General features: G+C 40.6%; 9 protein-coding genes across 9 annotated transcripts; 4 read left to right on the forward strand and 5 right to left on the reverse strand.

Moving 5' to 3' along the window:
• Positions 1-5,516: 5,516 nt before the first annotated feature.
• K441DRAFT_696360 (HET-R protein) lies at positions 5,517-7,411 on the reverse strand (the record flags this gene model as incomplete). Its single annotated transcript, XM_067652878.1, has 2 exons — positions 5,517-5,838; positions 6,063-7,411. 2 exons carry the CDS (start codon positions 7,409-7,411, stop codon positions 5,793-5,795), a joined length of 1,395 nt encoding a protein of 464 aa, XP_067503996.1. The 3' UTR covers positions 5,517-5,792.
• A 20,166-nt stretch (positions 7,412-27,577) lies between these two features.
• K441DRAFT_636242 (uncharacterized protein) lies at positions 27,578-30,208 on the forward strand (the record flags this gene model as incomplete). The annotated part of the gene is made up of 5 exons (XM_067646468.1): positions 27,578-28,023; positions 28,147-28,343; positions 28,396-28,420; positions 28,475-29,059; positions 29,116-30,208. Coding segments are annotated over 5 exons (2,346 nt in total), but the record flags the coding sequence as incomplete, so codon positions are not given.
• A 444-nt stretch (positions 30,209-30,652) lies between these two features.
• K441DRAFT_610957 (ankyrin) lies at positions 30,653-31,174 on the forward strand (the record flags this gene model as incomplete). Its single annotated transcript, XM_067645555.1, has 1 exon — positions 30,653-31,174. A coding segment is annotated over one exon (378 nt), but the record flags the coding sequence as incomplete, so codon positions are not given.
• A 606-nt stretch (positions 31,175-31,780) lies between these two features.
• Positions 31,781-33,459, reverse strand: K441DRAFT_610968 (DNA repair protein rad18; the record flags this gene model as incomplete). Its single annotated transcript, XM_067645556.1, has 3 exons — positions 31,781-32,294; positions 32,409-32,765; positions 32,825-33,459. 3 exons carry the CDS (start codon positions 33,457-33,459, stop codon positions 31,781-31,783), a joined length of 1,506 nt encoding a protein of 501 aa, XP_067503999.1.
• Positions 33,460-33,916: 457 nt separating this feature from the next.
• On the reverse strand, positions 33,917-35,915 carry K441DRAFT_561073 (uncharacterized protein; the record flags this gene model as incomplete). Its single annotated transcript, XM_067643519.1, has 6 exons — positions 33,917-34,076; positions 34,149-34,413; positions 34,472-35,396; positions 35,455-35,618; positions 35,667-35,794; positions 35,863-35,915. The coding sequence occupies 6 exons, from the start codon at positions 35,913-35,915 to the stop codon at positions 33,917-33,919; spliced, it is 1,695 nt and encodes a 564-aa protein (XP_067504000.1).
• Positions 35,916-36,111: 196 nt separating this feature from the next.
• K441DRAFT_659806 (ribose 5-phosphate isomerase) lies at positions 36,112-37,751 on the forward strand. The gene is made up of 2 exons (XM_067648593.1): positions 36,112-36,906; positions 37,047-37,751. Exons 1-2 carry the CDS (start codon positions 36,528-36,530, stop codon positions 37,520-37,522), a joined length of 855 nt encoding a protein of 284 aa, XP_067504001.1. The 5' UTR covers positions 36,112-36,527; the 3' UTR covers positions 37,523-37,751.
• A 496-nt stretch (positions 37,752-38,247) lies between these two features.
• On the reverse strand, positions 38,248-40,232 carry K441DRAFT_112047 (cysteine proteinase). Its single transcript, XM_067639968.1, has 3 exons — positions 40,006-40,232; positions 39,537-39,949; positions 38,248-39,458 (listed from the first exon to the last, which is right to left on the reverse strand). Exons 1-3 carry the CDS (start codon positions 40,073-40,075, stop codon positions 38,580-38,582), a joined length of 1,362 nt encoding a protein of 453 aa, XP_067504002.1. The 5' UTR covers positions 40,076-40,232; the 3' UTR covers positions 38,248-38,579.
• Positions 40,233-40,510: 278 nt separating this feature from the next.
• K441DRAFT_659808 (FAD dependent oxidoreductase) lies at positions 40,511-42,765 on the forward strand. The gene is made up of 5 exons (XM_067648594.1): positions 40,511-40,725; positions 40,855-40,949; positions 41,030-41,375; positions 41,543-41,918; positions 41,986-42,765. The coding sequence occupies exons 2-5, from the start codon at positions 40,921-40,923 to the stop codon at positions 42,318-42,320; spliced, it is 1,086 nt and encodes a 361-aa protein (XP_067504003.1). The 5' UTR covers positions 40,511-40,725; positions 40,855-40,920; the 3' UTR covers positions 42,321-42,765.
• A 213-nt stretch (positions 42,766-42,978) lies between these two features.
• Positions 42,979-45,243, reverse strand: K441DRAFT_687108 (uncharacterized protein; the record flags this gene model as incomplete). The annotated part of the gene is made up of 2 exons (XM_067652064.1): positions 42,979-44,727; positions 44,758-45,243. The coding sequence occupies 2 exons, from the start codon at positions 45,241-45,243 to the stop codon at positions 42,979-42,981; spliced, it is 2,235 nt and encodes a 744-aa protein (XP_067504004.1).
• Positions 45,244-71,315: the final 26,072 nt, after the last annotated feature.

Below are 71,315 nucleotides of genomic sequence, written 5' to 3' on the forward strand. Positions count from 1 at the left end.
CTACTAAACCCTATAACCCGATTTTGACTACCACACCGCCCTAAGCTAAGTAGAAGCTTAAGCTTAATATACGAAAATACTAGAAGGACTAGTATTCTACTATAAAAAGGATTCTTAAAGAACCCGAACCCAAATCTAACACTAACTTTATACTTAATACTAAACCTAAAGCTAAATAGGAAGCTATATAAGAAACTATAGACGATTTAAACGAGTTTAATACCCTAGATATCCGTATAATTGGAGCTACCCCGCTAGCACAACTTGCTAAAAAAAACCCCGAGTATACGATCTTCGCTATTATAATAGCTGATATTAAGAAGGCCTTAGCACTAAAGAAGCACACTAACCCTGCTACAAAGGTACTAGTAGAGTATTATTACCGCCTAGATGTATTCTTATAAAAGGAAGCTAATAAGCTACCGGAATACTAACTATATAACTATAAGATTATACTTAAAGAAGGAAAGCAGCCCGGATTTAGACCCCTATATAGGATATCCTAAAATAAACTCTAAGTGCTATAAAAGTATTTAGACGAGAACCTAAGTAAAGGATTTATTAGAGCAAGCTCGTTACCTATAGCCGTACTAGTAATCTTTATTAAGAAACCTGGCGGCGGTTTACGCTTCTATATAAACTACTAAGCTTTTAACGCTATTACCGTTAAGAACTAATATCCAATCCCGTTAATATAAAAGACGCTAAACTAATTAAGTAAGGCTTATTACTATACAAAGCTCAATATTATCTCTATATTTAACTATCTCCGTATTATAAAAGGAAATAAATAGCTTACTACATTTTGTACCCAATATAGACTATTTAAGTATTTAGTAACACCCTTTGGCCTTATAAACACTCCAAGCTTGTTTTAATATTATATAAATAACACCCTGCGTCCTTATCTAAATATCTTCTATACTGCTTATATTAACGATATCCTAATATACAGTAATAACCTAACTAAATATTAGAAATACGTTAACCTTATTTTATAAGCCCTATATAGAGCTAGTCTATAATTAAATATAGATAAATGCGAGTTCTATAAAACGGAAGTCCTATACCTTAGACTTCTTATTTCTATAAACGGTATATAAATGGACCTAAAGAAAGTTAAAGTAATTATAAACTGGTAAGAACCCAAGAACGTTAAGGATATAAAAGCCTTTATAGGATTTACTAATTTCTACTAACAGTTTATTAATAACTTCTTCGCCCTAGTTTTACTCTTTATAACTCTAACCTAAAAGGATAAAGTCTTTATCTTTAATAAGGAATATAAGAAGGCCTTTACCTATCTAAAGGTTATATTTACTACTACGCCTATACTTTAATACTTTAACCTAAACCAAATAAGTGTTATAAAAGCCGACTTATCTAACTACGTTACTAGAGACATCCTGTCTTAATATAATAAGGATAAAGTATTATACCCTATAGTATACTTCTTAAAATAACTAAGCCTAGCTAAATATAACTACAAGATCTATAATAAGGAATTGTTAGCTATTATTAAATATTTTAAATAATGGCGACCCAAACTAGAAGGCGTTAGATTTCTAATTAAGGTCCTTAGTAACTATAAGAACCTATAGTACTTTATAACCACAAAACAGCTAAGTTATTATTAGGCCTACTAGTTAGAATATCTGTTTTATTTCTAATTCTTAATTATATACTACCTAGGCATTTAAGGTTAAAAGCCTAACGCCGTAATCCAACGCTTATAAGACACACTAGCCCTAAAAAAAGCGCGCTTTTACCGAAATTAAACCCTACTTCACCCTAAACTATTTAACCCTCCTACTAAAGATCTTATAGTATACGTCCTTAAAATAACTAATTAATTAATTAAATAGATTATAGTTAATAAATACCTAAATAACGAGTTTATTTAAGAGGCGCTTAAGCTAATATAAGATGGCATTAGACGCTTTAAAAGATTTCTCTAAGTAAATATAAAGCCTATGGAAACCGCTTATATTACTAAAACCGCCTAGTTATACCTAACTATAATAAACTTAAGCTTAAGCTTCTTAAATATATATATAATCTACTAGTAGCCGGCTACCCGGGCTAAGGAAAAACCCTAAAACTGCTCTAATAAGAATACTATTAGCTAAATATATATAATATAACACAAAGGTACGTCTCTAGCTGCTATATCTACTGATAAGCTAAAGCTTTATATAAGACGTATAACGGCTCCTAAAGCCACTACCTGTTCCGGACCGAAGATAAAAGGATATCTTAATTAACTTTATTATTGACCTCCCTATAAGTAAAGGCTATATAAATATTATAGTAGTTATAGACTAACTATCTAAGATAAGGTACTTAATCGCCTGCCCTAATATATTAACGCCTACTATTGCCTAACTATTTCTAGATTATATATAGAAACTCTACAGACTCCCTAAAACAATTATCTCCAATAAAGGCAGCTAGTTTATCTCTATATTTTAGAAAGAACTAACTACCTAACTCTATATTAAAGTACTGCTGTCTATTATATATTACCTAAAAATAGACGGTTAAACGGAATATATAAACGCTATAATAGAATAGTATATCTGGATATACACGTTATATTTATAAGATAACTGGATTAACTAGCTTATATTCGCCAAGTTTACTATAAATAATTCCGTCTTAAAAACTATAAAGGTCTCCCCGTTCCTAGCTAATTATAGCTAGCACCCATAAATAGGTTTTAACCCTTTTAGTAATATTCCTCGCCCTACTTATTACGCCTTATAAATTATAAAAGTAAATAAATTTATAGAGAAGATAGAGGAACTATAATAGTTTCTTACTAATAAAATAATATAGGCCTAATTTATCTATAAAGCCGCAGCAAATAAGAAATAAACCCTAGCACTAGCCTACTAAATTAGTAACTTTATTTAGCTAGATATAAGAAACCTAAATATAAAATAACCTACTAAGAAACTTAATTAGAAAAACGCTGGCCCTTATAAGATTAAGAAGGTTATTTTCTCTTACGCCTACTAACTAGAGCTCCCTAATACGGTTAAAATCCACCCCGTATTCTATACGTTAGTCCTCCGCCCTATTACCCCTATATTAGACGCCCTGCCCAAACAGATATAAAACCCTCCCCTACCAGTTAAAGTAGATGGTAAGAACAAGTACTTTATTAAAAGAATTAATAATATTAAGTATAATAAACGGAAACACTAATATAATAATAATAATTCATTGCTTAACGTCCGATTTGGATCCCTATTGGGCCCACGCGGACTACTCCTTATTTACATATAGGGAGAAAACTCTATTTAAGAAAAATGAGAAAACCCCGTGATCTATCTCCCCGCCTTTTAGGACTCGCCTACTTAGCGCCTACGAGTCGCCTATAGTGCTCTACTACTTTATTATTTAACCTCCTTAGGAACCACTGCTGCCGTAATAAGCCTACGGACGCGCTAGTATTACAAACTATTACTCTACTACTGTAGAGTTACTAGGGGGCACCTACTGCTTGCCCCCTTGCCTTCTATTACCATTTCCCTTGCAACCCGGAACTGATTTAGCACATTTTAACTAATAAGCCACTGGGTGACCGCCTTAAGGCCTTTTTATGTTAAGAGCAGTGTATTATAGTTCTCTGTGCCAGCTGCTAAGAGTATTATTTCTCGATTGGTGCGTAGGGGGCATAGCAGTATTACGTGTTTTGGTGTCTGTCTTGGCCAGCCACATTCGCATCTCGGGGAAATACTAATATATATATCTTATAAAATGGAGCGGCTTTACTAAGTCCTTATGGGAACCTGTTAACTCTATAGGACTTATATAAGCCGTAGAAGACTTTTACAAACTCTACCTAAAACTACTATAGCCCTATCTCGCAGAAGCTTAAGTATAAAGGGGGGATACTGTTATAGGACACCCCTATAATACCTTATACACGCCTACCTGCTTTTACCATCTATAAGACCGTAATTTGCCGCGATCTATAGCAATCTAACGGCAATCTGCTATATTCTGCCATATTCCACTAAGTTTTACTAAATTCCGCTATATTCTGCTCTATATATATATTAACTAAGCAACTAAGTTAATAATATATACCCGTTCTTTCCGTTTTCCTACCTTCTTTCCTTACGCAACGTCTTAATCTTATTATACAGTTTATATACATAGCTTAATAATATCTACTCTGCTATATATTATCGTCGCTTATACTTACTCTGTGACAGTTTTTATAAAAAGGATAATAATATAAAGGACGATATATAAGAGGATATAGTTTAGGTAAGTGTATAAAAAATATACCTTAGTTACCTTAGGGGTTTAAAAGGCTATAGTAAAACTAAGATAGACTTACCTAAGCTAATAGAGGACCATGGTGAGGCTAAGATAGACTTACTTTAACTAAAAGAGAACTGCGTTAAAGGCTCATCCTAGTAGATAAATACAGTTATAGGTTTTAAACGTATTTCGCTAGTACCTAGAGGTATATTTATAAGACACCTATATTATTTAGCAATACTAATAATTAAACAGAGAATGGTTTAGCCCCTATATATCCATCTAAAGTATTAATAATTTCCGATACTAAGATCTTAAGCAGATAAGTAAAGTATCTTATATCCTGGTTACCTACTTATTATATAATAAAGGATATAACATATCTCTAAAACCCCAGTTATAGAGGAATTATATCTTTATATAGTCCTATTGCAGTAATATACTAGTATCCTACCTAGGTTTTAGCAGTGGCTATACCGCAAAAGAAACTTTTATTATACTATATTAAGAATCCCTATTACCTCCGCCGTTATACTAAGATATATAAACCGCTTAAAGATATTATAATAGAGATAGCTAAGAGGGGCAAACTATATAAGCAAGGAGATTAACTAAAAGAGGCATTAGAGGACCTATTAGAAGAGCTATTAGGGGGAAGGTTATATAAGAGAAAGAAGAATTATACTATAAATAGGGCTCCCAAGAAGCACAAGGCATAAGAAATTTCTTAAAAGGAAAGATTTTCGCAATTACGTTCTTTTGGCATTCATTAAGAATTAAGGCATTAATTAGGATTTCCTTAGCTCATTCTTTTATGCGTTATAGCTAGGTAATGTTTTATTACTATTTAGTTAGTTCTATATTAAGAATATCTCTTTATTACTTGCGTAAAAATAAAAAACTTTTTATATATTAGATTAAAGTTAGAGACTTGCTTAAAGCAAACTTAATAAGCTTGCCACCTTTACATATAAAGTGGATCGTAGCTTTGACCGCGCTAATGTCTGGGAAACGCCACTTTAACGTATGTATGTATATTCTATTATGGCCATGCACTATCTAGGGTATGGGCCGTTACAGAGCGCTAACACGCCACTTCGACAACCCTGTGGCCATAGCGGCTCGGCCGTCCTCCCTGCTAGCGCGATCGAGGTGTTCGTCTCTCTTGACCATAGCGTGGCAAATCCTCATAGGTAAGCTACCTTGTCACTAAGTAATAAACTTCTCGAAGATTAGATGTGGCAAATTATTTGATTATAAATTCCCACCCATCCTAGGACCCCTCTATGAAGTTGAGAATAATTAAAATATACAGTAAGTTGTAACATCAACCAATACTTCCCTCTCTACTAGTACTCCTAAATCCTTGAGATTCGTCAAGCTGAATGTTACACATCCACACCTTTCCAGATCCGACACCGATGCCAATTGTGTTCCCTGATACTGCTGAGCATGATGGACGATATTCTGAGGGCAACCACAGTAGGTTCTCCGAATTATATGTTATCCATGCCTTATCCGAACCCAGCGCCGCGTAGTGATAATGAGCATGTTGGGGTTCTGTAACAGCCGTTATAGTATTTGAAAGGGATGTTGCGCTAATAACAATAGCACCAATTTCAGTGTAAAGATAAGAGCCAGTAGCATCGAATGATATGTCATGAAGTGGTTGACTAGTTTTGAGCGTCTGGAGGCACTCCCCGCTGTGCGCGTCCCAGATCTTGACGGTGCTGTCCTCGGACGCGGACGCCAGCCGGGTCGAGTCGGCGGAGAAGGCCACGGACCTGACGGAGCTGCTATGACCCTTGAGCGTCTGCAGGCACTTCCCGCTCTGAGCGTCCCAGTGAGCGTCCCAGATCTTGACCATCCTGTCACTCGACGCCGACGCTAGCCGTGTCGAGTCGGCGGAGAAAGCCACCGAGTTGACAGAGTCGCTATGGCCCCTGACCGTCTGTAGGCACTCGCCGCTGTGCGCGTCCCAGATCTTGACTGTGCCGTCGCCCGACGCCGACGCCAACGCCAGCCGTTTCAAGTTGGCGGAGAAGGCTACAGAATTGACCCAATCCCGATGGCCCTTAAGCGTCCGCAGGCACTTGCCGCTGTGTGCTTCCCAGATCTTGATTGTTGTGTCGTATGACGCCGACGCCAGCCGGGTCGAATCGGCGGAGAAGGCCACGGACCTAACGGAGTCGCTATGGCCCTCGAGCGTCTGCAGGCACTTCCTGCTCTGAGCGTCCCAGTGAGCGTCCCAGATCTTGACCGTGCTGTCCTCGGACGCGGACGCCAGCCGGGTCGAGTCGGTAGAGAAGGCCACCGAGCTGACGTAGCCGCTATGGCCCTCGAGCGTCTGCAGGCACTCACCGCTGTGCGCGTCCCAGATCTTGACCGTGCTGTTGTATGAAGCCGACGCCAGCTGGGTCGAGTCGGCAGAGAAGGCTACGGAGTGGACGGAGCTCCCATGGCCCTTAAGCGTCTTCAGGCACTCGCTGCTGTGCGCATCCCAGATCTTGACGGTGCTGTCCTCGGACGCCGACGCCAGCCAGGTCGAGTTGGCGGAGAAGGCTACGGAATTGACGTAGCCGCTATGGCCCTTGAGCGTCTGCAGGCACTTGCCGCTGTGTGCTTCCCAGATCTTGATTGTTGTGTCGTATGACGCCGACGCTAGCCGTGTTGAGTCGGCGGAGAAGGCTACGGAGTGGACGGAGCTGCTATGGCCCTTAAGCGTCTTCAGGCACTCGCTGCTGTGCGCATCCCAGATCTTAACCGTCCCGTCGAATGACGCCGACGCCAGCCGTGTCGAGTTGGCGGAGAAGGCTACAGAATTAACCCAATCCATATGGCCCTTAATCGTCTGCAGGAACTTCCCGCTGTGCGCTTCCCAGATCTTAATTGTTATATCGTATGACGCTGACGCCAGCCGGGTCGAGTCGGCGGAGAAGGCTATGGACCTAACGGAGTCGCTATGGCCCTCGAGTGTCTGTAGGCACTTGCCGCTATAAGCGTCCCAGATCTTAACCGTCTTGTCAAATAACGCCGACGCCAGCTGTGCCGAGTCGGTAGAGAAGGCCACGGAGGTTACGGAGTCGCTATGGCCCTCGAGCATCTGCAAGCAGGCACCCCATTTGTCTCTCATAGGCGGTTTTATTATAACCCAGCTAGGGGCTTCTTTAAAATGGTTACGGATTAGGCTGTGAGTGGGACTGAACACAAGTGCTGATACATATACCTAAAGGGGAGCGTTCTCTATCGCCCCCTTATAATACATGATAAATCGACGCGCATCCCGAACTAGCTCAAATAAAGTCAATATGCGTGCTCTCTCCTACGTTATATTAGCATGTAGTATAGAGAGCAAATCGCGCCGAGGTATTACATAGGTTAAAGCCTCAAGTTTCGCCATGGAGACTACTCCCTCCAACATGCTCTTGCAAAGGCTAAGAGCCTCCAGCCAATAGAGGTATTTCCTTCTCAGAAACGTATTAATGCCGCCCCCGTCCTGCAGGTCGGCCAAGTAGTCTCCAGAAGAGCTGGGGTTCCAGTCGCAGAGGTGATCAACCCAGTAGATACACGAATACCGTGCCGCCGCTAATGGATCTGGGGTAGGCAGTTCGACCCGCTCGATAAGATATCCTAGGGCATGCAGACTGTGCATATTTCGTCGTAGCATGCTGCACATAACCTAGAGTAATCTCAAGAAAATCCCATGATGGACTTCTTCTCTCCCAGACGAAAATACATCGTTGAATGCCTGCGTGAGTAGAAAATCCTTCGCGGACTAATGTATAAAATAGACGGTACCTTCTTAAAGAGCTAGAAACGAGCCATAAAGGCCGATAATCTCTTATAACGATTCTAGGTTATCGGCCATATCTTCAAGCACCTTAACGAGAGATGTCAGCTCCATCAGCGTAACGGGTCGGTAGACAATCGCGATCAAGGCCAGTATCCGCTTGCAGACATTAGCATCGTCCGAGCTGCGTATCTGCTGCATTATCCTCTCATAAAGAGAGTCGAGCCCAGGCGGAAACGCCTTTAGCTTAGTAGGTGCGTTCTATTGTAAGACTTTCTCAAGGTGCTGGCAGACCAAAGCTACCCAGAGGAAGATATTATTCGCATTCGCGGATAGATGGTCCAGCACAGCGTCTCGTGTCTTCTTATCGTATCTCTTCCGTTGCGCTAGCTGGAGCACCTTATGCTAGATATAGATGCTGACGGCTGCGGAAATGAACTCTGCGTTCAGCTCGAGGCACAGCCTCACCTTATGTCCCACCCTATCTAGCTGTTCCTCGATGTCGGGCCAGTTGCGGCTAGAGACGATCCACTTGATACAAGGAGATCCTAACGACTTCTGGACGATGAAGTCTAGCAGTTTCGGCAGGTTGGCTACGCATTTGTTGAGCGCGTCAATAATTAGATACGTGCTGCTTAAGCTCGGGTCCTATGATGTTTGTAAGGATCTCGGATAATACAACCCAGGCATTCGCATCCTCAAAGAGCGCTTTGCCTGCATGATCGTGCTTCTTCCGTATATATAAGACGAGCAACAGCTGCTGATTGACAAGTAAGTATACCAGGCCTCTCAGCGCAGCTATGGCGTTGTTAATGCGCGAGTCAGTGGCCTGGTAGAAGAAGTAGGATAGATAATCCGTCTTAGCCATGGACTTGTTCAACTTATTAATGATACCGCAGAGCAGCATCGTCTTGCCTTTGCCGGGATCGCCCTTAATCTATAGCAGTTGGCTCTGCTGGTTGTTACGCCATTATTGGAAGTTGGAGTTTTTGAGGATCTAGCGATACGAGTTTTCCAGTAGTCCACCCTTGATTTCCTTAATACGCTTCTTGTTATCACGTGGGTCGGTAAGGCGTAAGTCTTGCATATATTTCTCCAGCTTTTCGATCTCGTCTATGAGCCGTTTGAACGCCCTCGCTGTCCCTTCGCCATAGATAGGCGGTATGTAGACGTTAAAAATGCCCAGCAGCGAGTACGCTTTATCTTCTTCGAGCTTAATCTGGCGGTGTTCTATCCACAATAATCTCTCGTTAACACTAAACTGCGATAAAGGAGCTCCTTGAAGCGCTAACTTGGGAATTCCTGTTATCTTATAGATTTGCTACATTAGAGAACATTTATTACTAAGTCGCTTACGTTCCTGGGAGAAGAATTCGACTAAACACGGGGCAAGGAGCTCTTGGAGCGTCCAACCCCGGGTGAACCATTTGCTTTTCCGGAAATCCAATTCCCATTGCCTTGGATTTACTTCATTATTGGTGTTAGAGGAAAGGCTAGGAACATCCGATAAATAGGCATAGCAACGAGTAGCCTTGCGATACCAGCGTAACATAGACTTTATAGCCTGGGAGAGTTCAGCCTTGTTTGTCTTGTCGATACAGCAAGTGTCTATCCAAAAGTATTGCAAGCCATCTTGTCCCGCCTGTTCGCCACAGAATCGGATCTTCTCGTAGCCCGGCTTATTCGTACCAGTGGCATTTGTCAGGTCTTCAAAGGTGAGCTCCTCGGTATCTGCTCCCCACGTATGAGAAAGTATCGCATAGGGAGGAGTGGCATCGTCGCCAAACTGAGTAAGACTGAGATCGCCGATGTCTTTGCTGTATCGCAAAAGACGCATGGCTTCGCATGGATCTGGACGGGGTCAAGCGGCAGGGATTAGATCCCAGTCCTGTTCAAACGCGGTAGCCTAAGAGCCATGCAGGACAAATCGCTCGTCCGAAGAAGGTCCTACAGGAGGATAGGACGCTAAGCTATACCATATAATTGTATCTGAAAGCGATAGTGCAGGATTACTGCTATGCCTTACTATATCTCTGGTTGTGTGAGGAGGAAGTTGGAACGCTCTCAGGTTGGGGTAGGGTGCGGCTGATTGCATAGCCCCAAGTGTGGCGAGGTAAGGGCTGGGATGCATCAGGCGAATTGCAAGTGACTAGACTGATTATGCTCATATTTTGAGAAGCGGACGAACACCTTGATCGCGCTAGCAGGGAGGACGGCCGAGCCGCTATGGCCACAGGGTTGTCGAGGTGGCGTTTCCCAGACATTAGCGCGGTCAAAGCTACGATCCACTTTGCGAAGGAGGTGCAAGTAGGACGTTTACACCCAAGCGAACAACAAGCCGATCTCAATGAGCGAATACCCTTAAGGATACCTTCTCCTACCTATACCTCCTAACCGACTACATTTTATGTTTCTGTCCTTCTATATCTAGCTTATACTACGACTCTAATGATGCGCTTTATCGCTCCCCTATATAATCCCTATCTTAGCGTAAAGTATAGGGCCTATATTAACGTTAAGGTCTGCGCCTCTATATAGGCTGTAAAGTATATCTATAAGTATATTTATAAGGGGACCGATTAAATAACTATATAGCTCTTAGACGATAATAATAAAATTAGTAGGTATCTTTACGGTAGATATATTAGCCCTATAGAGGCCGTCTAGCGGCTATTTAAGTTCCTAGTTTATAAGGAATACCCCCCTATAATATAGCTCGCCGTATACCTTCCTAGCCAGTAGCCTATTTATTTTTAGCTGGATAAGTCCGTAGAGGACTTATAATAGCGCCTTAAAATAGCCCATTTAACTTTAACCGCTTAGTTTTAGTATAACTCTAAAAATATAAATAGTTGTGCTATGCTTTACTAGGACTTCCCTTATAGATATACCTTTATAGTAAAAACATACTAGTAGCAGCGCCGCGTCCGCCTAAAGGATACCGTTATTGGCTATATATATTACTACAGCCCCGTTACTAATAAACGGTATTATTTATAACTACTACTTACTGTTATTTCTAGCGCTACCTCTTTTAAGCACCTCTATACTGTCGCTGGCACTATTTACCTAACCTTTTAAGCCGCTTGCGTGGCTTTAGGGCTCCTTAATAATAATAGTAAGTAGGTTAACTACCTATAGAAAGCATCCGTATTCGCTACTAGCGCTTAGCTGCGGTCTCTTTTTATAACTGCCTTAGTCTATAGCCTCGTAAGCGACCCTCCTACCCTTTAGGTAAAATTTAAGCCGTTTCTCTGCGACGATCTCCCTTATATTTTAGAGCGTCGGCCTAATCTTCTAGGCAGCATCAATAATATATATCTAGATTACGGCCTATATCTTATCTAGTAGGTGCTTATAAATTATAGTAAAGCTTTTATAAATTATTTTCTGCCTCTACTATAGCACTATTAGGACCTTATAGATAATAACCCGCTTATTACTATAGAGCTTAATTATAACACTATTAAGGAAGGCCGCCTTTTTACGGAGCTGTGTTTCTAGCTAAATTCTAACTAAGCCGCCTGCTTTACTATAGTTACTACTACTATAGATACGGACCTATAGACCGCCTATTTTTTTCTATAGGGCCCTATAGGTACTAGTAAACCCTTTCTTTACCGCTGTATCTGCTATTACTATTACTCCTACGGCCGTATTGTTCTCTATATTGCCTTTTTTAGCATAGCTGCCCTTTTACTACCTAGCGGCTAAACTACCTACTCCTATTTTCGCATTCCTATTAATCTATATAAGGAATCCATATATAATATGCCTAAAGACTCCTAACTAGCACAGTTACTGCGCTCTACTGCCCATATAATTTGGGATAAAGTGCTAATATAGTACCGTTACTACTTTAAAGCCGTGCACTATATACTTATAGACGTCCGTTCTAATACCTAGGCTCTTTTTAGCGGCGTTCTTATTATTTTAAGTGGTAATTTTACTTAGATTTTCCCTATTGTAAAACGGGGGACCTATGCTAATATTGTTGCGGCCTACTTACAGTAATCCTTTTTATAGCCTTCCCTCCGTATTTTATTACTACGCTAGAATATACGCGTTTTAGATAGCGAGCTAAATTAGCGCTTTGCTACCTAGATCCATAGTCTTTCTTATAACCCTACTCTTACTAGCTATATCTAGTTGTCTACTAGTATTGCCCAGTTTACTAGTCTACAGCCTTTTATTAACTTTGTTTACCCTTCCGCTCTTTTACGGTAGGTGTATACTAATCTCTATATATTCTACGGCCGTGCTATTTTAACTATCTATAATAACACCGTTGCTACTATTAATAATACTATTCTCTACTTATTTAATAGCCCTAAGTCCGTTTTTTACTTTATAGATACCGTAGAATGGGATAATCTAAATATTAAAAATATTTTCCCCCTAGAGCTTTTATAGAGCTTTAACCCCGTAGGCCTTTCTTCCACATAGCTCTACCTTAAGGTTAGCGCTTTAATAATTCTTTTACGGAACCTATATCTTAAAGAGGACCTCTATAATAGTACCTATATAATTCTTACCTAAATAGGCCGCCGCTGTCTTAAAGCCTATATTCTTAGCGGCACCTTTACTAACTAGCTATAGGTTATCCTATAAATTATACTATCTTCTATATAAGGCGAGCTGCTATTTATTATTAATTAACGGCAGTTTCCTATCCGTTTATCTTTTATAATAACCGTAAATAAGTTATAGGGTTAGTCTTTTAACTTTATAGGCGTTAATTTATAGATACTGGTTTTTATATACGGTTAGCTCTATATTGCACTATCTTAGGTTACTACCGTAAATAGTATTTTAGTACTGCTTCCCTAAAATTAAATAGAAACGGACAATATTATATATCTAGAAGTTTTGCTTTCGTAATATAGTAGTGGTAGTAGTAGTAGTAGTAGTAGTAGTAGTAGTAGTAGTAGTAGTAGTAGTAGTAGTAGTAGTAGTAGTAGTAGTAGTAGTAGTAGTAGTAGTAGTAGTAGTAGTAGTAGCAGTAGCAGCGGGAGTAGAAGTAGGAGTAGAAGTAGAAGCGGCAGCAGTAGCGGTGGTGGTAGTAATGGTAGTAATAGTAGTGCTAGTACTGTTGCTTAAAGAAGAAGACAATGACGATAATAATATAAATAGCCATTGTTAATATACGTCACGTGATCAATTATATAAATCTATATTACATAATTATTATATAAAGGCCACCTAAGTTAAAACAGCGAAAGGCTACCTAAGTCGAGATAGCGAGACGCCACCTCGCGTAGCGAGGTGGTAGATTGGATTTCCTCTTAGTACCTTATACACGCCTACCTATTTCCACTAACTACTAGACCGCAATTTGCCGCGACCTATAGTAATTTAATAGTAATCTGCTATATTCCGCCGAGTTTTACTAAATCCTATTCTACTCCATATACGTATTAACTAAGTAACTAAGTTAACAATATATACCCTTTCTTCTTGTTTTTTTACCTTCTTTCTTTACGTAACGTCTTAATCTTATTATATAGTTTATATACATAGCTTAATAATATCTACTTTGCTATATATTATCGTCGCTTATACTTACTTCGTAACACTATCTCCCTATTAAAAACAACCGATTTTCTAATTTTTAAGACTTAATTCCTACTGCCTAACAAGCTAAAGGTGGATTTATTTGCCTTTTTACCCCCTTTACCCCTAAGAATTTTTTCTAAAGGGGCGGTCTTAGCTTATAAGCGAAATAGGTAAGATAGGGATAGTGTCGGAATGTATGGATAGAGGTTATATTGTCTCTAATTAGTCACCCTTATAGTAACTTATCAGTCCCCTACTTAGGCACTGCGACCCTTACAATCCTTTGCTTTTTATATTAAGACAAAATAATAATTATTATACTATCTACGAACCATAGCTACGTGATATTACCTTGTATAACCAACACTAATTAGTGGTTAACTTTACTGCTATACTATAGAACAGCTAGGTATTCCACTAAGAAGAGATAAGCTACTATACTAGTGCTACTCGTGCTAGAGAAAGCTGTCTTTTAAGGTTAGAACTAGTCCTAAGCCTTAAATAGAACTCTTCTACAAATCTAAGGATTTAAAGGTCAGAACTGGTCCTAAGCCTTTCTAAGATTATAGATTCTTGCGTCTATTACGCAGAACAATACGCTTTATTGACCCGAGGTACAAGTAGTCTATACTTTTAGTGTTCCAATTTTTAAACTTTGCCAAGCCTGCTTTTAATTAGTCTAAAAAAAAACCGCGGGCGGTATCTACCTGTAGAATATACGTGATGAACATTAAAATATTTAAGATTCCACTATTAAGAAACCGACCTTTTTATTAACATCTCTATTAATACTACTATACGCGTCTTAATTATAGTAGAACCTGCTTTAATTAAGTATAGCAAGTGCTGTTTAATATAACCCCGTATTAATTTTATTAAAAACGGCCCATCTACTAAGCTTTTAAAGCAATATTAATCGTGTCGGTTAAAGGCACGTTTTCCCTGTATATTGCTTCTACTTTTACTTACTTTCCTAGGGCTCTAAATATAATTTAAATAGGCGGAAAGCAGAGCTTGGTTCCACTGAAATTTGTCCTATAAAGCGCCAGCGAAATACTTTACCTGAAACCGATACTGAAGATATCTTTTTACCCCGTGGCCAGAATAGTTAAGATACCCCTAAAATAGCTTAACGGCGGAAGACAATTAGGATAATATAACGGGAGCACCGCATTCTTGATTGGCGGGGTGAAACTCACTCGCCTACTTCTCCGCTGTATACTATAGATGAAGCTCTGTATAGTAGAAGAGGTGCTCTAAATAGCCTAAATACGTCCTTACTAGAACTAGCTCCTATGCCTACTCTACCGCTAATACCTACCCCTACTCCGACTACGGCTATACCCCTACCTATTTTAGCTATTGATTGGGAGTAAATCAAGAAGTTTAGGAGCATACTATAGGCTGAATGTATGGAGATATGTAGTTGTTGTAAGGAGCGGTGGTTCTAAATAGGCCTAGCTATGGAGGGTAACAATATAGGTATATATAAAGCCTGCATTAAGGATGCCAATGGCCTTAAGGATTTAACCCTTCCTCCCCTATTTGGTGAAAGCAATGGGCTCGATCTAGGGCCTATTCCTGGCTTCCTATCTATACTTACCGCGGTGGAGGAGCTTCTAATTGCGCGCGTATACGTTTATCTATAAGTCGTGCGTATACACGGCCAGCAATATCGCTATACTAGCCACGTCTGCTGCTTTGGCCAGAACATACTAAAGACTTAGAGGTAGCTACCACAGCTACCTACCAAACTTGATATACTAGTCGTAAGGCCTATAGTAGTAGAGGGTGGCTAATATCTAAGTCGGCGGTTTACTAAGCGGTATACCGTAAAGCGCTCTGCTATAGTACTATGGCTTTACTTTCTAAAGGCTAATTATCCTGATTATCGCGACGTTGAAATATAGAGCACCTGGCTTACCAGCTTACCCGAAAATGGCTCTATATTAGATTAGCTACCTTATATTAATAAGTTAAAGTTAGATTCTAGTAGCCCGACGGCTTACCTTACTACTTCTATATAATGTTCTCCTACTAATCCTCTGCCTGCCAAGCTTGGCAGTAATATACTAGACGGCGAATTTAATAATGACGTACTAGATACTTTAGTTCCTGATCTAGTGCCTAACCTTAATAAATTAGAGCTTTTAGGTCGCAAGGTTTAATATTAGCAAGATCTATAAGCGGGCCTAGAGGTTCCTACTATGCGACAGATACCTCTCTCTAAATAATTAGCTAGCTTTATTATGCGCGGCGCCTTTCCTACTCTATTTCCTTATAGCAAAGCCGACTTTAATATGCTACGAAGCCGTATAGTTACCCTGGCTGCGTACGCCAAGCATATGCTTAAGTATTAGGACGGTTAGTTCGGCCGCCACCCCTTATTTCGCTATTATGTGTTTAATCGGATTATAAGGGAGTAAGCCCTTAATGCCACCCGCTTCCTTTATAGCCGATTAGATAAGAATAGCCTATCTTTAAATAAGCTTAGTAATCTTATAAACGGTAGTGGGGGTGACTAAGTTCTAAATAAGATTGTACGGTATATATAGAAGCTTAAAGGCACTAGGCCCTACTAGAAGTAGAAGAGAAATAAGCTTACGGCTTATACTGAAAATATTAAGAGCGGGTCTCTATTCTTTACACTTAGCGTAGCTAATCTATATTGGTATAATCTACACTCTTATATACCTCTATTTAACGAATATAAGGCTGCTAATAAGGCTTAACGCTACTAGATTGCTTCTTAGAATCTTAATAATAATCCGCATATTACTGCTTACTGGCTATATCGCCGCTTCGATCTATTTAGGAAGCACGTGCTTATAGGTCTATTTAATAGCACTGACTTTTGGTCCCGATATAAGTGGCAGGTGCGAGGTAGCGGCTATATATATGGCTTCTTATAGAGTTTAATAGCCCTAAAGCTAGATCTGTTAACTGGTGAATTAAGGGCTACTTTTGCTAAGCACTGGGCTGCTTTTATATCCGTAATGAATCCTAATTAATCTAGGCCTCCTAATCTTTAATATCCTTCTACTCTTAGCTATAAAGAATAGCTTAATACTAATAAGCTTCTTACTGCCTGCCTTAATCGATTTCAACAGCACCGTAATTATACTAAGTCTTACTACTTAAGATTAAAGAAAGGCTCCGCTAGAGTAAAGGAGTGCCGCTTCTACTTTCCACGCTCTCTTTGTAATAAGGCCGCTATATTAAAGGATTAAAATCTATATTACTAGATGTTCTATCTATAGCGTAATGATAAGCTTCTTAATAGCTATAATGCAGCTATAATACTGGCGTGGATGGCAAATATTAATACGTCGCCCGCTATAAGCATATTAGTAATAGTTAACTATATAGGCAAATATTGCAGTAAGGAAGAGAAGAAGTTGACTTCCTACTAAGAGTTACTCTAATTAGTATAGCCGCACGCTAACAGTCTTTATACCTTTAGTTTAGTAGTAGCTAAGTTTATAAATAAGCTTATTACTAAACGTGATTGGTTAGTGTAGAAGGTATGCTATCTACTTCTTAATATTCCACTTTCCGAAGGCTTAAGGAATATAGTAACTTTAAACTACCGCTAGGAGGATAATTAAAGCGCTATATATAAGCTTAAGGATGGGCAACTAAGAGGGTACGGACTATCTAACTATAAGAAATATAAGCGCTGTTTAGATAGGGTAGAGGACATTACTTTCCTCAATTTTCTACTCTATTTTAATCACTCTACTTATAAGCGTTGACTAAGAGTAAGGCCTTAAGTTATATCGTACTTTCCGCGATATAAGGGCGATCCTTTTTATCTGTAGTATCCTAAGTTCTGCCGTATAAAGCTTATTCTTTATCATCTATAGAGGGAGTATAAGGAAGTGGCTACTTATACTAATGGATTCGGGGCCCCTAATTATATGGCTTCCTATTAGGCTTATGTTAACTCTTATTAGCACCCACCCAACTACTTCTGCAATTAAAAACTAGAGAAAGGTCGCGAAACTGCTAATAATATTAATAAGTTTAAGGGCGATTTTATAGACAACTTAAAGCTATACTAGTCCTTTAAGGCCCTATATGCCCGCATTTAAAATACCGACGGAGTTAAAATTAAGGATCCTAATAGGCTTGGTAATAGGGAGCTTAATTGTAACTACGACTGGAGTACGTATTGGGGTATATACCCACAGCTTAATAAGAGGACTTATTAGTAGGAAGTATGGCTATAGCCTCTACTATAAAGCCGCCTATTCTAAACAGTGACTCCGTCCTCTTTATAACTAGGCCAGCGTTATATCTATAATATTATAGTTAATTACTATAGGCAGATCTAAGTAGGCCTTAGTCCCTCCCTACTATAGATTAATATTGATAGAGAGGCAGGAACCGGCAAATCACATCTTATTGCTATTCTTTCTACTACGCTCTGTAATATAGTAAGGGCTAATAGTAAGCTAATACTATTGGCTTAAGCGGCCCCTACTAGGGTAGCTGCTTTTAATATTAACGGCAGAACTATATATAATCTATTAAGGTTGCCAGTAAATTGCCCGTTTAAGAAATTGCCTACTACCAGTCTTATACCTCTATAGCAAGCTTTTAAGGATATTTACTATCTCGTCCTTAACAAGAAATCTATAATTGGGCAAGTATATCTAGCCTGGATTAATTGCCGCCTTTGTTAGATCTACCCTGCGCGTAACAACAACTACTTTAAAGGCTTAAATATCTTGCTAGTAGGCGATTTCCATCAGCTTCCCCCTGTAAATCAGGCGGCCTTATATAGTAATCTACCCGCTAGGCCGTCAGAGCTCGCCAGCTACGGAAAAGGAGCCTATAAGGCAATTGACCGAACTACTGTCTTGAATCAAGTTATGCGGCAGGGCAGTGATGACGCTAAGAGCTCTGTATTTAGGACCGCCTTTACGGAGCTACGTAGTGATTCTATAAGTGATTTGACCTAGAAGCTTCTTTTAACTAGGTATAAGCAGGGCCTATCCACCAATAAAGTTGCGGGCTTTAACAACGCAATTCGGCTATATAGCACACGCGCTGCTATAGGTAAGTATAACACTACTTAGCTTCGCGACCTTTTACAGCCAGTAGTGGCTATTAGGTTAGTTAACACTAGTATAGGTACGCAGAAAGTTACTCCTAATTAGTGCAATACTATAGATAATCTAGCCCTATATATTAGCACGAAAATAATACTAATATAAAATATCTGGGTTAAACTAGGCTTAGTAAACGGTACTACTGGTATAGTTAAAGATATCGTATAGAAGGGACACGCGGATATTAAAAAGGATCAGCCTTAGTCACTACTAATTACAATAGATGGGTACAGCGGACCTGCCCTATTCACTCAGCAGGATAGTAAGAAAGTCGTCCCTATATTTTCCATACTTTATAAGTAGGAGGGTATAAAAGGCTCTTGCTTACGGCGTCAATTTCCAGTCACTTTAGCTTTTGCTCTTACCGTATATAAAAGCCAGGGCCTAACACTTAACTAGGTAGTTCTAGATATTAAGGAAAAGGATAAGATAGCCGGGCTAACCTATATAGCAATCTCACGAGTTAAGAAGCTTTTAGGGCTTATATTTAAACGTGGGTTTAATATAGAACGATTTTAGTCATCTACAAGTAAGACCAAAGAGGTATAATAAGAAGATTTTATATGGAGGCAGCAGCAACTACTTATAAACGACTTTTCCTAATTAGGAAATCATATACTAGCTCGGAGGTAAGCAAAGAATACGGCATTTATCTTAGCTTCCTAACTTTTAAACAGCTTAACCGCGAAATCCAATTTTCTAAATTTTAACCCCCCTATCCGTCCTACCTTTTTACCGCTTCTAGAGCTGTTAGATATACATACAATAGTATACAGAGAGAATTGGCAGTATTGCCGGATCAATATTACTACTGTCTATAGCGTTAATCAATTTTTGGAATTTTTCAATTTTTTTTTTAAAGGGCGGAAATGTCGCTTATATAAGGAGTTACGTAACCTCCAAAAATACATACTACTTAGGACCGTATATTAGCAGCCACAACTTCTCTACACTATAGTTAAGATTTTATATATACCGCACCTAGAGCTACTTGCAATAACTGTTGCCTATAGATCTGCCGATTTATAAATTAAAAATTAGACGTAGTTAGAGCTATTAGTAGGGGTCATTAATCGCGCTCCCCGTAACAAAATTTTGGATTTTAGTGATGCGAAGTCTAAATCGTTAAATGTAACCAACTACTTACTAAGCAATTAATCTACTACCTTATTTAAGAAGTCACTACTTCTACCACCTTTATAGTGTCTTAAGTTTCTTTACCTATTAAACAAACGGACGATTAACCTAAGTTAATAAACGTACCCAACTAACAAATAAACTAACAAATTAAATTAAAAGTTCGGAACGTCCAAATAAGGTTTTACTAAGACGCTAGCTAAACCCTAACCTAGACCCTTCCTGACCTATCAAATTCTAAAAATGATAACCTCTACCAAATTAAAAATCAACCTTATCCTTAATAAGCTATCTAATTGGATTTAATGGTTCTTTATTATTTAAGACATAGCTAAAACTAACGAGGTATAGCAGTATATTAACCCATCTAAGAAGAAAGACGATCTTCTAAAGCCAGAACTACTAAGTTGGCCTACACCAAGGGATATACTACCCACAGCTACATTAATAGCAAAGCTAGACCCAAACCAGCTTACTGCCTATAACCAGCTTTACGCCAAATACAAGGACGATTTACGCGTACACTAAAAGCAAAAACAGGCTATAAATAATATCAACAACTACATCGTTCGCACCACATCGGTAGCCTACCTTTCACTTATCGACAGCCTCAGTAGTCGGTTACATTAAATATTTAAGGCGTCTCTACTACTGTAGTAGCCACTATAATAACAGAGACACCCCATATTTTAGTAAGCAATCAAGCCTATCTTATATAAGAATCTTATACTATTAGTACTTACCAAATCGCGTACTCGCAGGGCCTCCTCCCGTCTATAAATACTCCCTCCTTTATACCTTCCTCTCTTCTCCTTTCTTCTTCCTTATAAGAGCTAGAGGTGCTCTAATACCCCTCCCTAGTCCCCACTAAGGGATTTATTGGTTAACGTAGCAATATAGACAGTATCGGACGATAAGACAGGCGAGAGAGGACAGAAAGGACGGAGGAGCCTCCAGTATGTGTTAGTCAAGCAACGTCACTAGCTATATTATAGCTGCCTAATCTCCTATACTCGCAGGCCTCCTCCCGTCTATAAATACTCCCTCCTCTACACCTTCCTCTCTTCTTCTTTCTTCTTCCTTATAAGAGCTAGGGGCGCTCTAATACCCCTCCCCAGTCTCCACTAAGGGATCTATTAGTCGACGTGGCGATATAGATAGCATCTGATGAGGAGACGGGTAAGAGAGGAGATAGGAAGGACAGAGGAACCTCCGGTAGGTGTTAGTCGAGCAATATTAACGGCGGTTTTCGTCACCCAAAAATTGCGTCACGTGATAACGTTTGGGAATATAAATATATACCCCCATCCTATACTTACACCACTACTAAATATTCTAGATTTTGCACTCGGAGCTACTTATAATAGGTATTCCTAGGAGATCTGCCGGTTTAAAGCTCTATAATTAAACATTATTAACGTTTTATATAGGGGTCGTCAATTAAGCTCCCAGGACACGATTTTTAAAGTTCAACACCACACTAATATCACGACCTTCTTATAGTGGCCGAGCCACCCCCAATCTCCTCCCCCTCCTCCCCCCTCCCATTACTCGGCGCCAAGCTATTACATTATCACCGAGCCATCGCGTTATCGTACGTCTGAACTAGGTAGGCAATAACGTAGTTACTTAATTATATTAGACGTCTCTGTATACAGTTATATCTCTTCCTACACGCGTATTTAATCGAGTTAGGGTAGTAGACTTACTTTAATTTCAGCTATGCGGCGATTTAGTTATTAGGCATTAAAAATATTTAGTATATAAAGCTTTAAATTGGAATTATAATCTACTATATTAGATCCTACGTAGAGGGCTTTATATTAAAGCTCTATAGTTTAAATATATACTAAATTCGTAACTAATATAATCCTTAAGCCTAGCTTAAGTAGGGCGCCTTAGTTACTATAGTAGATCCTTACCTAGCAGTAACTAAGGCGCCTTACTCTTACTACCACTTTTAAATTAAGCAAAAGCTCTATATAGGGGGGTCCCAGGGGGTCTCCCCCTGGAAAACCTTATCTCTATATATATTAATTAAAGTCTATATAATAAAGCTCTAAAATTAATTAGCTTATTACTTATAAACTCAAGTCAAAATTTACATTAGGGGATCAACGTTCCGCATATTAAGTCTTCGCAATTTAAGGCCAGAACTAGTCCTAAGCCCTATCCCTTGCAATGTCAAAATAGGTCCTTAGGTTATCGATAAGAATTAACCAATTAGATTAGCTGAATTCGGTACCCGTGCTCAGAAATATAGTGGTCCCAATTGGAGAGGTTCGAATTTGGGCAACGGTAGGGCTTAGGAGAAGCTGTTTTGCAGTCTTATTTGGGGGGACATCGCATTAAGTCTTCTAAACAAGGTGTGTATTAATTCTAGCACGATTAGAAGGCATGGTGGTGGTGTAACTAATAAGCGTTGATTTGAAAACAGTGTTCCCGCACGGACCACCTACTCTAAGGACCCTAACGTTGCAAGGGATAATCGCAAATATACGTCACAAACGCGTACCAAACCACAAATACGTACTAAACCACAAACGCGTACCAAACGACAATCCCTACACTAATAATACTTCCCTTTCTCCGAAAATATGGCTACTCTAAATAACTAAAAAGACTCCTTACTACTAGGGGTAGCTGCGTACGCGAAACTTATCAATAAAGATTAGGACAAATTTACTATTAATATAATAACTTATACCGCAAAACAAGTTAATAGCTTTCTCCTACACTATATTATATTCTACTAAAGTAGATACTACGCCGATTTACAGCTATAGGAATATTTTAGGGAAGATTTTATAGGATGGACCGCTAACACCTAGGCACTTAGCAATGTTAATATTATTTAGGATTTTTAAGACTTCCTATAGGAGAATAGAGTGTTTATATCTATAAACGGGGGTACTATTAGAGACAATATTTAGTAAGTCCTTAACGTAAAAGAAGAGCATAAATAGACTACATAAGAGATTAAGCACTAACTACGTATAAGTTCTTACGTTCTGTATCTATTGCTTCCACCATAAAAATCTCCGCAACCACCATAGACAACCTTAGGCTATTAAACACCTCAAGTTCCTTAAGCTACCGTATCTTAACCTATGCCTTAAGCTCTGTTCTACTTAAGCGCCAAGACGTTTCCTTTAACCCCTATCGTACCTAAACAACTAGCATAATAAGCTAGATCTATAAACGATATCCTAACCTATTAGCAGCAAGCTTAACAAGAACCTCTACAGCAACCTCCGCAGTAATCTCCGCAATAATTTCCGTAAGAACCACCGCAAGAACCTCCGCAGTAATCTCCGTAATAATCTCCATAAGAACCACTATAAGAACCTCCACAGCAACCGCAGCAGCTATATATATATACACCACCTAAACCGGCCATGCATAGTGTAGAGTAAGGACCTAGGCAAAGACCTAGATATAGTAAGGAGGTGGCTATAATTATAGAGATCTATATAGATAATAAGTTGTTTATAGCTTACTAGGGAATTCCTTTATAGTCTTTAACCGTTATATAGGAGAAGGAATACCCTAGTTAAAGAGTATATACTACCTTCTATACGGATTGCTACTACCACAATTAAAATTAAGGCTGAAACTATAACCGAAACTTTAGCCGCAATTAAGCACCCTGCGGACGATATAATAAAGGGGTAGGTTAAATAAATGAACTTATTATAGAACCACCTAACGCTCGCACTGTACTGCTACCTAAATCTGACAACTGTCGCGCCGATACGCCTGTAAACCAACCCTATAACAAGACTCTGTGCCAATCTACCTACGGAACCGACCCTACGCTGGCACTGTACTACTATATACCATCGACAAACTGATAGCGCCGCTATGCCTACTATTACGATACTGATTGCGCTAATATACCTGCGATCTACCGACCAAACGATCGTGCCTATACGCCTACGATTAACCGACCGACTGATAGACAAGCTCTATGCCTAACCACTATTACTACCGCCGCTGGTACCGTATTACTACCCGAACAGACTTTTGCTGCTTCTACCTATAGCTAAACTAACACTTTGCCGCCTTTCTGCAGCGCCACAAGCATAAAGAAAGAACTGCTAGTGTCGGAATGTATAGATAGAGGTTACCTCAGTAGACTCATACTAGGAAATCGATTGCGCTGGCGCGCTAATCTCCTTCGGATATTTGATCGATTTCTTAGTCTGAGGGACTTTGGCGAGATTTGTATGGAAGCACAAGCGTTTTTTATATAGGAAAACTCACAATTTTCAACGAAATTGATTAAGATCCCTACAACGTCTCTTAAGGTAAAAATTATATCAAATTACTCNGGAGATCTAGNTCTATAGATTAGTGAGANTTTAGGCTTTNTATACCTTTATNTGGGCCTATATAGGCCNNTATATAAANGTGCTTACGCTTTTAACAACGGGAATTTCAACTTTAACGAAATTAATCTTANATTTGGGAGGGGATAATNTAATTTAAAGGCANNTAATATATAAAGTAGCCCCNTAAAAANNTNTTGACGANTTTTAAANNANNTTATTTTATTATNTCGTGGAGGAAATCCCCTTATAAAGTTGCTAAAACTAAGATTTTTGCTTACGCTTTTAACAAAACTCGCCAAAGGCTCTCAGACGTGATTTTGGTGGATGTTAGTCAGCTTGCTGACGGGCCGAAGGAACATCCGCTCCAATCAAATTCACGTCTGAGCTCGCTGAGGTAAAGATAGAGGTTAACGTGTTTTATCACTCATCCGCCAAAATCAGTCATCCGCCAGCCTCAAAAACCACCAAAAATTGGAAAAACTGCATCTTGATATCTCAATAACGGCTTAATAATAAATTCTGAAACTTTATAATTAGCCTTTTATACCTATTTTAAACCTTCTATTAAATTTAAAAAGTAATCTATTAAGTAGCTCTAGAGATATCGCAATTTAGCTTAAAATTGGGGGCCAAAACCTAATATCTTAATAACGGCCAGGCTTATTACGCTAGAATTTTATTAAGTGTCTTAACGTAGGCATAAAAGGCTAATTATGAAATTTCAGAATTTATTATTAAGCCGTTGTTAAGATATCAAGGTGCAGTTCTTCCAATTTTTGGTGGTTTTTGGGGCTGGCGGATAACTGATTTTGGCGGATAAGTGATAAAACACGTTATATTGTCTCTGATTAGTCACCCTTATGGTGACTTATCAGCCCCCTACTTAGGCACTGCGATCCTTACGATCCTTTGCTTTCTACATCAAGACAGAATAATCATCATCATACTATCTACGAACCGTAGCTACGTGATATCACCTTGTATAACCAATAGATAGGAACACTAAAGCTAAAAAATAGACTTTTCTTAGGGTTTTCTTTTAATAAAGCAAAAGTCTAATAAAATAGGGGTGTAGGTACTTTTCTATATCTCCTTTAGTTAGATTTTCCTTAGTAAAAGGAAAATAGCCTTTTCTGGCTTTTTTGCCAATAAAAGCCTAATAAGTTCTTTTTTCTAGTAGTTTTTTTCTACTTTTAATAGAGAAAAAAAATAACTATTATTGTTAGCGACTCAGTCAATTAAGGCACAAGCACAGTAAGAGGGACGCGCAAGCCTATACGATTGGATTGTCTATAAACGAGGATCTAAAGCTAGAGAAAGGAAAGGAGAAGAAGAGTAGCGCCGCTCGATGTTTTATAAGATCTTCGCGTCACGTGACCGCAATATGCGGCAATCTGTAGCACCTTGCCAGTACGGAGGACTGCAAAGCTCTGCTAAGTTCTGCCAACCAAGTTCTGCCATTTTCTGCCAGTGCCGAACAATTATAGTCTTTTTACTTAGTTTTTCTACTACCTTTTAGTCTAATTTCCCCAGAAACTCTCTAGGGCCCTCTATACTAACCTAGTACTAACCTCGGCCTCAAAAACGCGTCCGAAAAGTAGGGGCCACCACCCAAGGGGGGGGTAATATTTGGACGATATGTCGAGGACCTTGGGGGGTCGTGCGTAACCCGAGGTTATGCCAAGCCATAACCCGGACCTCCGATACCTTTTGTGTGGCAGAACGGACTTTTCGTATTGGGCGCTTTGGGCGCTCCTGCCTGGGTTNGCATGCTACAGGCACCCTAGCTAGCGTAATTTTATTAGCGAGCCTTACCAAAACGCGTCAATATTGCGATGCCGATAAAATGCCGTAGAAGGCCACTACTAAAAACACCTATATATATATTTTAAGGAAGTTAGGCAAAAAGCCTGATGAACTAAATGATATTGGAATGAATGAATGAAGCTATGGAATCTAACTACGAGGAATATAGGCCTTAATATATGCCTATATCTACAGATACCGAAGTAGTTGCTGCGGAGACCGAACCAAAGGAGTCTGCTTATGTAAGCAGGAAAACGCATGTGGAGGACTCTTCCAGAGCCATCGTCAAAGCCGTAATATATAACGTTATAACTATAGGTTCCCACCCACCCTCTATTAATCAGCTACTAATTATATAACGTAGTCGGTAAGCAAGTGGGCCACCAAAAAAACCAAAAATTGGTCTTTAATATCTTAACAACGGCTTAATAATAAATTATAAAATTATATAATTAGACTCTTATACTTACCTTAAGACCTATATTAAAGTTTTAAAGTAATTTAATAAGTGGTTCTTAAGATATAATAATTTGGCTTAGATTTAAGAGCTAAATCTTAATATATTAATAATGGCTTAAGTAATTACTCCAAAACTCTAATAGAGGTCTTAAAGTAAGTATAAGAGTCTAATTATAAAATTTTATAATTTATTATTAAGCCGTTGTTAAGATATTAAAGACCGATTTTTGGTTTTTTTTGGTGGGGTTTTGCGGTGGCCCGGATGCTTGCATGGCCCACTTGCTTACCGACTACGTTAGGAAAATCCTCTATTAGAGTCCTCCCTTAAATTACTACTACCTATCCGCTTATACGTGTTCTTAATATTAATAATAATAAGCTAGTAAAGGACTAGCTTAAGGTTAAAAGGGAGGACGTGCTATATACGTTAAATAAGGCGTATTAAGTGCTATAAGTGGTTAAACGGTTCAACCAGCTGCTATTCGATATCCAAGCGTCAATGAGGCGCCAGCGCCCTTACTGCCGAGCAACCGCACTGATTAGAGGCTTCAATACCAAGCTCTATACGGTATGGAGCCTCTAGATTGGCTTCTGAGGCGTGCATATACGAAAAGTCCATGAAAAACTTGCCACACGAAGGGATAGCATCCTTCGCTTTTAAGGACCTGTACAAACTTAGTACTACGGTCGTTAGGTGACACTCTCCGGCACTATTTCTTTGGGAACTCGAAATCTCGTCAAAGATGCCCAAACTTGATTTGCTCTCCACGGTATTTCGGCTGCAGCGAGGCACGCGGCATGCTCAACCCAAATCGCGGCCTAAGACCCCAACGGCCGCATCCTCTGCATCGCCGCCCTCGCAGGCACCTACTACGACAACGGCAGTGCTGAGAAACCGAGCCCTTGCACTGGCAATACAAAGGCAGCTTGACAAGATTCCAGATAATGAAAAGGAGGCCTTCCGAGTGGCTGCGAAGACGATGGACGAAAACAACCTGCTAGCAATAGCTCGAAGCCTTGATGAGCAGCATCAGCACAGCTCCCCTTTTCGCCCTCAAGCCGAACGTATCGCTAAGTTCCTGGAACTCCTCAATCGGTTCATGGGAGGGGTCGCCATCGGTATACAGTCGAATCCTGAGACTTCGTGTATCGTTGTCGGAGCCGTGCGTGTTGTTCTCGACATCGCCATAAATTTTGTGTGTTTCTTCAAAAAATTGACTGATATGATTTGCGAGTTTGAGGATTATCTCGCACCTCTCGCAGATTATGCAACGGCCTCTCATGACATAGAATCGCTGCAGGAAATGGTTGCGATGGTCTATGGCGATTTGATTGAGTTCTGCAGGAAGGCCTATACAATTTTTATGAATGCTCATGGGCACCGACGGAAATTGACGTCGTTTAGGGTATTCTTCCGCCACCAATGGGTGCCATTTGAGTCAGAGTTCGGTTCAATGAAAGCGAAATTAGATCATCACCTAGGCGTGCTGCAACACTCTGCCCAAGCATCGTTGTTAAATTTCTCGCGAGAAGCAGATAAAAGTAAGTTACTTATAGTGAGGCATGTTATTTAAGCACGGGATGCCATAGTGGGTGTAAGGACTTCTCATCCCTCAACGAGAAATTGTAGAAGAAGATGGGGTCCGGGTGAAGTGTCTCAGAAGTGGAGCCATTACGCTAATTTCAACACAGGGAAAGAAAGATCAGAATTCCTTGACTGGATTTCCAAAGTCGACTTTGAGAAAGTCCACGATGACATATACGCAAAGAAACACGGAGGCACAGGGGCCTGGTTACTCCAAAGGACGGAGTTTGAAGGGTGGTTGAATAGTCAGCAATCATCCCTTCTTTGGTGCTATGGCAAACGTGAGTTTTATCCACGGGCTCCGCGTACAGAATTAGCTCAATTTAGGCGTAGCTGGTGCAGGCAAGTCCGTTCTTGCGTATGTCCCCATACGGCAAATCCGTCAAGTTCCACTTTCTAATATTTTCTGAAGCTCAAACGTCTTGGAACACATCACTACAGAATTCGCCCTGCATGATAACGTCGGTATATCTTTTGCTTACTACAACTACCGCGAGCCCGAGTTAGGCGACTCCAGCATTGTTGTAGGGGCTCTAATTAAACAGCTGTGTCAGAAGAAGGACTGTATCCCTAGTGAGCTCTTAAGGTTGAGGCACGATTCCCACAGCAACTTGACTGCAAGTAATCCGGATTCATTCGTCTCTCTTGCCAAACCCTTCAGGGAAGTTTTTATTGTACTTGACGCTCTTGATGAGTGTCCCGAGCACGAAAGGCATCGTATCATTGGCTTCATTGACAAAGTCGTCGCAGAACTGCAATGCGCTAAAATCTTTATCACGAGTAGAAGGGAGGCAGACATTGTCGAAGCCTTCGAGGGCAAAACTTCCACAGTCCAGATCGAAGCAAAGAATGTTGCAGCAGACATCGCGCTCTACGTTCGCGATGAGGTTGCAAAAGCAAAGCTCCCTGGAGGTTGGAATGGGAAGAGGCTCTATTTAACTAGCGACAAGCTACAAGGAAAAATCATCGATACGTTGGTAAGCAAGGCAGATGGAATGTAAGTTTATAGGTTCTGCATACGGTATAGATCCCTTTATTCTTATTATGAAATAGGTTCCTCTGGGTCAATCTGCAACTGGAAAGTCTTTGTTGGAGTAGTCGGACGAAAAACGACCAGCAGATTGAAGATGCACTGGAAAAGCTACCAAATGGCCTGGACGACACCTACGACCGATTAGTCCATCGTATCGAATGTCAGATCCCTTACATGAGAGATCTTGCGATAAACAGTTTGATGTGTGTCATATACGCCAAAGAACCATTGGAAGCTCGAACATTACAGGCAGCACTTGCAACAGCTGGAGATAAAAGCGAGCGGGACGCAAGAGACTACCCGGTCGAGGTGATTCTCGATGCTTGCTGCGGTCTGCTCGAGGAAGCTAATTATGATCGGCTCGGAACGATCCGCCCGATACACTTCTCAGTGCAAGAGTTCTTTACAGATGGCCTTCGCGGATCCATATATGGAGGCACCTGGGACTCGATCGCGAATCCTGCATCCGCACATCAACAGCTTTCCCGAATTTGCCTAAGATACCTTCAAACCGCGCCATCCAAGCTACTCGAGGTCCATTATAAGTACCCATTTGCTGGCTACGCAGCTCAATTCTTTGACTATCATCTTTTTGAATGCGGAGCTCCTGACAATATCCTGCCCCTGGTTGATGATGTCCTTTCGCGAGACAGTGCATTCTTAAGTTCGATTTTTCAACTCAGAAAAATGCGTGTGCATTTTAGGCTATTCGGGGGTTATACGTACAAAAATCCGGGCTCGTTCCCTTTGTCCGCAGGTGGAATCATATATGCAACTCGACTCTACGAGATATCCTCAATCCGGACTCGTTGGGCAGGTTCCACTCCCCCTGAAAATGCCTTGCATCATGCATCTTCTACTGGGTTATTAGACGCCGTCGGTCGGCTATTAGAGCAAGGTTGTGATGTTAACGAAAGAGACAACGATGGTGTAGCAGCTATACATCATGCATCGGAAGGAGGCCATGATATGATCATTGAGTTACTCCTCGGCAAGGGCGCCGACATCAACGCGCAAGGTGGAGACTACGGCAACGCGCTCCAGGCGGCGTTGCATGGAGGCCACGATAAGACCGTCGAGCTACTCCTCAGCAAGGGCGCCGACGTCAACGCGCAAGGTGGGCGGTACGGTAACGCGCTCCAGGCGGCGTCATATAGAGGCCACGACAAGATCATCGAGCTACTCTTTGGCAAGGGCGCCGACATCAACGCGCAAGGTGGAGACTACGGCAACGCGCTCCAGGCAGCGTTGCATGGAGGCCACGACAGGATCGCCGGGCTACTCCTCAGCAAAGGCGCCGACGTCAGCGCGCAAGGTGGGCCGTACCGTAATGCGCTCCAGGCGGCGTCATATAGAGGCCACGGCAAGATCATCGAGCTACTCTTCAGCAAGGGCGCCGACGTCAACGCGCAAGGTGGGTGGTACGGCAACGCGCTCCAGGCAGCGTCGTATAGAGGCTACGACAAGATCGTTGAGCTACTCCTCAGCAAGGGCGCCGACGTCAACGCACAAGGTGGGTCGTACAGTAGCGCGCTCCAGGCGGCGTCGTGTGAGGGCTACGACAAGATCGTTGAGCTACTTCTCAGCAAGGGCGCCGACATCAACGCGCAAGGTGGAGGGTACGGCGGCGCGCTCCAGGCGGCGTCATATAGAGGTCACGACAAGATCGTTAAGCTACTCCTCAGAAAGGGCGCCGACGTCAACGTGCAAGGCGGATGGTACAGCAACGCGCTCCAGGCAGCGTCGTATGGAGGCCATGACAAGGTCATTGAGTTACTCCTTAGTAAGGGCGCTGACATCAACGCGCAAGGTGGAGACTACGGCAATGCGCTTCGGGCGGCGTCATATGGAGGCCACAACAAGATCGTCAAGCTACTCCTTAGTAAGGGCGCCAATATTAATACACAAGGTAGAGACTATGGCAACGCGCTCTAAGCAGCGTCGTATGGAGACTATAACAAGATTATTAAGTTGCTCCTTAGTAAGGGCGCTAATATTAATATATAAGGTAGATAGTATAGTAATATTCTCTAAGCGGCGTTATATAAAGGCTATATTACGGAATAAGTACAAGCGGCGATAATATATAGCGAAGTAGATTCTATTAAGCTATATATAAAAACTGCGTAATAAAGTTAAGACGTTGCGTAAAGAAGGTAAAAAAAGGGGAAGAAAGGGTATGTATTGTTAACTTAGTTGCTTAGTTAATATATATAGAGTAGAATTAGGTTTAGGTAGTAGTCCTAGTAAAATGTCTCCTTTAAAGCCTCCGTGGCGCGCTAGCTAAATCTAACGGTTTCAAATATTATATAACGTTAATTAGGATAGATTTAAGATTAGGTAATGTCAATATTTGTATATACTAAGGTACTGCTAAAATCTAAAGTTTAACTCTATGATTCTACCGCGTCTATATAATTTACCCAATTGGGATAAGCGCGCTGACAGCGATGCGGTCAATGTATATATATCCAGCGTAGGGTTCAGCGAGCGACTTGATTAACAGTCAGTCAGCGGCAGTGATCTATCGCTCACTAAGTGCTGCCTGTTGGCCACACCGAGCTCTGTCAATCGAGTGTCTTCGAACTGATATAAAAAGCATGATACCACCATAGCAAAACATCACGTTCAATACGTTCGGAGGACCAACTGAAGGGGTAACAATACATAGATTTTAACAGCATCCTACTGTACCGCAGTCCCACTATCCATATCCACAACTGGGTCCTCAGGTACTTGAAACATCGGCAGCTTCCTCGTCGGCGAAGAAAACGGGTATTTCGACAAAGACGACGATGGAGGCCCTTGTGAAGTCTGGCTCTGTGTCGGCGACTTAAAGTTGACTGGAATGCCATCTTCCTCTGGCGCATCCGGCAATGATTCTCTATCCGTAATCGCACTATCTCCATTTTTCTGCGAAGTAGGCTCTGACGCTTGGTTCAGCGATCGTGGCGCAAATCCATCCCGATTCGCCTGGCCCACATTTTCCCTAATAATTGACAAGGCATCCTCATTGCTCTCGTACGGTCGGGGAACATCAGCTTGCTGGTTTGACCCAGGGCTCAGCTCAATCAACTCTACGGATTTCGGCAGCATCTTCACCGTCTCATCCCGAAGCCCATCTTTCTCATTTTTCTCCACCGGCGTCCCTCGTTTCCGCCTCGCGTTAGCAATAAGCGCATCGAACTGGTCCTTGTTACTGCTCGCCCAACCCTGGCCGTCAAAGTCCTTTTTCATGAACGCATCGAACTGGTCCTTGTTACTGCTCGCCCAACCCTGGCCGTCAAAGTCCTTTTTCATGAACGCATCGAACTGGTCCTTGTTACTGCTCGCCCAACCCTGGCCGTCAAAGTCCTTTTTCATGACTGCGGCAGCCGTGTTGGGCGCACTTCCACCCTGGCTTCGCTCCCAAGTTTCTAGCTCTTTCAGCAGTTCCCGCTTCGACAGCGGCCGCGCGGAGTCGCAGTTCGAGTTCCAGAGATTGACCCATTCGACATGGCGGCGCGTAAGGAGCTGGCGAGAGCCCCAGGACGGTATGCCGAGATCCTGGAGCTTCTTCCGGAGGGCGTTTTCCTTGAGCAACGAATAGTTCAGCTGGGGGATACGGGCAGGCGCCAGCGATGTCTCCTTCGTAGCAGGTCGCTGAAGGTTTCGAGCTGGAGCGATGGACCTAGCGGCTTATCAGAACGCGGAGAGCAACGAATATAACTTCCTCAGCGGTATACGGACCTCGATCTTGTGCTCCGCCTACTCGTCGGCTTCGTTTCCCCATCGCACTGGTCTAGATGCGAATAGACCGCCTCCTCCTTCATCCGCCTACTGCAGATCGGACACTTCACCAGCCCATCATCCGGCCAATATTCCGCATCCTCGCCCCCCTCCTCCAGATCGACCAGCTCAGGCGGCGAAGACGCCTCGTCCACTCTCCTCCCCCGACTCCTCGTTCTTCTCGCCCTGCCCCCACTCTCAGGCTCCCGATCCTCCAAATCCGCCTCATCCAGCTTCCTCTTTTTCCCGCCCGTCCTCTGCCCCGCCTCGGCCTCCGCCGCCTCCCGGGCCAGCTTTAGCGCCGCCGCCCGCGCCGCCTGGAACGCATCCACAATCTCCTGCACGACCCAATTCCGGCGCAGCTTGTTGGCCTGGTCACTGGCGCGGCACGTCGGACACTTGCCGTCGGCCGCGAAGCAGCGGCGGATGCACAGTGAGCAGAAGGTGTGCGAGCACGTCGTCAGCATCGGCGTGTCGTAGAAGTCCTTGCAGACCTGGCAGCGCAGCGCGGCCTCGAGGGGCTCGAAGGAGGCCAGCGGTGTGTGCAGCCAGTCGGTCGAGTCGGGGATGTCGAAGCTGCCGCAGTTGTTGTCCATGGTGTGTGCGATTGGGAAGTTTTGGAGTGGGAAATTCGGGCTGGATGGCTGGAGGCTCCAGCTGAGGTTCGCGATCACGCGTGCACGGGAATTTAGGCGTGTTGGAGAGGCGGAAAAGCTTGGCGCGAAAGGGACCAATCACTTAAATCGTGTTTGATCTGAGGATAACTCGAATGGATTATTATAATACTCACTGTGGCTGATGCTTGTTGGGAAACTCTTGAAAATTCCCATAGGCTTGATTCATCAAGCCAAAGCTCCATGCAGTAAGGTATACAACCTCTTTATCTAACCGTTCACACTATTTTGTGCGGCCTCGGCGCTCTACATCTATGCATCCGTTCAATGATCTCCACCCACTACTCAATCATTCCTCCCGGGACACTGTGCAATGCCATACGAACCTGCATCTATACCGCGCTAGCTTATAGAATCGGCTTTACTCAACTATAGTAGCCTAAAACCGCAACACAGAGCTCTTACTCGTCACACCATCAAAGATGCATGTGTTGTCAACTGGGATGTACTGTTTCGTGACAGCTTTAATAACCTCTTGTGCCACTAGACCGCCCGTAAGAGCAGCGATATTGTGGAGCTCGGCGCCGCCGGCTCGAACGCTGTTTTGGTCGATCATTAGCATGAGGAACTAGAACGGAAGGTAATGAGAGGAATTGCTAGAAAGAGCTTACATCTCCTGCACATATTCCCCAGCTTTCGACTTGACTTCTGAATACTCCGGATCTTCAACAAATGTACCCGCTTCACTTATTAGATCGTCGATAATCTTAAGGGCAATGCCTGTAACTTTCTCCGCGTCTGTCTCCGTATCAGCTTCACCAGGGGCGTTTGCCGCGCCACCAAGATCATCCGCAGGATGGGTGGCAGTGAAAGCATCAGTGGCTAAAAAGGCAATGTAAAGAAGGATAAGAGAGTCTGGGTTTGTTAGAGATTGAGCTATAGGGTAACTGTTAGCCTTACTCCAATCGCTACAGTGCAATCCTGCAATACATACCAGCAAACTTGGCTCTATCACCCCATCTAATTCTCTCTCCAGGCAGCACGACATGGAATGGTCGTCCTCGCACGAGTTTAATATGAGCAGCATTCTTACAGAACGCCTCAACTTCCTTTTCATCAATTGCTACTGTGCGCCCAAACTGCTTCTCTAAAGAACGGACGGTAGCAAGTACTTCCGCAAGATCCTGCCGCGCTCTGGACTTGTACACATTCTGAAGCTGGATGTAATCTGCAGACCGAGCTTTCATGTCGGGCACAGAGCCGGGAAGAGGGAGTTCGGAATGTTTCGTATAGAAAATCGAGATAGCATGCGCTATTATCCAGAAACCCGCGCTTTCCGGAGTCAAGGACTTGCACTCCTCCGCCCTAAAGACTTCTCTCACAGCACTGCTCGCCGAGGCTGGGTTCAGCGACTTTAATACCGCCGCCACCGCCTCATCGTAATTCTCTTCCGCACCTTCTGGGCTATCTGTCCTCGCACCTTTCGTTACCACCTCCCTGAATGCGATCTTCTCTTTGTAGGTCTGCGGAACCTGGCCATTGTGTGTTTTCTTCCACTCTTCGAGGTAGTATAACAGCAACAAAACATACGGAACATGTCCATGGTCGTGGTGGGTCATTTCCTCCAGTCCCTTTGTTTTCTGTTCCGCAAACCGTGATAGTGTAGGCCATGATGTGAGAAGACGGAGGTCGGTGGTAGTTACTGGATCAGGATGCGTGTCGACAATAGGGAAAGCGAATGGGAGGTGGACAGAAAAGTGGCTGTAAAAGCCTATGCAGTGAATGTAGAAGGTTGGTATTTCGGAGGTTACGGCATTTGTTGCAAGTTTGGAGACGAGTTGGGGATTGATTGGTGCTGATACGAGGATCAATGTGTATGGTTTCAGTGCGTCAGGCTTGGAGAGGAAAGACTCGACAGGCTAGAAAAGCGGTTAGAGAAATTCTAGTCTGTGCAAATCTTCAATATCTGAGCTGTACCTCGGTAATATAGCTGCCTTGGACGTCTGGATTAAGCTCTTTCAGCAGGTTGCAGCTATGTTCTGCTCGAAAGCCACCCAGATGCTCCTCTTCCAGAAAGAAGTTGACTCCTAGATCGGCTTCCGTAACTATGGCCGAGTCTAAGATAGTAAACTGGCCGATTCCTGTAAATATTTAGCTCNGCATGCTGAGACCGGAACTAAAGGGCAGACCTGGCAGTACGAGGTTCTTCAAGGTTTCAACTCCTACAACCCCGGGTCCAGAATTGATGAGCAGAATATGAGACTCTTCTAAAGCAGCTTGGCCACTGGCCGCCCAGAGTCTAAGTTGTCGGTCATATCTACAGTATATCAGCACAAGTTTATCCACAACGAAGCTCCAGCTACACATTAACCTTGAAAAACCTACTTCTTTTCCTTAGACGTAGGCCCATGGAGAGGCGGAGGCGTAATGCCAGTCATGACGAAAATTCCATACAGTTCCTCGAGCACTTGTACAAGAAACGAGGTTATATTCGAGGCAGAACAGAGAGGCGGTTGTCATCGCGAATTCAGGCACCGCCAAAAATACTGCCGGGCGGTGAAGTACCCTTGCGACTCGGCCCTCCTCGACGCCAAAGAGCGAAGCGGGGGTGAACAGCCGTGATTCACCGCGGGCTTGAAGTCATCCTGACCTAACAAACAACAACGGCCGCATACGGAAGCACATGAAGTAATCTGGAATTGACGTATAGCAATCATAGAAGTTGCCTATGTCGACCTTTAACCCATTGAAGCCTTTTAAATATTTTGTCCAGAGCAGCAGAGCTCCCCAGCATCTCCAGCCCAACATCACCCCAACCTCTCCCGACGTTCATGCGGGTAAATTGCAAAGCATTCCCAACGCTGATTCAGAAAACTTCACCGCGCCCGCTCAGTTATACCACCCACTACCAGCCATCCAGTCCCAAAGCTCTCCCTCCTCCTACCCTCCTCCACCGACACCTCTATCATCACCGACCTCAATTGCATGCCCCGCAACTCCTCCCACAACCTCCCTCCCAGCGCCGCTCCGCCCTCTCAACCGCTTCGACAATGGCCGACCACAGCATCGAAGAAGCCAAGCGCAAAGCCGCCACCCGCGCCGTGGAGGACCACTTCGACCCGTCAGCGACCTACATCGGCATCGGGTCTGGCACAACCATCGTCTACGTGGTCGAGGCGATCAAAGAGCGCAGCACGAACCCGAACATCCGCTTCGTGCCGACGGGGTATCAGTCGCGGCAGGTGATTGTGAAAGCTGGGCTGACGCCCATCGCGTTCGACTCGCTGCCCGAGGACGCGGTGCTGGACGTGGCGTTTGACGGCGCCGACGAGGTTGACGAGGACCTCAACTGCATCAAGGGCGGCGGCGCCTGCCTGTTCCAGGAGAAGCTGGTTGCGGAGCGCGCACGGAAGTTCGTCTGCGTCGCGGGTGCGTCTGTCCAGCCCATATAATCACCCATACACCCCCTCTGCAACTCTGCAACCCTCTCACACCTGCCTATCCCTCGCTACTCCCTCTCCCTTACCTGCTCTCTCTCTACCTAAGCTAACCCACCCCCCTCCTCCTAGACTACCGCAAAGACCAACCCCGCCTCCTAACAAACTGGCCCTCCATCCCCATCGAAGTCGCCCCAATCTCCGCGCACACCGTCATCCACTCCCTGCGCCAACTCGGCAGCGCCAACCCCCGCGTGCGCGAAAACCTGCTGCCAAAAGCCGGCCCCTTAAAAACTGACCAGGACTTCTTCATCGTCGACGCGCCCTTCCCCGCCCTCCTCACCACCGCCGACGTCGCCGCCGGCGCGGCCGCCGGCGATGGCACTGGCGGGAGCTGGGAGGTCGAGCGGCTGAGCCGCGAGATCGGCCTGATCACCGGGGTGTTGGAGGTTGGGCTGTTTTGTGGGTTGGATGGGGTCCAGGCGGAGAGGTTGCGCGGGGAGGGGAGGAGTACGGCGGGAAAGTTGGGCGGGCAGAGGCCTGTCGCGGTTTATTTTGGGATGCAGGATGGGAGTGTCAAGGTTAGGACGGCGCCGGCCAGGGGGTAGAGCTGGGTTGTGTGGTGGTGGCAAGCAGATAGGCTGATTCATGTATTTTTGTTATGAGGCATGAGTGTGATAATTTGAGAGATTTTGGTAAAAGATGGATAGATTCAATTGTATATGAGCTTGTTTGTTTGTTGGCCTTACCATTGGCTGTGCAGACTGTATTTCTTCAAACGCCTTAGAAGTACCTTCATCGGTTACAGGAGATTCTAGAAAGTAACTATGTATGCGCGTACGGTCTATGCAAAGCAGAGCCAGAAAATCACGATCATCGTGGTTGTCCTATTTAACAAGACCGCAACAGGGGTGCCGAATGTTGCCGATGAGGAGCCGGGCGTCTGTTTTGGGAAGATTCACGCACGGACAGCCGAAGCTAGAAGCGAGGGGGAGAAAATAATTCGTGTCCTTTCCGCAAGTTCAGGGGTATTCACAAAATCCAAAACCAATGTAGAAAAAGGTTAAGCAGGTGCGAACATGAGACAGTACATTAGTCGCCTCTACCCTGTATGGTATCTGTGACAGAAGTAAGGCAAGGCCCGTTGCCTTAGAAGAGGTACCCATTTGTCCAAACCGCCATAGTGGCCACCACTCATGTCAATCCGCCAATCTACCAGTCCAATGGTGCCAATAACGCCAAACACGCCCCGCCATATTTGGTCGCTGCAAAGTCCAAGTCCGCCATGACAATAAGGAAAACCAATGACGGCCCGAGCCCTTCAGCGCCGTCATGGAATTTCCAAATATGCCTATGCTAGTTCAAGAGATGAAACGTGAAATACTGCCAACCTGAGTCGTGTTTTCGGCAGAGATGAAAAGTGTATCATGCATACAAACGCCAACCACAATGCTACGCTTGCTAATGATCATGACAATGCTGTTGTATACTGATATGATACCGTGAAAGAGAAATGTGAAATCCAGGAGGCCTCCCGGCAGGCGCTTGTGTGGGTATATCGATCCGGGGGTGAGATGCGTGAATTACGAAGACGATCGGCCGTTGATCTCGTGACTATATGAGAGAAAAGCAGAGATCCGCGAGATATGAGAGCTGCCAGTCACCTCAGATGTAGAGGATTCTGAAGCCAGCATCAAGACCAGGGGATGGTTTCTTAGACTTAGTGAGGATTGGGAGGTCTTTGCTGTTCTCTCCACTGACTTTGCCCTTCGACTCAGCAAGAGCCCGTTCTTTGCGTGCTGCTTTCTGAGCTTGCTTCTTCATGTCCTTTTTCTCACGTGCAGTAGGACCCTTACGATGCTGAGGGCCTGACTGACGTTGCTTGGTCTTGCGAGCAACTACTTCTGGTGGAGTCTGATTGAAATTGATTTTGACCCGAGTAGGGATCTTTTGGGGTGAGTCGGTTCCAGGGACAGGGTCTTCGCCCTTGATTGGGTTGGGTTGCCACTCTTCGTCAGTGTCAGGGGTTTCAATGACCTGAGTAGGTTCTAGTTGTGGTGGAGCAGGTGACTGAGTATCAGCGTCGGTAAGAGACTCCTGAGAATCGTTTTGCACAGCAAGTTTAGATATGATCTCGCGGCGACGCTGCTCATTTTTCTTGATGGCATCTTTAGAAGCGCGACTCAGCCGACGATCACGACGCTTGTTTGGACCATATATAGCTTCGTTATCGCTATCGGGATCTCGCTCAACGCTTGAGCTTTCTGGAGCAGACTGAGAGCTCTCACGATCAAGAAGCTTAGAGACAGCAGCGTCAATGTTGCCTTTTGACTCTTCGAGAGCTTTTCGTATCGTAGGCTTATCGGCAAGGAATGGGAGTGACTTTGACACGACGTCAAGCATCCAATCCTGAGTGTATGGAGTGCGAGTCAGCTGTTCCTGCTGACGCTGTTCTTCTGCTGGGCTGAGGGATTTGACCCGGACATTTGGGAGACCGGAGTGGGGCCCGTCGAGGTTGCGGATAGACGAGTAATGCTCCCACGTCTGCAGTAACAGCAAAAATCAGCATGTGTGCAATGAAACTGGGATTCACTGGTACGTCAGCCTAAGGCTTCCACTTACATGATATGCAATGTGAGCAACTGCCCGATTGCTGCTCTCACCCCCATTGCCGGTCACCATGTATGCGAAATCTCGTTGATATATCTTCACATCAACTTCAAATGCCGAACTAAAGGCGGTGATCTCCATATTATCGCCGTAAGTACCACCTTTGGCCATGCTCTCAAGATGGCTCTCGAAAATCCGGTCAATCTCTTCGGCAGTAGGTGAAGAATAGCTGACAGGTGTTGAGAAGGCCCCGGCATTCTTGCGTTTTGGATTTCGGCGTGTGCCACCGCCAGGGTGGACGTCGATGAATTGCTTGTAATATGAAGCGTGTTCTCGCATGTACGCGATCACCTTGGCACGGATTTCGTGGTGTTCCTTTTGATGTCCGTACAGCTGGTCAGATAAAGCATTGAAGAGGCAGTTGCCTGTGCAAGTCGTACATATTAGCAGACAGTCGCCATTAGAGTGGATAGGGCCTTACCATCACCACGAATCTCGCTGGCGTAGAGACCCAGTGCGGAGAGCAGGGGGAACTCGGATTCGGAACGCATGTTGGGTGTAAGGTTGGTGACGAGGAATTTTGGGGAGAGTTTGTACAGAAAGAAGAGGCCTGCATGAGAGAAGGGGAGGAAGAGAGGTTTGATATAAATCGAGGAGGCTGGCTCTTCACCATCAGGCGACGAACAATAGCTGTTGTTCTGAACCGTGGGTTAATGACGCTTCACCAAGCAGAAGGTGAGCCTGGCGAAATACAGGACTATCCCCGTTTCATGCGCTGATTAAGCGAGATACTTACCGAATCCGCTCGAAAAAAACGACACATCAGCGCTTCCTCCGCCTTTCACGGAGCTTTCTGCAAAAATAGCTTTCGTGCAGAGAGAAAATTTTATCTCGATATTACCCCTATTTCTGCTAGTACTATTGATTCAAATGGCAACTCTAGCTCTTTCGATTTGTTATGTCAAAATTGCGTAGATTGCGTAGATACCGAAGCCTCGCGACAGCTTTCTGTTTGAACTCCAGCAAACCTTGAGAAACGAGTTGTCCCAAAACGGACTCCCGTCCCCGCGAGTTCTCTAACGGATATCCCGAATGACCAGGGGATATGACTCTTAATATAAGACGGGTGCCTTCTGCTGCGCGTGGTAAAATACACAGGCACGAGAGCTGAAGTCTTGCCGTGCATTCCCAGCGTGACTTGGTAAATAAACCACCCCATCGCCTCCTCGCGCAGTCCTGTGCGATTATTCCGTTTCTGCACATCCCAGGAGTCTCAGCCATCACTAGGGTTCCTCAGGAGCCATCTCAGCTGACCATGCCATCTGCCCAGATCATTTCAAATTCCAGCATCCTGAACTTTTAAACAATTAAAACCCAATTAATAATCCCAAAAGAAATGGCTGAAGCAAACATAACAGTGCTCGGGTAAGCAGCAAGCATTTATGCGCTCAGCCCTCCTCACCAGTTTGCTTTGCATCTCTCATTCTAAATATAAAGCCTCGCAGCGCTGGCGTGGTGGGCCTCACAACCGCCCTTGTGCTGTCCAAACATGCGAACTTCAAAGTCACCGTCGTCGCTAAGCATATGCCGGGCGACTATGACATCGAATACGCTTCGCCCTGGGCCGGCGCGAATTATTTGCCTGTCGGAGTGCCCGGAACCAACTTGCAGCGCTTCGAGCGTGACACTTGGCCCGAGTTGCATCGCATCTGCGACGAGGTCGTCGAGGCGGGGATTCATTATCAGGACACCATCATCTACAAGCGTGAAAAAGATGCGCATTCAGATACCGGCGAATGGTTGAATGAACTGTGTAATAAAGATGCGTGGTTTAAGGATATTTTACCAAACGTGCGTGGCTGTATTTGTATTCCGAATGCGTCTTGTGCTTTTTGATATAGCGCCTCTCAGGCAGCAGCTCCCCATTATCAACCCCACATTGATATACGCAGCAATATTGTCACTATAGTCACTGCCTAAGTATCCAAGCCTCCTCCAATTACTCACCAATCTCACAGTTCCGTATCCTCCCTGCCTCGGAGCTCTCTCCAGGCATCGACTCCGCAACAGCCTTCACCTCCTTGTGTATCAACACGGCCGTCTACCTCCCTTGGCTAGTTGGGCAATGCGTCAAGGCCGGCGTTATGCTCAACCGTGGCATCGTATCGCACGTAGCTGAAGCTGCCTCGCTCCACCACACAGGAAAACCAGCTGACGTTGTCATCAATTGCACTGGTCTCTCAGCTGGCAAGCTAGGCGGCGTAGAAGATCCCACCGTCTTCCCCGGCCGCGGCCAGATCGTGACAGTAAGGAATGAACCCGGAGTGATGACCACGATATCCGGGACCGACGACGGCTCGGACGAGGCGACGTATATCATGCAGCGCGCCGTTGGTATTTAACCCCTCGTTGACCCCCTGTTGACCCCCTCCCCTCGGCCGCACCTGCTAAGACATAGCAGGCGGTGGCACCATCCTTGGAGGCTGCCTGCAGAAGGGCAATTGGGAGTCACAGCCCGACCCCAACCTTGCACTGCGGATCATGAAGCGGTGTGTAGACCTCTGTCCCCAGTTAACCAAGGGTAAGGGCATTGAAGCTTTGAGCGTCATTCGTCATGGTGTTGGTCTGAGGCCGATGCGGAAGGATGGGCTAAGAGTCGAGAAGGAGAAGATTGCGAATGTGTGGGTTGTGCACAACTATGGGCACGGTGGCTATGGTTATCAGTCAAGCTACGGATGCGCGACGGAGGTCGAGATGCTCATTGGAAGCATTTTGAAAGAAAAGGCGAGACTCTGAGTACGAATGCAATTGGAAGGAAGTAATGTCGTTAAGTAAACACTTAGATATTCATCCTACGGATAGAATCTTCGACGTACCTAACTCCGTTTTCAATGGAGGTACTAATTCGCTCGGGGGTATCTCACGAGGAATATTCCGGAGATGCTACACCAACCTCCTACACTGGAAACTCCTGGATTGAGAAAATACGACTCAAAGTGCCAAATACGCCGCGCTGCTCGCTAAACTATGCCAAGTATGGTTCAACCCAATATACCTTCTATATTACCGTCCTTAAGCACCGCAAAATGTCGTGATATTTTGGATTTCGTTGCCTGCAGCTCTACCTTATAACACACTCAAGTCACGACTGGTTCAGTGGTTGTCGTGCAACACGAATTCTCGACAGCTTTCTGAGTTCTCTTCAAGGGTGCTCGCCAAATCCAAAGCATAATCCCGGCCTAGACAAATGTATCAATGTTTTCTTTCAACCCCTAGACACAAGTTTTTCGGTTGTTACCGCTAATAACTCGCTCTGGAAACCTTCGAAAGCTTGCCTGGGATGCGTGGCGCGTGAGAGTGGCGTTAACCAGATGAGTCGCGCCTCAGCTGGAGGACAAACGATTTTCAGAGGACCAGCCCTAAGAAATTCGTTCAGACGGCTACTTTGCGTTCGTCAATCATGATTCGTTAGAAGACCCTCCTTCTCTTCCGCATTCAATGCGTTTTCCTTCCCGCCCTTCCTCCATCTCTTCAACCCCGCATAGACCCCATATTTAACAATCTCTTTGGTCTCTCCGGTCGTCCCGAACGTGCAGTGCTCCACTCTCCCAAGCGGACCTTCTCCTCTGCTTGCAACATTCAGTGCCTCCTCATCCTCTAGCAGAACTCCGAACTTCAGTTTTGTCTTGATCAGCTCCGGAGGGAAGGGGTCGCCGCCCAAACAAGCGCCAACGCTCAGTCGATCAATGGTCGGATTGCGTGTCGTAACCATGATGCGGCTGAACTGCGTGTCGCTCGCGACGCCGTTCTGGTGGATCGACCAGGCGCCAACGACCAGGAAGACAAAAGTGAACACGACAACGATCGCGTAGCCGATCCAGAGGCCCTCGGCGTGGTAGACGAAAACGTTCACGCTCCGAGTTTTTTCGCACAGAACAGAATCTGACGAGGCAACAATGAGGTGCGGCTCGCTAAGCAGAGTGATGATCATGTCTTCGTAGAATGATTGGAGGCTCCCCATGAGTTCAGATACAGGGTAGGATGTGCGGGAGTCGATCAGACGAGTCTCTGAGATGTCGGACGTGGTGAGGGGATATTTAGAGTCGTGGTTAATGGTGCCGCGAAGGAAATTGCGGAGAAGTGACCCCATGGCGTGGTAGGCGGCGGTCAGCTTATATTTGCCAACATCTGTAGTCGGGCGTACGTAGTTGTTGCTAGGGGTGATGATCAGATCACTCTTATTCTCAGGGTTCGGACTGACGGTAGTGTCGACAATTGGAGAGATGAATGTGCGGTTTTTGACTACCGAGTTCTGAATCTCATCCTTATAACGCTGTTCCAAGGTGTAGTTGGTTTGGTAATGCGTGCACTTGAACATTTTCGGTTCATGTACCGCACCCCAGCGTGAGTAATACGGCGAGGACGGGTCATACGGTATGGTGGTATTTATGCTGTAGCCAATCCATAATACTGGCTCGGCTAGAAATACACCTAGGTTCTCGGGGTAAGGTGGTCCTTCAGCAGGCTCACCACTACTGTTGGTGGGAGTTTGCGGATTGGCATATTCTCCCATATCGACATTCGACAAATAGATAAAGGTTCCTGCTGGCGCGAGAGACGATGTGTTAAAGGGAGCGTGCATAGCAAGCAGTCCTTCATTATTCGGGTTCGTAGAATTAGCCACTTCCTCACAGTTATATCCAGGACCTTGGAATGATATAGTATAGGTGCAGTTCCATCCGTCGCCACATGATTGAAGAGCTGCATCGGGGTAGCTTACTGGTTTCTGGAGGTATGCGCTTGTGATGGTAAGCCGTCTCGCGATTTTCGACGGCTGATCGTAATAGTCAAACCAGCCCGGTTGCGTCGCGTTGACGTCCGTACTGTTGTAGTAGACCAACGATGATCCTGGGTAGTAGCCCCCATTTCTGAAGTTGTATACGGACTCATGAGTGAAATTGAGACTCGCAACTTCTGGGCAGTGCGTGTTGTTTGTCACGATTTTGACTTCCGACGTTAAAGAGGCAGGTGACAAGACTGCGGCAATAGGAATGAGCCAGCTAGCCACCGCCATAAAAGATGCAAGTTTCGCATTCCGAAGCATCTCCCACTTCCTGAACTCTGTCGGATTTTCCGTGACTGCAAAGAGTCCGTCAATTGCGCTGATTGTCATAGCCTTTTTCCTGAAGGTATGCCATATCCGCTGCCTATAACTCATAACAACTGACCCCACGAGTGTGGACTTGGTGAAGAAAGCCAGCGCCGTTCCATACCGGATCATTAGCAGCTGATCCACTGCTGGTTTGCCGTCCAAATGCGTGTAAAAGAGATGATGCCCAACAGCACCCATAAGGCCCGCCACAAAGAGTACTAGTATAATAGCAGGTGTTTCCCAGTGTATATGCCATTGCGCAATTTCCCCTGCTCTCCGCTCCACCAACGCTTGCGTATCCGGATCTATCGTTTTTGAGGGTGTTATGCCGGTTCCGAACGTGTTACCAGAGCTGGTGACGGATTTTTGAGGTGGCATTCGACTCATTGAATAATGCGCGGGAGGAATCGGCGCGTAACCGGCTTGGCCGGAGCTCTCTCCTGTGAGAGACGATACGAAAGACGCCCCGGATCTCGTTCGTGAAAGGCCTGCTTGAGATTCTTGGGGTTCTTGAGGTCCCTCACCTAACACCCGGGGTTCCCATGAGGGCGTAGAGAAATTCTGCATTTCGACAGGGTCAAAAGGAGGATCGAATGGGTCGTACCTTTCAGGTGGAATTTCTGGAGAGATGCCCGGCAAGTCTCTATAGGGTGATCGCGAGCTTCGAGAAGCCATAGTGAACGTATTATCAGATCTCCGCTTTGTGAAACTTGTGGCTCAAGTATTACGGATTATTTTTGGAGATATAATTCATGACTGCATGGGATTTACCCATGGGGGTGCCAGCCCTGGCGATCATGACTCTGTGCCATGATGCAAAGATTAAAGCGAAGGAGGCTAATGGGGCTGGGGCCTGGAGTGTTCGATGATAAGTAGACTCTATACACTGGACTACGTATGTATATATGTATGTATGTATATTCTATTATGGCCATGCACCATCTAGGGTATGGGCCGTTACAGAGCGCTAACTAAATACTTCCTACCATTAACATGCTTGCTCTAGTTTAGAAGCCAACTATAAGAACTATATATCTATTACCTAACACTATACTCAACTAAGGAAAAAATAAAGGAAAGTAATGTGTTACTATTAAAGAAAGTTAGAGTTTAGAGGCGAGCCTAAGTAAGTAGTTTTCGATGCNTTGTGTCCGNAGGGCTATTCTAGCGTTNTGCGCTTCTTNATTGGCNANGNACNAGTNNAGGCACGTNTAGAGGAGGCTCGCGGTGTATTCGGTTAGATAATTAGAGGAGAAATTCTTAAGAGTCTTCGCTTATTAATGTCGGCTTCTATACTCTCTATATCTTATACGCTTAGGTATAAACGTCTAGTCTCTTTTATAAATTTAATTGTAGCTTTAACTACGCTAATATCTGGCTTCTAGCGCTTAATTAGGCCGTTAATATTCCTGCCTCCTTTTTGTCTGCGTAAGTAGCCTCCTAATACATATAATAGATCCCCAAATTAATCTCTATGTTGCTCTCTTAGTTTAATCCTTTGCTGCGCCCACCTCCTACAAAAGAAGAGGAAGTGCTGTATTAACTCTATAAGCCCGTAGTTGTATAACGCCGTCTCTGATGCATTAATTTTGTGGAGATATTCCTTTAGAAATAACTTACCGGTCTATAGCTGCGTAAGGATAGCAGCTTCTAAGCTAATTAGCTGCTGGTATAATCCTGCAGCCTTTCTAAGGTGGAGTGCTGCGTTAATCTTTCTTGTAAACTTGCCCGTATTAGATCTTCCCGATAGAAGCGGTCCTATTATTATCTTAACTCTTTTTAACGCTTACGTTATAAGGTACTATAGGAGGCCGTCTCTCTATAGTGGCTCCTCGCTCTTTAGTCTTGTTGCTGCTTTGGTAAGCTTGTCGGCCTTCTTATTTCCTATAAATCCTAAGTGGCCTGGAATCTAGTATAGCGTGACATTATTTAGCCAAAGCTTCTTTAAGATCTCTACGACTATTTCCTGGTAGGCTCCAGCCCTTTAGCTCTATACTAACAGCAACGCTAATTATAAGTCGGAGAATATTCTTATACTAGATGCAGGTATTGGAAAACCTACTTAGTCAACAGCCGTGCACGTAGGGTCCCACGGCCAGTTAGCTGCCTCGCTGATTGCTAGAAGCTCTATAAGGTAGGCGTTGGCCTAATTAGAGCTCGCCACCGTTTTTAAAAGCGTTGCTTTAGATAGCGTAGCATACACACCAACTCCTGCCCTACTATTGCGCACCGATGTATTAACGTATATATTAACCTGCCCTAGCTTATAGTCTTTAATAATAGCTTAAGCATAATCTTCGTCCTTATATATTACTACATTAGGCTTAGCCACCTACGGTAGGCATGTATACGGTTTAACCTCCAGCACCCTATTTACCTAGATATCCTCGCACATCTCTACTATCCTCTAGAGTGGCAATCGGTGCCGTTTATAGAGCCTCTATCTTTAAATTATCTAATAAGGATATAATTTACCTAGTTTATAGATTAACACCTAGAACACGATAGCCTGGTTATACAGCCTTTGCTTAAGAGGGAGCAAGCCAGCTTTTACTTCCGCTATTAGCAGGACAACAGAGCAAAACCCCCTAATAATAGCTTATGCTATAATCCTCTGCGCCTACTAGAGGAGCTATATTAACTCTTATATCGCAAGCGGGTACTATATTAGCGACGCGTAGTCTACTACTAGTAAAACCGAGCTCTTAGCTAGCTGCTTAACGCTCTTAAACTACAGTCCCTTTAATCTGCGCAACGCTAGCGCCACCTTAGTGGCTTTGCCTGCCTTATTTACTAGGTGCGCCTTAAACCGTAGCTCCTTATTAAGGATTACCCTAAGGATTTTAACTTCCTAAGTTGGGGGGATCCCTTTTCCTTTAAATTAGAGCGGCGTGGTAGCATCCCTGCCTACTTCTTTATATCTAGTAAGGTGGATAAATAACGTTTTCTTTACTTTAAATTGGGCTCCACTGGTCCTCTCCCATTTCTTAAGCATTGGTATAATCTCGCCCTAGATAATCTGCGTGTTTTCCTCCGCCGTAGGGCCTATAATCTATACCAAGTAGTTATTAACGAAGGCTATGGAGCTACTATTTCTGGGTACGCTTTATATAAGATCCGCGTTAAAGAATAGAAAGAGTATTAGGGCTAGTGCTAATCCCTACGGGAGACCCGCCTGCGGAAGCGCCTGTACCTTTAATATGTATCCGTTAACTAGGATATAGGCTTAACGGTTTGTATAAAAGTCCTGTACCTATTATATAATCGTCTAAGGTATCTAACGCTGCTATAATCTCCTAATTTCCGGCTCTATGGCTATATTATTATACGCACCCTTAATATTAAATAATACTAGAGACAGCGTCTTCTTTTCTCTCTATGCTCTAAATACGTCCTTATAGAGATATAATAGCGTATATATTGTTAACCTTTGCTTCCTAGCTCCAAAGTGCGTCTTAGGTAGTAGGCTGTGTTCCTCTACTAGGTATGCTATCCTCTCCGCCACTAGCGATTTAAGTGCTTTTCCTAGCGTTAAGAGGAGGGAGATCGGCCTATAGTTATTTGCTACTGTATAGTCCCCCCGCTTTAGCTTCTACAGTAGTATAATTTTTACTACCTTCCATTCCTAGGGTACCTTTCCTGTCTTAAGTAATTTGGTAAAGAGAGTAGTAATCTCACTACTTAGTACGGGCCACAGCTCTTACTATACCCTGGCTAGTAGGCCGTCCCTTCTAGGAGCCTTATCTGGGCTAGCCCTAAATATAGCTGCCTTAACCTCGTGTTTGGCGATAGGCTCCTATGGCAATTAGTTATAGCTAGTTATAGCTTCCTCCTCTTATTCGCACGGCGGCGGGACCGGAAAGAATACCTGGAATAGTTCTCTTACAATATTGTGGTTCTCCGTAATAACCTCTCCCTATCCTTTATCCTTCTTAATTAGTGGTATTCTAGCGAACGCGGATATAGCCTGCGGATTAAGGTATTTTAATGCTTTCTATATATTGTCACTATTACTAAGGAATTTGTCCTAATGGAGCTTCTTATGTCGCTAAATAGTCCTATAGAAGAGCTTCTTCGCTCTTACTACGACATTATATAGCTTAGGGTCATCCCTTCCTTACCTCTACATTACGCTATTCCTATTTCTCTAGTATATGTATAACTTCCTCAGCGTTATAAGGTTTTCGTTCCACCATCTTTTCATATACGGTAATAGTCTGGCCCGTTAGCAGTATACTTTAAGGGCTTTGTTAACCCACCTATTAAGGCAGTTAACCATTTCGTCTATATCTTCTATAGGGAATCCCATCTCTTTCTATCGCTCCACGTCTTCTCGTATCTTATCCCAGTTTGCATTCTTAATAAGCAGCCTCTCCTAGCTCTCCTGCGTGTCTATATCAACCCAGAAGCTAGTGTAGATAGCTCTATAGTCTGATCTGTACTTATACTCCTAGATAGCGCACTTTGCTAATTCACTTGCTAGGCCCGGGGTTACAAGCATAAGGTCAATTGTTAATATTCGCCCCGCGTCGCTTTTAAACGTAGGTATTCCCACTAGAAGTAGGCTCTAGAGTAACCAGTCCGCCATAAAGTTAATAATTAGCGCGCTTTCTTCCTACGTTAATATAGTACTAATATAACTTCCTCCCTATAGTGGATTATGCCGATTAAAGTCACCTGCGATTACTACCTTAGTATATAGGTCGCGTAATAGTTCACCCTAGATTAGCCTATTAATTATCTCTAGTCTGCTAGAGAGCTCCTCTAGGTTCTCTTCCTTGGTTCTCCTTAAATATCTATCTAGAATATATACCAACACAATTATAAGTCTTCTTTAGCCAACGTGCGCTACCACCGCCATAATGTCTGCTAAATCTACCTACAGCTGTGTAGCTACCAGCTCTTTAGATGCCCAGATATATAACCTAACTAGGGGATACCGCTGCTGCCTGCCCATTGGGACGAACCTCATCCACTAGGGATTTAAGCCAGCCAGCACCACTTCCCTATCTAAGAGAAAGCAGTAAGGCTCCTGGCCTAGAATAAAGTAGAAGTCCGCCAGCGCTTCGTTATTATATAGCGCATGCTGCGCCTCCCTACACTTCTTTATATTCGCCTAAAGGATCTAAAGTTCTCTATTTATAGCGCTGTCGTACAAGAATCCTGTCCATCTCTTTCCTGTATGCTAGGCATTTACAGTATAAGGCTTGGTGAGGACCCTAGCAGTTCACGCAGTGTAGATTCACCGTCTTATACCGGAGATGGCCTTCCCGCCCACACATTTCGCACGTATTAGGTCGCGTATAGTCTCTAGCCCTATGTCCAAACCTTCTGCATTTATAGCATGCTATAGGGGTGCGTTGCTCCTTAAATGGTGATATAATAATCGCGCCTCCCCCAAATAATACGTTGTCCGACGTAAGCAGCTTCTCTATATCCTCCTTTACTGCCACTTTAATAATCACCGACGCGTGCTAGCCGCGCGGCCTTGGTTGTCCTAGCTATCTTATTATGCATACCTCTACCCTATTCTCTACCCTAAAGCGCTCTATAGCTAACTTACTTACTTTTCCGCTGTTAATGTCTATCGCTAAAGGTACTTTAACCCAGTCCGCCTTAACTGTATACTACTTAGGTCCGACAAGCCTCGCCCTAGGGATATGCGGTTTAAGCTATTAAGCAGTTGTTTGCCTAAACGTAGCTTCTTTATCTTTTTCCACCGAGAATCTAATAATGCTCGCGCTGTCGCTTGTTCGCTATACGCAGAAGTCCTTAAGTATAGCTCCTGTAAGCCCCTTAATATCCTTTATACCTTACGCAATAGTTTACTTTACTGCTTTAGTAGTAGCTACCCTCTCTATTGCCTCTAAACCCGCTTAGCTAACGTCTATTACTAGCTACTAATTAGGTTCCTTAGGGTTCCTAGCGCTTATCGTTTATGGCAAGGTTATCTCTAACCCTGCTATACCTCCACTGGCTGCTACTAATGCCTATAATTATATTGGAGCTAAGGGAGTATTTAGTTGCGCTTATAAGGACTAGATGGCCTTTTAGAGTTCGGCGTTTTGCTTTTTAAGGCTTCGCTGTTCCGATTTAATGTCTATAAGGTTATTTCTAATGCTCTCAATAATGCTATTCTGGTTTGTAATAATATTGCTCTACTATACTATAGTTTCTTTAAGGCTTTCGATAAGTTAATAAAATTCGTTATAATTAATACCTCCTCCTTTACGTTCGGGTAAGGTAGAGACTCTTACTGTAGGGAATAGAGGTAGTATATACTGTGTAGCTTATAGTCTGGTTTATAGTGCGGTTGTCTGCTATTTAAACTATGCTAATATTTAGGCTCGTGTCCTTAGCGACTGCTGGGCCTCTTGCACCTTCGCGCTTGGTTTCTTTGTACGTCTTAGTGGAGCTACTAGCGGGTCTAGAGGTGGTGTTGCTGATACGCGTTTAGGGGTTAAAGCAGCCATTAGGGCTCCGGGGCTTCGTTCGGTGGGCCGTAGGGGCCGCCTTACAGCGGGAACTAGCTAAACGAAAGACTAGGATTCGATTAAAAGAAAGTCCGAGATGAATATCCTCCCTGGCAAACTGTTACAAAGGTATGCGTGTGGTGTATCTTGTACTAGACTATAAGGGGGTAACACGTACGGGGCAGACGCCCTCCCTGCTAGTATGCTAGTACATGTACGGGGGTATCGGTTCTACGCATAACAGGATATAATAACGCAACATAGTATACCTCTTGAGCTGCGGTCTAGCGTTAGAGGAGTGCGTATAGGTCGGCCAGACCACGCTAAAAGGTCGGCCCGATAGGCGAAACCTCCGCCCGCCACACCAAACCCCACCCTTCCCCTCCCAAACTGACCCTACCATCCACCCTATCTTTTCTTATATATCTATCTTAAATCTATTATAAAAATATTTTTTATATAATAATTATTACCTTAAAGAGCTATATAGGCTATTTATAGCTTATTTTATAGTAATTTTAATAGTTTAAGCTATTTATAAAGCCTATTTAAACTAAAATAAAATCCTATAAAGGTAAATAATAAGTTTTTTCTAATATATTTAAAACATGTTTCTAATACGTTTAGAATATATTTATAACTAATTACAAACCTATTCTAGCTATATATAATTAAAATATATTAAGAATTATTATTAAATATGATTTTAGTAGTTTAAGCTACTTTATTATAACTAAAAACTATATATCTTTATATATATAAATAAGGCTTAAATATAAATATAAATATATTTTATATATTTATTATTATATACTAGCTTTTATTACTTTTAATAATAATAATAATTATATATATATATATATATTAAAACTATTTACTCTCTTTATATTAGATCTTATATTTTATAAAAACTATTATAAATTCTAAGGGTATTTATAATATTTTTTACCCTTTATATTTAAAAGAACTAATATTATTAGCTTAAAAAAATATTTTTTATTACGAACGCTTTAAGTACAATGTTACGACTACTTAGAAGGGAGTTAAAGGAAGCTAGTTGGTTAATACAAGCACGGTCTAGGATGGAGCCGATAGAGCCATGTAATGAGGAATAGTAACTAAGGTTACATGACGTGATCTATATAATCTATATAATCTATAGGATCTATAACAGAGCAGATAGAGTATACGTACCTTACATACTAAGGGGATTTCTTAGGAGTGCGGTTATGTATTTAAAGGACCATAGTCCCTACCTAGATAGTTCTCTTCTTTATAGTAAATCTTAGAATATAATTAGAGTTAATCTATTAGGCAACCACTCTACCAGTTATTATTACGTTGTTAATATCTTATTTACCTATATACCTAGCCTATTAATAAGTTCACCGTAGTTCCTGCTACAAGGCTTTATTATACATTTACTACTAAGGTTATAGTATTAATAAAGTTAAACAATATGCCACTAAAAGCACTAGCTATAACGCTATTGACGGCGGCAACTACTTTAAGATTAGGTAACGACACTAGTATAGCAGACACTAACTTATAGTAACCTATAACGGTTAGACAACTATAAGAGATAGTTGACTAGTTAATAGAAAATAATATAACGTTAGAAAATAGGATTAACGGGATAGGAGTAGCAAAGATTAAGCTACTATTAATTAAAAGGTACTTAGGGGAAAGATTAAAACTTAAAGGATTCCTTATATAAATACACTTTAAAGTTACGCAAAAAGGGGCAAAGCTACTAATACCTATAGATTAAATAGCATATACGGGACTATTCCTATTAGGAAGGGCACTTAAGTGGTTTAAGCTTTACCTTACGGAAATACAAGCGAATAGCATAACGACCACTAATTAAGAAGTATGGTTTATATTTGTAAGCTAAAAAGGGTTTACAGAATAACTAATATAGATATTTAGAGACCCGGAGGCAGTAACCACAGTAAAAAGAAAACTCTAAAATATTACGTAATAAACCTTAGTAATTAAGTATATAACGCAGTTCCAGACATTAGTGACGTAAGTTAAGTAGAATGATAAGGCGCTTATAGCACAGTATAAGTAAGGACTTAAGGCTAAAGTCTAAAATATAATTATCCTAATAAAAGATGCGGACACCCTAAGGGAACTAATAGATTAAGCGATTAAAATTAATAATTAGATCTACCAAAGGGAATAGGCTAAGAGAGGCTAGAATAAAGTTCTATAGTTATATAAGGCGTAAAGTACGCAACGACTAAAGCTAAGTTAAAAACTATAGTATGGCGTAGAGCTAATAGACTTAAGTAGTACTAAAGAATTTAGGAAATAGAATAAGAAATTATAGAAACCTAGAGGATAAGGATTAAGTAATTAAAGGTCTAAGGAGTAGAGGCCGAACTAGGGATTTTAGTAGTAAAAGACGTTTAGGCGGACTCTATAGCAAGAAAAATAGTTTAAAGAAGGAGCTTATATAAATTGCGGAAAATAGGGTTATTATATTAGAGACTGTAGAAGTAGTTAGAGTTACTATATAGTAAAAGGCATAAGACTAGCAGACAATATATACGTATAAAGGGACAATAATATACTGCAAGGAACAAAAGAGTGTTTAATTAAAAGTTTTATGTTTTGTTATAACAACGTATACCAAATTTATAAGGACGCTAAGTATAGCGTAAGCTATTAGCTATAAGAGCTAGCACCTATAGAATATAGAGGAACTAATAAACTAGTTTATAGATTGGATATTAAGGACGATAAATTTAATATAGGCGAAATATTTCGTACTAATAAGGCAATAAAGGTAGCTTACTAGGAGTATATAAACCTAAGAGATATTATATAAGAGGTAAAGGATAATTCTACTATGGAATAGGGAACATTAGTAGGGATTAAGACCCCACTAGATATAATATCTATTACTTTATAAGACGTAAGAGAAGTAGGGCAGCGAACTACTTCGGCACTTAATAAAGGCAAAAGGCCAAAGGCTTAAGATTCTTAAGATAAGATATAAGATAACCAAGATTCTTAAGACGAGATGAGGTAAGCTTAAGGACCTATAATAGATAATAACCGATAGAGTAGGGCAGTGGCTTAGTTTAGTAATATACAAATAAGCTTAGGACGAAGTTTCCTAAAGGTATAAGATTCTTAGGANNAGATAAGTGAGATTTAAGACTCTTAAGACGAGATAAGAACACTAGTAAAGCCTAGTTGGACTAAGGCTGGAGTAAAGCTTAAGATAGAAGTAAGCTCAGGATTAAGAATCTAAAAGGGTTAAGAATTTAGAGTATAAATAAAGACACCCACGAATAAGAGGTAAGAGGCTTTTTTATAGATTAGAGAATCTACAGCGTAAATAGCAACTAGACTAGGAGATAGACATATAGACCTAGAAGACTTACTAGGGGAATATAGTGTTTAGCCTAAAGATTAAAATATCGATACCAAGATTAAGAAGTAGAAAGACTTTAAGGATCTAAGTATAAGACGTAAACTAAAAGAAACTATAAAAGAATTTAGGTAATAAATTATTGTATAGTAAGAATAGAAACTAGATAAGAGATCTAGTATATTAGGACGTACTAGGGACAGAGCGCTAGTATGAAGGATTACCAATAGGCTTAGGGCAGGCATATTAAGAGCTAAGTGGCTTACTAAACTAGAAGATAAAGAGGATTTAGGGATCTTTACTAGATTTAAAGAACAATATACTAAGGGCTATTACAATATAGTAATAAGAAGATACTTCCTTACGGACAAGCCGTATACACTCCAGTAGCTGTACTAAAAGTGGTATAGGCAGCGACACAACAATGAGTGGGAAGATTTCTATATATAGTTGGATAAAAAAGTTATTTAAGATCACCCAATTATAAAAAAGGCTATAACTTACATTAAAGGAGCCTTAATTATAACGTTAAAGGATCTAAAGGAATAATTAGAGGATTAGAGAAGCGAGAGACGCATCTTAGTACCTATAAACGAAGTTATAACGTTTAGATTAGCATAATAAAGGTTTAAACTTAAGGATAAAGACGAGCTAAGAGTTAACCTAAAGCACCTAGTATACTATACGCTATTATAGATTATATATATAGACGATATATACGAAATGCATAAGAATCCAAAGGAAAAGAATTAGAAATACCCTGTAAGGATATATTAGATAATAGATAAATAATAGTACAGGAATGCTAAGTATATGCATAGATAGCATCTAGCAGAAGTTTAAGAGGAAGGAGACTTAATACTTTAACTAGGAAGATTCCTTATAGAAGAATGCTTAGATGGATAATAGTAGTAAAAATACCTAGAGAATACGTATTTATAGTATATTAAAGATAAAAAGCGAACTAAGCATTAGCTAAAGAGCGAGCTAAGTATAATAGGATTAAGTAGCCAATAGTTAGGAAAAGTAGAGGCCTATAGAACCAAAGGGAGCTAGTAATAGAGCCTTAGACCCTTAAAGGAATTTAAGGACAACACCTAAATTCATAAGTTAATTAGTAAGATTAGTAGTTTAAAGCGCTAATAGATAGTGGAGTAACGCAAAACCATATCTTACTAGTAGCAGTTAAGAAAATAGGATTACCTTATAGACAGAAGGAGCAACTTTACCTATTAGTTATAATTTTAGGAGATCTAATAGCCTATGGAGGAGGGATTATTAATCTTAAAATAGGACCTATTTAGATAACCATTAAAGGAAGACAAATTAAGATGTTTTTTAATATCCTACTATTAGGACAGGATAAGGCAGTATTAGGCATGCCTTAGTTATAGGAATACAATCTAAGGATTAATTAGATTACAGGTTAGGTTAATATTAGGGATACTTAACGCTATAAGATGCGATAGTAAACTAAGTTAGTATAGTACTAAGTTAGAGCGATATATAAAGAGACTAAGTAAGGCTTAAGTTATATACTAAAGAGATACCACAAGTATAGCAAAAAGCTATAGTTATTAGAAAGTAAGAAGCTAGTAGATTATATAGCATAGGACTATAAAATAGAGTTAGAACTAGGAATAAGTCTAAGGTTCTTTCTAACCTATAAGCTTACTTAAGAGGAGTTAAGCGTACTTAAAGAGTTTGTTTAGGAGAACTTATAAAAGGGATATATTAGGCCATTATAGTTATTAGCAGGATATCTAGTACTATTTATACTAAAGAAAAATAGAAAGCTTAGGTTATGCATTAACTATAAATAGTTAAACAGCATTACTTAAAAGGATAAATATCCTTTACCCTTAATTAGCGAAATTTAAGATTGGATAGGTAATGCGTAAATCTTTACAAAGATAGATCTAAGATGGGCATACCATTAAATTAGAATTAAGGAAGGTAATAAATAGAAGGCAGCCTTTAGGTTAAGAAAAGGACTATATAAGCTATTAGTTATACAATTTGGATTAATAAATACACCCGTAACGTTTTAGAAACAAATTAATAGTGTATTAAGAGAACACCTTAATAAGTTTGTTATAGTATACCTTAATATTATTATTATCTACTTAATAACTAAGGAAGAATATAGGGAACACGTTAAATGGGTCTTAAAGAGACTATAAGAAGAATAGATGCTAGTAGTAATTAAGAAATACAAGTTCTTCACAAGGAAGACTAATTTCGTTAGATTTATTATTAAACTAGGTTATATTAGTATAGACCTAAAGAAGATTAAAGCTATAGTAAGTTAGCAAAAACTAAAGAACGTAATATAGTTAAGGTTATTTTTAGGGTTTTGTAACTACTATAGAAGGTTTATAGCATAGTAGTTAAAGAATATTAAACCATTTACTAGGCTTATAAAGAAAGAGGAACTATAGGTATAGGGAGATAAGTAAAAGAAGTTGTTTAAGGAACTTAAGGAGTTATTTACCTAAGAGCTAATCCTTAAAATCTATTAACTAGGACTAGATACGGTTGTAAAAACGGACGTATTAGACTATGTACTAGGAGTATATTTACTATAGAAGTATAAGGACGTATAGCATCTAGTAGTATACTATAGTAGAAAGATAACACTACTAGAGTTAAACTATAACGTTTACAATAAGGAGTTATTAGGTATAGTTACAGCACTTAAGGAATAGAGAGCATTCTTATAAGGTATAGAGAAACTATTTATAGTTAAGACGGATTATAAGAACCTAACGGGGTTTCTAATAATAAAAGAACTTAATTAAAAATAGGTTAGATGGGCAGAGATGCTTATAGAATACTATTTTAAGATTTAGTACACTAAAGGAACTAAGAATGTAAGAGCAGATGCACTTAGTAGAAAGGCTAAACTATAAAATAACGAAAACCCGTTAGGAGTAATGCTACGTAAAGATAAGAATAGATTAATTAGATATAATTACCCTAAACTAGTAGCAACTTAAGAGGATAATAAACTAGGAAAAGTCTATAAGATACTAGAAAGCTTTTAGGTATAGAAAATTCTAAAAGCATAGCTAGAAGATCTATAGATGGATATATATAAGAATTAAGAAGCGAAGTATATCCTAAGAAGTATAGTAGAGTATTTTATAGAAGGTTTCTATAGGGGAATAACTTAAGGACATAATAGAGCAATAGGCTTAGTGTTAAGACTTTAGAAAGAATACATTATTAATAGAATCTGGAGTATTATAAGAAAAGTAATAAAAGAGTATCTAAATTACTAAAGAAATAAACTAACGAGGTATAAGCTATATGGAGGGCTATAACCTATTAAAATACCAGAGAGACTATAAGAGGTTATATTATAGGACTTTATTATTAAGTTACTAAAGTTAAAAGATCCTATTACCGGACAAGATTATAATATAATCTTAGTAATAGTGGATAAGTTAACTAAGTAGGGCTACTTTATAGCATGTATAGAAGAAATCTTAGCGGAAGATATTACTAAAATCTATGTTAAAGAAGTATTTATAAGACACGGAGCACTAAGTAAGATTATATCGGATAGAGATCTAAGATTTATAGCAGTATTTTAGGAGGTATTCTTAGCGGAGTAAGGAGTTTAAGTAGTAACTTTTACCGTATATTATCCACAGACAGACGGTTAAATAAAAAGATTAAATTAAACGCTAGAATAGTATCTAAGATATTATATTAATTATGCATAGAATAATTAGGTATCGCTATTACTAGTTATATAGTTTATATACAATATAACACTATAGGAAGGAATAGGCATATTACTATTTAAGGCAAATTATAGATATAAGCTAAGAATATTATTATTACTATAATAAGTAAAGAAAATAAGTAGTATAGCTAAAGAAAGAATAGAGATATTAATAAATCTTTATATAGACCTTATAGAATTAGTAAAGAAAGTATAAGAGAGAATAAAAANGTATTATAATACTAAGAGATCTAAGGGACCAGATCTTAAGGAGGGAGATAAAGTGTAGCTACTATATAAAAATTTTAAGAGTTAACGACTAAGTAAAAAGTTAGACTACGTTAGACTAGGACCTTTTAAAATTATATAAAGGATTTTACTAGTTATATTTAAGTTAAACCTACTAGCTAAGATAAAGATCTACCCTATATAGCACATTATAATGCTAAAGCCAGTATATAGGAATATTAAGCTACTAGTTTATAAAGTAGACATATATAGAGGATAGAAAGAAGATAAATAGCAAGTTTTAAAGATTATTAGTTATAAGGATATTAACGATAAAATATAGTATAAGGTTAAGTGGATAGGCTATAATAAGACTACCTAGGAGCTATTAGAGAATTTAAAGAATACTATAGGAAAGGTACAGGAGTATTAGAAGAGATTAGGTTAGGTAGTATTAATAAAGAAAAATCGCTAAAAAATAAATTACCTAAGGGGGACCTAAGAAGAGCAGTTACTAAACTACTTAGATTTATTTCCTTCTTAGATAAAAGAGAATCTATTCTTTTATTACCAAGTTTCTATAAATCTTATTCTATAAGTTTCTATTCCTTAAAATAGATCTTTTTACAAACCTTCTTAAGACGGATTAACTAAGCGGACGCCGTAAGACGAGATTTAAGAGCCCGTTATTAAATATCGGTAGCCTTTTATTTAGCATTATAAGAACAGCGTAACTTCGCTAGGGTAATAAATAGTTTATTATCTAGCCGCGTAGTAGTAGATTAAATATAAGACCTTAAAATAGATAAGCTAAGGAACTAGATAACTATTAAGAGTAATAGGTCGCGTATATTTAGCATTAAAGACAAAGCGAACGTTATAGAACGAATAAATATTCACTTTAGTGCACTTTAAGTAAGAGAACGGTTATTATAAAGATAGACTTGCTAACGTAATATAAACCAACCCCTCTTTTAAATAATAAGAACATAGAGACGGTATAATCTTACTAAGAGATAATATTATAGCAACGGTATAAGACCAACGAGCTATAGATAAAGAAGAAGAAGCTTTAGGTATAATAAGTAAAGATATTAACTAAATTAATTAGACGGACATTATACCTCTAGTAAACGACTTAGAGATATTTAGGATCTTTAAAGATAAAGATAAAGAGGAGGGAGATAGTGTTATAAACGCTTTAAGTACAATATTATAACTACTTAGAAGGGAGTTAGAGGAAGCTAGTTAGTTAATATAAGTACGGTTTAGAATAAAGCTAATAGAGCTATATAACGAGGAATGGTAACTAAGGTTATATAACGTAATCTATATAATCTATATAATCTATAGAATCTATAATAGAGTAGATAGAGTATACGTACCTTATATACTAAGGGGATTTCTTAGGAGTATAGTTGTGTATTTAAAGGACCACAGTCCCTACCTAGATAGTTCTCTCCTTTATAGTAAATCTTAGAATATAATTAGAGTTAATCTATTAGGCAACCACTCTACCAGTTATTATTACATTATTAACTTCTTATTTACCTATATACCTAGCCTATTAATAAGTCTACTATAGTTCCTACTATAAGGCTTTATTACATATTTATACTTATTAAATTAATATAATAGTAGTAGATCTTTAATTAACGTCTAATATAGATCCTATCTAGGCCTACGCAGACTACTCCATCACAGGGGGAAAACTTGTAATTTACAGGAAGAAAACCCTGCAGTTGGGGGAGGAAAAACCCTATGAGCCACCTCAGTAGGATAGAAAACCCCGGTTTGCCATGTCCGTCTATAGCGGCGGCCCTGCGGGCCTACGGCTACGTCCTATCCTCCTTAGATGTTCGAACTCCTTAGGAACCACTGCTTTCTTTACTAGGACATACAGTCCTTACTAGTTGATTGATTGCTATACTACTGTTTCCCATATCTTAGCCATCCCCTATATGCTATCTCTTGTTTAACCATTGCTATATACGCCATGCCTTCCCCCCCCTAAGGCCTATCGAAGGCGTAAGGGGGATTCATCTATAAACTACTACTACACTATACTATGAGGCGAGCGGGACGTGTATACCTAGGTATCTTTTATGCCTAGGCCCTAGTTACTAGGCCCTCGCCAAGGGTTACCACTCCTTAAGAGGAGACAGGAAAACCGTACGGTGTCGTTTAAGCTGCTAGGTCTTTTCTGGTATTCGATAGTTGATGGCGAGTGACTGTATGCTCCGCGGGCGATCGCCCTAGGGGTTAGGAGGGGCCGTATATTTGCTTGTTGCTCGTCCGTTCGCAATAGCTCGTTCGTCAATAGGAGGTCGTCGATGCTTTCTACTGGGGGTTGGGGGATGCTATTGAGTGCCATGCATCTATGTTGGATCGTACAGGTGCCTTAATAGGAGAATAGTGTTGCTATTATTATAAGGGGCACTTAGTGGTGGTTTTCGAGATCTCACTATCCTATGTAAAAACTTTTCACCACCGCCCATAATACTCATAACCACTACCACTAGGTCGTATCGCACGCTGTATAACGTCTCTGCGTTGGCTCTAAGTCTAAAAGACTTAAGTTCGTAGCCGTCACCACATATAGGTGCAGAGTCCGTTTTTAACGGCCAAAATTAATATAATAAATATAACTTTTATTTAGTACCTAAAGAGCTTAAATAATTCTTAATTATAAATATAATAAAAGGAACTTTAAATTATATATATTTAAAAATAGATTAGAATATATTTAAAACTAAATTAGAACTAGATTAGAACTAGATTAGAATTAGATTAGAACTAAATTAGAATCAGATTAAAACTAGATTAGAATTAGATTAGAACTAGATTAGAATATATTTTAAATCAGATTAAAATATATTAGGAACTTAATTTACTTTTATAGCTATATTTAACTCTAATATACTATTTTATAGCTTAAATTTTTTAATTTTAATTATTACTAAAAGGAAGTATTTTAAATTAGAATATATAGTAAATATATAGTAAATATGTTCTAAATATATTCTAAATATGTTCTAAATATATTCTAAATATATTCTAAACATATTCTAAACATATTCTAAACATATTCTAGCTAGTTATTTATAATAATTAATTTTAATTAAGAGGTAAGTTATATAGTAGGATAAGCGATTTAGGCTTAGTTAACTATATAACTTTATATTTTAAGTTAAGGCTACCCTATATAGGGATTATATATTAGCGCTTATAATAGGCTAACCTTTTAACATAGTTTAGCCGACTTATAACTATACTATTTACTTACTTTATATTAGACTTTATATCTTTTAAAAAAATTTAAAATTTTAAGGATATTTATAAAATTTTATTTTACCCTTTATATTTAAAGAACTAATATTATTAGCTTAAGAATATATATTTAGCTAGTTTATATTATATTTAAATATTATAAACTTATTATATATACTTTTTAAATAAATATAATAAATATAACTTTTATTTAGTACCTAAAGAGCTTAAATAATTCTTGTTAAAAAATATAATAAAAGAACTTTAGATTAATATATATTTAAAACTAATTAAAAAGTACCTAAATTAGATTAAAATATATTAGAAACTTAATTAAATTTTATAGCTATATTTAATCTAAGATACTATTTATAGGCCTAAAAAAATTATTTTAAATTAGAATATATATTAAATATATTCTAAATACGTTCTAAATATATTATAACTAGTTACTTATTAATAATTAATTTTAATTAGGAGGTAAGTTGTGTGGTAGAATAAGCGATTTAGGCTCGGTTGACCATACGACTTTGTATTTTGAGCTGGGGCTGCCCCGTACAGGGATTGTGCATTAGCGCTTATGGTAGGCCGACCTTTTAGCGTGGTCTAGCCGACTTGTAACCACCGTTAGAGGACTGCACAAGAGGCCCAAAGCTTGTCAGAGCTCCGCCTTCTCCCCAAATTTCGCTAATAATTAGTCAAGTGCACTTATAAAAAAGGCTATGCACTCGCAAGCAAGGTATGTGCACTTTCAAGAAAGGTAAAGTCTCTAATTTTTAAGCTTAATTGTAAGAGTTGAACTTGAAATTCTCAAGGGGGAAAAAAGCCGGAGCCCGGAGGACCGCGCAAAAATATATTCCCCCTTCCTTTTGGGACTAGTGGCTACTCCCGCAGAACAGTAAAGCCGTTCAGGATTAGAGCAAGGGTTAAACCAAGCCACCTATAAACTCCAGCCAAGCTGACAGCTGAGAAAACGCCACCGAGGAGCGCTTACTCCTCGGCTGAGCTGAAGAAAAGCATCCTACAAATCCTGCATTAAAAAGAAACAACTACAGTGATGTGCACGACCAGCTTCACCCCCCCCCCTTAGCGAGTTGCAGATTCGGTACGCGCATCCAATTTCGCCTGATTGCCACCAACTGTACATAGTAATTGAAGCGAAGCCGTATGCTTGGCTGTAAGAACCTGAAGCTGTCCACAATCGACCTTCTTCTGTGGTATTGTGATCGTTGTCGAATATCGCAAGGTTTCTACCCATCCTCTACCTATCCTCTACCTATCCTCTACCGTATTATGGCTCCGCGAATGGGCCCATATCAGCACGCTCTAATTAAGGATCTTCTTCGACTTGGAGCAACTCGAGCAGAGTATACCTCCGCCGCTGGTTGTACGATTCGCTCAATTGCCTCCATCAGAAGGAACCTACGAGTCTTTAGCTCGACTCGGGCACCTTTAAACGGCGAAGGCGGCCAGTTCCTACTAAGCGATCCAATAATTGTGGTAATACTAATGCGGCTAGAGGAGAAGCCAACTCTCTTTGGCGACGAGCTGCAGTGGCTAATCTATAACATATTTAACGTCGTAGTAAGCCGCTATATAATATTTCGAGAGCTCTATTTGGCGGGCTGGATAAGGAAGCGGGTAAGCTAATTAGATCCTCTAGTATAGAGCTTAGAGAATAGCTTACACGAAGAAGTGTTAGCAGGTAGCCCTTAAACGTAGCGCTTACGATCGCGATATATATTTTATAATTATATCACAGTATACCGCCAATTAACTAGTATTTATAGATAAGTTAGGTGCGGATTTAAAGACAGGCATATGGAAGTTAGGCTAGGCTCCTTCTAGTATTGCACCAGTTTTATGGACGCCATATAATTGGGGTAAGAGGAGGCTTAATATACTGCCTGTATATACAATTGACGGTATTCTAGTAGCTTTAGTATATAAAGGCTCGATAAATAGTAAAGGCTTTAAGTTCTGGATAGCAAATACTCTTCTACTATAGTGTAATCGCTTTCCTGCTAAGCAATTAGTAGTAGTTATAGATAACGCCAGCTTCTATTATTTAGAAAGGATACAGTCACTCTTTAACGCCTTTGGCGTTAAGCTAGTATTTTTACCTCCGTACTTACCTAATCTAAATCTAATTAAAGAGTTTTTTAGAGAGCTAAAGGCCTTCATTTAGTGGGAGTGGTATTCTTAGCTAGAGCACCCAGAGGCCTTTAGCTATAGCTTTAAAGCGTTCCTTCTTTAGAGTATAGATAAGGTTAGTAGCAAGAGTAAGAGCGTAAGAGGCCATTTCCGATATAGTAGGTACGATTGTTAAGGTTTTTAGGGTAAGAGTTACAATTAATCTTTAGTGGCGTTCTTAACCGTATATAATATTTACAGTAATAATAAAGACACCTTATATTTTACTAATTACAATTATCTATATCTTAAAGGGCCTAGATATAGGGCGTCTCTACTACTATAGGGGCGCTAGCAGTGATAGAGACACCCTATATTTTGCTAATTATCTATATCTTAAAAACTTCCCTTAAGCTAAGTACGACGCTTATTTGCCCACTTTTTTAAGTCCTTCTATAGCCTTCTTGCGATACCTAATTTGATACTAGCCTTAATAAGCTCCCTAATAGGATTAGCGCCATTAGATTTATTACGTAGAAGCTCTAGGTCCCATCTTAAATTACAGATAACTTTATGCGCAGCTTTAAAATTAGCCTCCTAGTTAAGATTGCTAGCTATACTCTACCTCTAATACTTAAAGAACTCCTTAAGATCCTTTACGCGGTTAATACCCTATAGGCGGTATATTAGTAATATAGGTAAGGATAATAAGGGCAGTCGGCTTACTGGTATAGGAGTAATTTGCTAATTTAGTATTAAGCCTATAGAGCTAACGTGAAAATAATTAATAACGCCTGGGCTATTAACTGTAGAGCTCTCGCTTGAGGCAGATTGGCGTACTCCTCTACTACTTTTTCCTCTTATTGCTGCTCTCTTAGTAAGCCGAGTAGCAAGCTAATAAGGTAGATTCTCAATATTTGCAATACCTTACTAAATGCCAGTTACCTACTCCTATAAGTCCTTATCTATTAATTTAATATCTACCTAACTAAGTATATAACACTAATTGGCGTTAGGATAGTGCTTTTTACAGCGCTAATACCTAGTAAGCTTAATTCGCAAGCCTATTAAATTTATAATACCACCGGTAAGTATATAAGGCATTATATTAAGCTTTAAGTGTAAGGGTACTTTTGGTCCCTTACTCGGCTGCATCGCCTAGGGGCTCTTAGGGGTCGCCAAGGCTAACCTTCGGCTAGCCCTTGGCACCTCCTTATAAGCACCTCAGGCTTACAGCCTCCTTCCTCCCCCATCGGTTCGTCTCTGTACTTAGGCTATTGCCTACCCTCATTACCATATCGTCCTCTTCCATCGACTCCCTATGTGACTCATGCTCGGCTTGCCTGCTCCCTACCGTACACCCTGGCAATACTGCCTTACATTAAGCTCTATAAGGGCGTTAGAAGCTTATTATAGAGTTAATTAATTATTAATGGGCAAGAAGCCGCTAGCTAATTTCCATCTGGAGTATATATAATTAAGAGGTCAACGGTTAGAGCCTTAATCTCGCCACGTTTATTAGTATATTAAGCCTACGCAATAAGTTGCATATTAATCTTCTACCACTAATCTATAACTTTAGAATCTATATTAAACCTAACGTCACGAACGCCTATATGCTAAGTATTAACCTTTGCCTTAATTGGCCGGAGCTTAACGTAAATACCTTGCTCTTAATAACATAGCTCCCTCTCGCAAATAGGAAAGACTTTAAGTCGCCAAAGATTATAATATTAAAGGCTTATATTAATAAGAGTTTTAGTAAATGCCGGCTCCTTTAAATATTAAATTAATATATTATAATTATAAGTAATAAATACGCCGCCGCTAGCTCTTCCTATATTATTAATCTCACTCTCTATACGCAGGCAAGGTAGCGGAGTTATTTCTTCTTTATCTTTAATTATATTTTGTGGAGGAGCCTAAGGAGCTAAAGGAGCTTAAGCAGCTCGAGCAGCTGCCCGAGAGGCTGTAGCTTAATATCGTAGTGTTGGTATATTTAACTATAAGTAGGTAGGATCCTGTGTCGAATACGGTGACTCATACGGCCTTAATTAAGCCTATTGGCTCTGCGTATGAGAAGTCTGCTGACTCTGCATGTAGTTAAGCCAAGCCTCCGTGTCTTCCTCATCGTCCTTATCTATAGCTTCCGGATTGTTTTCCATTTCCTTAAACTCCTCCAATATAAAGTCTGGTCGAACGGCGTTATGTTCGCGTCTTAGCAACTGTTACAGGGCACCCCAGTAAGAGCTCCATGAAGGCAGAGGCGTACGCAATAAGGGAGGAAGGAGGCTTCGTCAATTTCGTTAAGGGCGAGGAGACATACCCGTTAATCGAGCCGCTACGTGTTTTGAAGGAGGATTTATATTAAAGGCAAATTGACGATTTTACAACACGATTTTGGATTGATATTGAAACTTTAGTAAGCCAGGCAAATATGTAGCTTTAATTTAATTGCCCCCAGCAACTAGGCACTTGGCTTCGCTTCAATTACTATGTACAGTTGGTGGCAATCAGGCGAAATTGGATGCGCGTACCGAATCTGCAACTCGCTAAGGGGGGGGGTGAAGCTGGTCGTGCACATCACTGTATGCCTAAGCACGCGAGGCTTGACAATAGCGAAGGCGAGGTTTTTCTCCGGTACAAACACCGTGAGTCTACTAAAGGTTTAATATTGGTATCTATGACTCCGCATGCATGCTGATCCTCTGGGTCTAAATGCAGTGCAGTATAACAAGCCACAGCGCGAAATCTCACACGCACAGTACAAGGGGGAAGCACGAACGGACCCTGCTAGTAAGCTCGGACCCACAGAACTCGGCTACCCCTGAACACGGCCACCAAATCAAAAATTGTTGGTCGAGTGGAGCTTCCTGTGATTACGTGATAGCCTCGCTTGTATATAGACTCCTTTAACCCGTTAAAATGGGCACGCAGGTTAACTATCGTTAAGAACTTACCAATATAAGAGCTCGATCTTTAGAGTTAAGTCACTCGATATTAAGCCTCCAACAGCCATCGTTCCTGCAGAACGGTATTTTTCAGGTGGTGGTGTATTTAATAGCTGATTTCTATGTATATATACGCGTTGTTCTGATTTTGGTGTTCGCGCACGTGCCCCCTCCTCTGCTCGCCCAAACGGGTTGAGGGATACACCTGCGTCCCCGTATCGCCTGCGAAAGGAGTAAAGTTATAAGGAAAAGATTAAGTAGAAATAGACTTTTTAAGTAATAGGCCTACTTAGTAAGCTTTATAATAAGCTCGGACCCCTAGAACTCGCAGGCACCTATGCGGGGGGAGGCTCGCTTAATCTTGATTTTCGCAATACTTTTGCAAAGCACGGTAACATGTATAAGAACCTTATGCGCTGCCCGATATAGCTTTAACTTACCTCTATAACTTAGTAGGGGTAGCTATACTAGGAGTCTTGCATTTAGATCAAAGATGTTAAAATGTAATGCTTGACTTAATTTATCTATCTAAGAAAGGTTAGTAGCTTTATATGTAACGGAATCTTATAGCAAGAACTACAGTGGGCTCGTTATTAGGCTAGGTGTATAGGTAATGCAAATTAAAGTTAATAACGTAATAATAACTGGTGGAGTAGTTGCCTAATAGATTAACTCTAATTGTATTCTAAGAATTACTATAAGGAAGGAACTATCTAGGTAGGGATTAAGGGTCTTTAAATACACAACCGTACTCCTATAAAATCCTTTTTATATATAATATACGTATACTCTATCTACTCTATTGCGGATTATATAGATCCTATAGATTATATAGATCACGTTATATAACCTTAGCTACTATTCCTTATTATATAACTCTATTGGCTCCATCTTAGACTATGCTTATATTAACTAACTAGCTTCTTCTAACTCCTCTCTAAGTAGTCGTAATATTATACTTAAAGCGTCCATAACACTATCTCTCTCCTCTTTATCTTTATCCTTAAAGATTTTAAATATCTTTAAGTTGTTTATTAGAGGTGTAATATCCGTCTAATTAATTTAGTTAATATTATTACTTATTATACCTAAAGCAATTTCTTCTTCCTTAACTGCTTGTCGTATTCGCACTATCGCTGCAATATTATCTCTTAGTAAGATTATACTATCTCTATATTCTTGCTGTTTAAAAGAGGGGTTAGTTTATATTATATTAGCAAACCCATCTTTATAATAACCGTCCTCTTATTTAAAGTGCACTAGAGCAAATATTTATTTATCTTATAATATTCGCTCTATCTTTAATACTAAATATACGCGACCTATTACTCTTAATAGTTGTCTAGTTCCTTAATTAATTTATTTTAGGGTCTTATATTTAATTTACTGCTGCGTAGCTAGATAATAAACTATCTATTGCCCTGGCGGAGTTGCGCCGTTCTTATAATATAGAATAGGAGGCTGTCGATGCTTAGTAACGGGCTCTTAAGTCTTATCTTATGGCGTCTACTTAGTTAATCCGTCTTAAGAAGGTTTATAAGAAGGTCCGTTTTAAAAAGTAGAAGCTTATAAAATAGGGTCTATAAGAACTTAATAATAAAAGAATAGATTCTCCTCTAATAAAGAAGGAAATAGATCTAAGTAGTTTAGTAACTGCTCTTCTTAGGTCCCCCTTAGGTAACTTATTTTTTTATAATCCTTTTTTATTAATGCTGCCTAACCTAATCTCTTCTAATACTTCTATACCTTTTCTATAGCGTTTTTTTATTTTTCTAGTAGTTCTTAGGTAGTCTTTATATAGCTTATCCACTTAACCTTATACTATATTTTATTGTTAATGTTCTTATAACTAACAATCTTTAAAACTTACTATTTATCTTCTTTCTACCCTTTATATATATCTACTTCGTAAACTAGTGGCTTAATATTCCTATATACTAGTTCTAGTATTATAATATGCTATATAGGGTAAATCCTTATCTTAGCTAGTAGGTTTAACTTAAACGTAACTAGTAAAATCCTTTATATAATTTTAAAAGGTCNTAGTNTAACGTNGTNTAANTTCTTNCTTAGTNGTNAACTTTTAAAATTTTTATANAGTAGCTATACTTTATCTCCCTCTTTAAGATCTGGTCCCTTAGATCTCTTAGCATTATAGTACTTTTTTATTCTCTCTTATACTTTCTTTACTAATTCTATAAGGTCTATATAAAGATTTATTAATATCTCTATTCTCTTTTTAGCTATACTACTTATTTTCTTTACTTATTATAGTAATAATGATATTCTTAGCTTATATCTATAATTTGCCTTAAATAGTAATATACCTATTTCTTTTTAAGGTGTTATATTATATATAAACTATATAATTAGTAATAGCAATACCTAATTATTCTATGTATAATTAATATAATGCCTTAGGTACTGTTCTAGTGTCTAATTTAATCTTTCCGTTTAACCGTCTATCTGTGGATAATATGCGGTAGAAATTACTGCTCTAACTTCTTACTCCGCTAAGAATACCTCCTAAAATGCTATTATAAATTTTGGATCTCTGTCTAATATAATTTTGCTTAGTACTTTATATCTTATAAATACTTCTTTAATATAAATTTTAGCGACATCTTCTGCTAATATTTCTTCTGTATATACTATAAAGTATCCCTACTTTATAAGCTTGTCTACTATTACTAGGATTATATTATAATCCTATCTAGTAATAGGGTCCTTTAACTTTAGTAACTTAATAATAAAGTCCTATAATATGACCTCCTATAGTCTCTCTGGTATTTTAATAGGTTATAGCCCTCTATATAGCTTATGCCTTATTAGTTTATTTCTTTAACAATCTAGATACTCTTTTATAACTTTTCGTACTAAGCCCCAGATTTTATTAATAATGTACTCCTCTTAGAGTCTTAACACTAAGCTTATAGCTCCGTTATATCCTTAAGTTAATCCTTTATAGAATTCTTCTATAAATTGCTCTGCTATACTTCTTAGAATATACTTTACTTCTCAATTTTCGTATATATCCGTTTATAGATCTTCTAGCTATGCTTTTAGAATTCTTTTCGCCTAAAAGCTTTCTGGTGACTTATAAACTCTATCTAGCTCTTCTTAAGTTACTATAATTTTTGGATAGTTATACCTAATTAATCTATCTATATCTTTTTGTAATAAAGCCCCTAATAGCTTTTTATCATTTTATAGTTTAGTTTTTTTAACTTAGAGCGTCTGCTCGCGTATTGTCTGTACCTTTAGTATACTAAATCTTAAAATGGTATTTTATAAGTATCTCTGCCTATCTAACCTATCTTTAGTTAAGTTTCTTTATTATTAGGAATCCTATTAGGTTCTTATAGTCCATTTTAACCATAAATAGTTTCTTTATGCCTTATAAGAATGCTCTCTATTTCTTTAGTGCTATAACTATACCTAACAACTTCTTATTATAGATGTTATAGTTTAACTCTAGTAGTGTTATCTTTCGACTATAGTACGCCACTGGGTGCTATCTATTTTAATATTTCTATATAAAGTATACCCCTAGTATAAAGTCTAATACATTTATTTCTATAACCGTCTCTAATTTTAGTTAATAGATCTTAAGAACTGGCTTTTAGGTAAACAACTCTTTAACCTTTTTAAATAATTCCCGTTACTCCTCTTCCTATACCTATAGTTCTTCTTTCTTTATTAGTTACGTAAATGGTTTAATATTCTTTAACTATTACGCTATAAACCTTCTGCAGTAATTGCAAAACCCTAGAAATAATCTTAACTATATAACATTCTCTAGTTCTTACTAATTTACTATAGCCTTAATCTTCTTTAGATCTATATTAAGTTAGCCTAATTTAATAATAAATCTAACGAAATTTGTTTTTCTAGTAAAGAACTTGTATTTCTTAATTACTACTAGCATATATTCTTCTTATAGTCTCTTTAAGACCCATTTAACGTACTCTTTGTGTTCTTCCTTAGTTATTAAGTAGATAATAATGTCGTTAAGGTATATTATAACGAACTCATCCAAGTACTCTTCTAGTATATTATTAATACGTTTCTGAAATATTGCTAGTGTATTTATAAGCCTAAACTGTATAACTAATAGCTTATATAGTTCTTCCTTTAACCTAAAAGCTGCCTTTTATTCGTCGCCTTCCTTAATTCTAATTTAATGGTACGCCTATCTTAGATCTATCTTTATAAAGATTTACGCGTTGCCTATCCTATCTTAGATTTCGCTAATTAAGGGTAAAGGATACCTATCCTTTTAAGTAATACTATTTAACTGCCTGTAGTTAATGCATAACCTTAATTTTCTATTTTTCTTTAGTATAAATAGTACTAGATAACCCGCTAATAACTGTAATAGTCTAATATATTCCTTTTATAGATTTTCCTAGATAAACTCTTTTAGTGCTCTACCTTCTTCTTTAGTAAGCTTATAGGTTAGA

This window comes from Cenococcum geophilum, assembly GCF_001692895.1.
Source record: "Cenococcum geophilum 1.58 unplaced genomic scaffold K441scaffold_21, whole genome shotgun sequence".
NCBI lineage: Eukaryota > Fungi > Ascomycota > Dothideomycetes > Gloniales > Gloniaceae > Cenococcum > Cenococcum geophilum.

What these genes read in the sequence shown, in the direction of transcription:
- K441DRAFT_659806 (XM_067648593.1), top strand. Translation starts at nt 36,528, where the DNA reads ATGGCCGACCACAGCATCGAAGAAGCCAAGCGCAAAGCCGCCACCCGC. An exon ending in GAAGTTCGTCTGCGTCGCGG is followed by an intron (nt 36,907 to 37,046) that starts GTGCGTCTGTCC and finishes CCCTCCTCCTAG; the next exon opens with ACTACCGCAAAGACCAACCC.
- K441DRAFT_112047 (XM_067639968.1), bottom strand. Translation starts at nt 40,075, where the DNA reads ATGCGTTCCGAATCCGAGTTCCCCCTGCTCTCCGCACTGGGTCTCTAC. An exon ending in CAGCGAGATTCGTGGTGATG is followed by an intron (nt 39,950 to 40,005) that starts GTAAGGCCCTAT and finishes CGACTTGCACAG; the next exon opens with GCAACTGCCTCTTCAATGCT. An exon ending in TTGCTCACATTGCATATCAT is followed by an intron (nt 39,459 to 39,536) that starts GTAAGTGGAAGC and finishes CTGTTACTGCAG; the next exon opens with ACGTGGGAGCATTACTCGTC.
- K441DRAFT_659808 (XM_067648594.1), top strand. Translation starts at nt 40,921, where the DNA reads ATGGCTGAAGCAAACATAACAGTGCTCGG. An exon ending in GCAAACATAACAGTGCTCGG is followed by an intron (nt 40,950 to 41,029) that starts GTAAGCAGCAAG and finishes AAAGCCTCGCAG; the next exon opens with CGCTGGCGTGGTGGGCCTCA. An exon ending in TTAAGGATATTTTACCAAAC is followed by an intron (nt 41,376 to 41,542) that starts GTGCGTGGCTGT and finishes CCAATCTCACAG; the next exon opens with TTCCGTATCCTCCCTGCCTC.